Genomic DNA, 72,089 nt, shown 5'->3' on the forward strand with positions numbered 1-72,089 from the left:
TTTAATATCAAAATTTTTGCAGTTACAAAGGTAGATATCAAAGGAAAAACATCATAACCTGCAAATAAACTGATTATTTCTGACATTAGTTTCTACTGAATCATTTTCCCCAAACCTTAACCTTAGCATCTTTCTCATTATCTGTATAGTTCATTATCTTTCTAATTGTCAAATGTTGTGTATCTCTGTAATGGAAATATCACTCTTAATTTTGATTTAAAAATTTAAACTAGGTGATCAACAACAATTAGATTACTCATATACATCAAGACCTTAAAAAATTGTAGGAAATTTAAAGGGATTTGAATAAGTTTTTTTTTTCTTTTTCTTTTTCTTTTTTTAAGACAAGTTCTTGTTCTGTCACCCAGGCTGGAGTGCAGTGGCACTATCTTGGCTCACTGCAGCCTTGACCTCCTGGGCTCAAGTGATCCTCCCATCTAGCCTCTCGAATTGATGGGACTACAGGCATATGCCACCATGCCTGGCTAAATCTTTGTAATTTTTGTAGAGATGGGGTTTCAGCATGTTGCCCAGACTGGTCTCAAACTCCTGGGCTCAAGTGATTCATCTGCCTCAGCCTCACAAAGTGCTAGGATTATAGGAGTCAGTGAGCTTGGGAGATACTTTCTTTGGAGACAGCATGGTTGGGATTCTCATTGTGCAAAACAAATGAGTATAGATAGGGGCATGCCTGCTCCTCACCTTGGGTCTTCAGCAAGGACAGCTTGAAATGCGGGGTTTTGTTTTTTTTTGTTTTTGCCCTAGAAGGACACAGTGAACTGGTGTCTAACTCACATTGGAAAGAGTGCTAAAGGGCAAGATTTGGCTAAAACAGCCTGGGTCGGTGAAGGAGGTCAGCATAGACTTCTGCCAGAGTGAAGACAGCTAAGCACAAGGAGGTGCAGAAGCTGAGGGGAACTGTTAAGTAATAAGCCAAAGGACAGCAATGATTGTGTCAAACAGTTGGAGAAATCCAGGAACGGTATCCCCCGAAAAACAACACAAGTGTTTGATTTAAGCATTTCCCAGGACCAAAGAAATTGAAACCATCTTATAATAGCAACAATAATTGAGAAATGTTTGCCTCCCAAAGCCCCCTGCCTCTTTTCACGTCTCCCTGAACTTTATTTGCTTTAGTCTTAATTGGAAATGGTAGAAACTCTTGCTTATAACAGAAGTGGCATAGGAATGCCATGTAGAAATACCATATAAGGAAAGAGAGAAGAAGTAACTTATACCCTGTCTCCCTCCCCCTTTAAGAGGCAATAGGAGTTTGCCTGTAATGAAAGAGCTAACTTTAAATCAAGTTTAAAGTTTGGATTATTATCTGGATCTATGAATTTTAGATTAAATTATGAATTGAAACTTATTACTCAGGAGCAACGAGTGAAGTCATGGGGCCTGCGTGAATTGTTGTTCAGGAATGGGGGCTGGAGAAACGGTGCATGCATCAACATTATTTAAAAGGAATGTGAGAATGTGATAAAGTGGCTTTAATGTTTTTACATCATGGATCTTGCTTGTTTAATGATACTGTGCTGCAAAAGCTAAGGCGAAATTTCAGGTTATAAAACTGATGAAGGTTTTCATTAAGTCTATGAAAGTGATGTTAGGATCCAATTAAAAAATGAAGAGTAGGGCTGGGCCGGTGGCTCACGCCTGTAATCTTAGCACTTTGGGAGGCCGAAGTGGGTGGATCACCTCAGTCAGGAGATCGAGACCATCTAACATGGTGAAACCCCATCTCTACTAAAAATACAAAAAATTAACCGGGCGTGTTGTCACTCACCTGTAGTTCCAGCTACTCTGGAGGCTGAGGCAGGAAAATCACTTGAACCCGGGAGGTGGAGGTTGCAGTGAGCTGAGATTGCACCATTGTACTCTGCTCTGGGGAACAGAGCAAGACTCCGTATCAAAAAAAAAAAAAAAAAAAAAAAAAGAAGAGTTGACAGAATTAGAAAGTTAACAATTGAGAAATAGAAAGTTAACGAGTGACAATCAGAAATAATTCAAATCAGAACATAGATATCTTTATCATGATGCAGTGGCGGTTGTAGCACTATATGCGTTTGACAAAAGCCATCAAGTTGTACACTTAAAACTGGGGAATGTTATTGTATGTAAATTACATACTACTTAAAAAAGGAGACTGAATGAATAAATGCTCCATACATTTTATAGGTTTTTGATTAATTTCCAGAATCCTCAAAAGGTTGAACTTGACAATTTTTGCTAGTGTTCTTACTGCTTTTATGGAAGAGCAGATTTCAGAACATTCTTTCTCTTCTATTTGGAAACCTCACTTCTATAAATGGAATTTTAAAATATGTGTTTATTTCTTCCTGGCTTCTTTCATTCAACATTATCTTCATTAGATTAATATTTGTAGTTTATTTTATTTGCTCTATAATGCTCTATAACAGTGATTCTCTCACCCTTTTTGGCATCAGAGACTGATTTTTGTGGAAGATATTTTTTCCACAGACTGGGTGCAGGGGTGGAGATGGTGAGGGTGGTGGGGTGGTTTCAGAGGCATTAGATTTTCCTAAGGAGCAAACAAGCTACATCACTTGCATTAGCAGTTCCCAATGGGGTTTGTGTTCCTATGAGAATCTAATGCTGCTGCTGATCTAACCGGACGCAGAGCTCAGGTGGTAATGCACACTCCTGTGCAGCTCACCTCCTGCTATGTAGCCCAGTTCCTAACAGGCCGTGGATGGGTACCGGTGTAATGTTTAGGAATGTGCATATGTTCTGGCTATGCATCTTGTGTCATCTGTATACATACATATGAAATATCTTCTGAATTATGTGTTCTATTTTTGCTGTTTTTATCTTGATGATGTGAAGAATTTCAACAATCTTTTTGTATTTATTGAGATGATTATATAAACTTTCTTCTTTATTTCCTAGTGCACATATTTATTTTCTAATACAACACTCACCTTGCATTCTTTAAATAAAACCAACTTGGTCTAGATGTGTAATTCTTTAAATATGTCACTAGATTTTATTTTCTGTTATTTTGTTTATTTAGGATCCATTTCACAAAATAAATTGCCCATAATTTTTTTTCTTTTAATATTCTTTCCGTGTTTGGTTTTAAAATTATGCTGACCTCACAGAATACTTAGATGGTGATTCCTGTTTTTCTATTCTTTGGAAGGGTTTGTTTAAAATTGGCATGTTTCTTTTTATATATTTGGAAATTTTACAAGTGAAACAATCTATGTCTAAGATTCTCTTTGTAAGTAGGTTATTGTTTAGAAATTCAGTTTCCTAATAGATATAATGCTACTCAGATATTTATTTTTGCGTTTCGGTAAGTCGTGTCTTCAAAATTATTAGCATATCACTGGTCAAAATACCCTCTTGTTACATTTTTTAATGCTTCTAGGATATGTGGTGATATTTTCCTTTTCATTCTTGATATTAGTTATTTATGGTTTCTTTCTTTATTCCCCTTGATTAGTATTTTTGTTTCCTTGATCTTTCCAAATAAGCAAGTTTAAAAGATTTAAACATCTTTTCTGTTAATATGTCTCCTACTTTATTAGCTTCTGGTCATTTGTTATTTTCTTTCCTTTACATCCTGTCAGTTTAATTTGCTCTTCTTTTTCTAATTTCTTGAAGCTGATATTTAGGTAACTGATTTTTTAGTCTTTCATTTCTGCTAACATATGCATTAAAGTTAGAAATTTTTCTCTTAGTCGATTTATTGTTTCATACCAAAAGTTTAATAGCAAGATTGAAGTTTTTACATTTCTAAATATAATTTTGGATTAATATTATTTTCCTTTTTATTATGTCAGTTTTTTTCTTTATATATTTGGAGGCTATTAATTAGCTGCAAAAAGTGTTACATCTTTTTGTTACATCAATCCTTTACATTTTTTAAAAAAATCCCTCTTTCCTTCTAGTAATACTTGATAAGTTGAGAGAAAATATTTGAGAAAATATTTGCAAGTCACATATCGGAAAAACATATCAGAATATATAAAGAACTTTTAAAACTCAAAAATATACAAACAAACCAAAAACAAGCAGAAAATATGAATATACACTTTCTTATTTTATTTTTACTGTGGTAAAATTTACATAATGTAAAATTTCCCATGTTAACTGTTTTTGATGTATACAATTCAATGATATTAAGTACTTGTGCAACCATCACCACTATCCATCTTTTGAACTTTGCATTATCCCAAAATGAAACTCTGTATCAATTACAGTATTCCTTTTATTTTTAAAGATGTCATGATACATATTTCCTTTTGCTGTTTAATACAGGATTCTGCAGCTGTGGCTATAGACATATTTTGTCAAAATTGATTTGTGATTCAATTCTCTTAAAAATAATCTACAGATCTTTACAATTGACTGAAAGTTTTTATAATACTATCTAAATATGAGTAAACATAAAACAAGGAATAAACTAACTTGGTTATAAATACAAAGCCAAAATGAACTTATAAATTAAAATAAAAACAACTATATAACCAAAACAATTCAAATCATTAACTGAAGTAAACATTTAAAATTCAAATAGTTATTTACAAACTAAATGTATAATACTGATTACTATGGCACAAATTATTTTGAAGTTGGCAGTCCTGTATTACCAAAATGTGGGATGAAGTCTCCATTTTCAGTTGTAACTAACATGAATGTGTGCACCTCATTTGACTTTGCTTAGAGCAGTGTTTCTCAAGCTTAACCTAATACCAGCCTAACCAGGGAACTTTCAAGAATACTAATGACTGGGCCTCACCTGCAAAGATTCTGTGTAATTGCCCTAGACTGACCTGAGCCCTGGGGTGTTTTAAATGTCCCCAGCTGAACCTAATGACAAGTCAAGGTGTCCAGTCAAGGTTGAGGACTGTGGATTTATGTGAATAAGTTGTTTGTATGCCACTTCTACCACTATTATTTTTCTCATTAGACTCTAATTAACATATAATTACTTGGAACTGACAGTATATGACAGTATAGTAAACCAAATGTAATGCAAAACTAAATGTTTTATGGCAGTACTGGTTATATACCTAATCCAAAAAATGCCTATGTTAATTTGTGTTGATGTGTTTTTCATTAAAAGAGCACAAGGTAAAATTTTTTGAAGACAGATTATCTATCTCCAAGAATATGTCTGAGGACCAACAAAGATCTACAAATCATCATTTGAATAGTGTTCCTATAACTATTTAACATTATATAAGAACAAAAACAGCCAACCTTATTGGTTCTCAACCATGGCTACACACATTAAAATCAACTGGCAAGCTTAAAAGGTAAAAACAAAACAAAACAAAAAAACCCCAAAAAACTCACCTCATTTTCAACCTGAGAGGAACTAAATCCCTGGAGGTAAAAGTAAAACAATGACTTTTACAAGCTTCCCAGGTGATTCTCCTGTGCAGGCAAGGGTGAGATTGACTATTCTATTATTTGCAAATTACATAAACTAAGTTGGAAATGTTGAGAAAGATTTAAATGCATTTGCATCCTTTATGTAATCTTAAAAATCACTTATTTGTAAAGAAAGTCTGGATTTTTATAATTACAAGAGAAATAAATGCATTGCCATATTTAAATGATATTCTCATTTTTTAAATAAAAAATTGAAAGCCGGCAGCTATGTTTCACTTATTACTGTCTTCTTAAGCATTTAGCTTAGGGCAGAGTTGGGTAACATGCATGAAGATAAACTTTAACTCTTTAAGGATTTTTTTAAGGAGAATAAAATGGCAAAAAGATTGACAAATTATAAAAGGCAACAAGATTTCAATAAAGGTAACATGTGGTGCTATAAGATGGAAAGAAAATTGTATAGTTTTGAGTAAAGTGATCCACAATTACCTAGAAAGTTCAGGAAAAAGACTGAGATTATTTTAGTAACATTTTATTCGGTAGCCATTTCCTGAAATATTCTTCATAATAGAAATAGCACATATTACACACACACACACACACACACACACACACACACGTAGGACTGGCAAACGATAATGTCAAAAACTCCAGAAATGTCTGTGAATTCTGATTTACTTTTATGAAGTTTCTCAGTAAAATAACATTGAGAAATCTACCTAATCTTGTTTGAAGTCTAAGATATCTGGTATTGGGACTGAACTTTTTTCATACAAAAGTTTTTGTTTGTTGTTTTTTCAGAAGACATTATATATTTGCAATACTAAGGAGTTCTTTAATTGATTCAATGATGTATTTATTATTGCTATGTATGTGTCAGGCACTGCGGTAGGATCTAGGGAGTTACAAATGATTAACTTTTAAGTATTTATTGGAGCAATGGACAGATCAGTCAACAATTACAATTTAATTTGAGTGCTATAAATACTATTATTACTATTAAAAATAATATTAGCTAAAAACAAATGGGATTACATCAAACTAAAAAGTTCTGCATAGTAAAGAAACAATCAACAGAGTGAAAAGACAACCTATGAAATGGAAAAATACATTTGTAAACCATACATCTGATAAGGGGTTAACATTCAGAATATTTAAAATGCTCAAACAATACAATTGTAAGAAAACAAGTAACCTGATTTTAAAAATGGTCAAGGAAACTAAATAGACACTTTAAAAAAAGATATACAAATGGGCAACAGGTAGATTGAAAGAATGCTCAACATCGCTAATTGTCAGAAATTACAAGTCAAAACCACAAGAAGATACAACCTCACACCTGTTGGAATGACTATTATTAAACAGCAAAAGTTAACAAGTGTTGGTGAGGATGTGGAGAAACAGGATCCCTTGTACACCACTGATGAGAATGTAAATTAGTACATCCGTTATGGAAAACAGTATGGAGGTTCTTCAAAAACTTAAAAATAGAACTACCATATGATCCAGCAATCCCACTTCTAGATATACGTCCAAAGGATATGAAATCAGTATGTTGAAGAGATAGCAGCACTCTTATGTTCATTGCAGTATTATTCACAATAGCCAAAATATGTAATCAACCTGTATCTATCAGAGGATGAAAAGATAAATAAAATGTGGTACATATACATAATAGAATACCATTCAGCCTCAAAAAAAGAGAAAATCCTGTCATTTGCAACATCATGGATGAACCTGGAGGACAATATGTTAAGTGAAATAAGCCAGACACAGAAAGATAAGTGCTGTATGATCTCACTTATACGTGGAGTGTAAAAACGTCAAACTCCTAGAAACAAAGAGTAAAATGGTAGCTACCAATGAGAGGGGGTGGTGGTGAGGGGTTGGGAGATGTTGATCAAAAGATATATTAATAATTTCAGTTAAATAGAAAAATTTCAAGACATCTATTTTCCCTCATGGTGAATATAGTTAATGACAATGTATTGTATACTTACAAATTACTGACTAGATTTTGTTCTCATCCCCCAAAAATAAGTAGGTGAGGTAATGCATATGTTAATTAGCTTGATTCTGTCATTGCAAAATGTGTATATATACATCAAAACGTATGTTGTACACTATAAATACAATTTTTGCCAACTAAAAATAATAGGCCAGGTGTGGTGGCTCACGCCTGTAATCCCAGCACTTTGGGAGGCCGAGGCGGGTGGATCACGAGGTCAGGAGATCGAGACCATCCTGGCTAACACGGTGAAACCCCATCTCTACTAAAAATACAAAAAATTAGCCGGGCGTGGTGGTGGGTGCCTGTAGTCCCAGCTACTCGGGAGGCTGAGGCAGGAGAATGGCATGAACCTGGGAGGCAGAGCTTGCAGTAAGCCAAGATCACGCCACCGCACCCCAGCCTGGGTGACAGAGCAAGACTCCATCTCAAAAAAAAAATAAATAAATAAAATAAAATAATAATAATAATACCAGCTAATAGTAATAGAACACTTGCTATATGCTGGACTCTGTTCTTAGCATTTCACATGTATTAATTAAGTTAATAATATAACACTGGCTGCTTCTGTAATGCAACAAGTCAATTGCTGTCTAATCCCTATGACACCAAAGAAGTTAGTGATTGTTCAGAGTCATAAAACAAATAATTCCTGGCCAATTCAAAGAAGCATTGAAGAAATAGTCTAAATAGAGGGAATAGCACTTGCAAATGCATGGATGCATGGACCGTCCATTGAACTACAGATAATTTAGTATATTTGGAGCATTGAGAATATGAAATAGTGGTAGGAGGAAAGGATGAAAAAATTCAGGAATTGTATCTTGAGGAGCTAATATTTTATGCTGATGAAGTTGGACTAGACAGAAAGTGAAGGGAAGCTATTTAACAATTTAAAGCATGGTATTTACATAATCAGAATATTGTATTTTAGAACGACTAATCCATTGGTCATTCCAGTTGGTATAGAGAATGAATTAGGAAGGAAAAGTTGGAGTTAGAGAGTTAAGAGACTATTGTAATAGTCCAAGCAGGAGCTAATAGGCTGGACATAAAGTGGTAGAGAGGGGATAGAGGCAGTCAATAAAGTTGATAGATATTAAGAAGTTAATAGAAGCTAGGTATGGTGGCTCATGCTTTTAGTTCCAACTCCCTTCTGGAGTGACCTCCCTGGAAGAAGAGAGAATACTGCCAGCAAGACTTTGAACTTGAATTGCAATGCTTCCCTGGGTCTCCAGCCTGCTGGCCTACTCTGAAGATTTTGGACTTGTCAGGATTTCCCAATCACATGAGCAAATTCCTTAAAATAAATCTTTCTCTCTGTATATCCTGTTGGTCCTGTTTCTCTGGAGAAGCTTGACTAACACGGAGGGTAATTGAAAAGGAAGAATCTAGGATTATGCCTGCAATGGATAGTTGTCGGGGCCATTCACAGACATTGGAAGCACAGAAGGAAAGATGACTTGGGAGGATATAAAGAATTGAGTAAATCAGATGTCTGAGGCACATACAAATGGATAGGATTAGTGGAAATTTTATAAGGCTAAAAGTCACGCAAGAAATCTGGGATAGATATTCCACTCTGGGAGAGGGTTCTGTGTTTGGAAAAAAAAAAATCCGTTCAAGAAAAACAGCAACATAAAGATAAGAATAGAAGCCTGGGATAAAGTAAGAGAATGAGGAGACTAGCAAAAACCTTTTAGGGTTGAAAATTTAAAAACTGGGACAGAGTGGAATCACAGAAGTCAAGAGAAAGATAATTTTAAGGAAGGATGAGTCAAATGCTACCATACTACATAATTTTGAAATTAGAAGGAAATCAGTGCCCTTAGGAAGAAGAGTTTTCAAGACCTATAGATTTAAGATAGACAAAAGCCAAGCAGCACTTACTACAATAGTGTTTAGAAAAGCAAGTCACATTTTTATCTATCTCATAGCCAGATTTGTAATGAAATTAGGAGGGGTATTTTCACTTAGCATACACATATTGATTTGATGTGCAGAACAACTTTGAGGCTGAGAGAGTTCAGGAAACTTGCCATCTTCCCTTGTGACAAAATGGCATATCCAGAATTTGAACTTGTGTTCAGTGCTCCATAAGAGAGTCATAATACATTGATTTGCTATAAAAAAGCAAGACAAGTAGCCACATATAGCAATAGCCGGGAAGGGAAGAGAAAGAGACAGAGGGAAACAAGTAGGAATAAATAATCTTACACACAACCTTGCACTTATTTATAAGAAAAGAAACAATATGAAGTATCTTAGACTGAGAAAAGAAGTTGTTAGCTGGCCACAGGGAAAGTGCAACAGAAGGATTTCCACAATGGTCATTATTCGAGAAAATGGCTAAATATAAGATGAATGATTGTTTGGGAAATATTGGTTTATTAAGAATCTGTGCCTTTAGGTGACTCAGAGAAGGAAATTCAAATTTCTCAAGTGGGACTTCAGAATTCTGCATCAGTACTACTTTGAGTTATTTAAAAAAAAATATTGGGCTGCATGTCAGAACTTTTGACTCTAAATATGTGGGAATGAAGATCTGCTTTAAAAAATTTACATATAGGTGCTATCTATATTTTATACGTATACACTCAAATAAAGCATCAGTGTGTTTAAGGGAGGATGAATGAGTATAAATGCATTCTACATGTGCCAGAAATTAGATGCATTAAAATGCATGTCAGCATTTCTCTAATAAATAAAAAATTTAAAGTATGTGTTTATATAATTATATTTTTTAAATTCTGTTCTACATCTATTGTTTTTATAATAAATTCCCATCTAAATCTGAAAGAATGGTAGAATTTTCTAATTCTTTTGAAAATCAGCTGTGAACTTTTTCTAGTGTACATGCATTGTAACAAAATTCAAGAGTTGGCTACAATAATTTTTAGCCTCCAAAATTTTGCAAGTTGCCATTCATTAGCAAAAGTAAGAAAAGATATTGTCCAAAATTTAACAACAAAGAAATTATACCAATCAAGTGTCCTTTAAAATATTATATAATTTACGTATTTGATATGCTTGTTTGCTTATTAATAATTTACAGAGTAGTAAATCAAAAGTGAGATCTTAAGCATTTTGAAACAGAATATATGAGCCAAAATAATGGGTGCTTACAGAAACAAGCTTCTAATGCTTTTATATTCTTAATGAAAAATATTGCTTGTAGGTATTAACATATAAATGCCTGTTCTCCACACCCAAGTTCACGTTGTCAACACAGTTAATCTAGTAGGTGTATGCATTATTTCAACATACTTTCGAGAACATAAATTCTCCAGTTTTTAAAAATTCTATTATCTTAGATATTAACCTACTTATACTTAAATATAGTTGAATGACTTTTGCTGCTCAGGTTTTTAATTATTTATAATTTTTGCTATTTTATTTCACTAAATAATATAAACTAAATAAATGAGATAAGCTGCAGATATGCTTAATCTCTACTTCTATTAATAATTTTACTTCTATATCTATCCCAGGAGTATTAGACCTTTCCATACTAGTGGGATGGTTAGTTAAGGCAATCCAGAAAGGAGAAAGAAAACACAAATGCATGAACTTTAAACTTTTTTAAATGAATATTTTGCATTAAATAAATATTTTGTATTAAATGAATATTTTATAATTTTACAGGATGTTTTCCTGTAAAATTAAATATGTAAGCCAAAACCCGAATTATTTCTTCAAGCATTTTTTTTTTTTTGCCCAACCTCTAACAGTTATTCCAATAATTTATTCCTTCTGAGGTAAAAAGTTATGTATTTTGGGAAGTCATCTAAATTAAGTAGGTATGTTTGTGCGTGTCCGTGTGTGCAATTTCAATTATAAATTTATAGATTATATGACCTTTCTGTGAATATAGATGAACTCCCTCGTATATCATTGTATTCAGCTCATATTGTTTAAATTTAACAAAATTTAACCCTGAATACTTGTTTTTGTAATTATACTTCAATCTGTGCACAACATTTCTTGCCATCCAAAAATTACAGGCTTCTAGGTTATGAGAGTGGATCATTGATTACAAACAACAGGATGGAAAAATGAGTGGAAGTAATTTATTTTACAGATAATTGTGAAGTAATTTATTTCGACAAGCACTTTGTTTTCTTTATAATTGCTATATAATACAGCAGATTTAGTAATGTATTACTTCGTATCAATAACAACCAACATTTTCAATGCAAACACTTCAGAAAATTACCCTTATTGGAGAAAACAGACATTGCATTTTATTTCCAAATAGCTTTCTAAGTGACAATAGGAAAGACACACCATTACCTACCATTTCCTAACGCTAAAAATCATAAAGCAAAAATAGTTTTTCTTTCAGGCCTACATGGAAAACATAAAACTTTCCTTTTAAAATAAGAATCTCATGACCCGTCCTTTAGTCTTCAAATGACCAGGTGTTTTATGACAAAGATTTCCAAAGGTTCTTAGTTTTCAAATTTCTATCAATTTCCTCTTAATATAAAACTCATGCTATATTTGATTTTTTTTTCTCACAGAAATCCCAAATACTTGGATATTCTCTTCTCTTTGAATATATTTCATAACTGTTGTTATGGTAAATCCAAATTTACTTTGCTTAATCTAGTTATCTATCCATAAAAGTCTTCCAAGTATTCAGTTCTAAAAACAGCCTTTTATTTTTCTTCTCCACTGACTCATATTTTAAGCAAATTGCCTATTACTCATGCTTTGAAGAGAATGTTTTTAGTTTGCTACTTTACTTTTTCCTTAGGGGAAAAGAAACATTTTTCATGTTCTAAATTCTTAAATTCTTAATTTAAGTTAAGCCATTTTGGGGGTGGGGTGGGGGACTTGTTTATATTGACCACTTCACTCCATGTGTTTCAGGGTTCACAGAAAAGCCATAGCAACTAGAGGACTCTAGTATAGATACTGCCACTTAGCCAATGGTTTAGAAATTTTCACAAGTTTAGATTTAAAGGAAATATTAATACACTGAGTTTCATTAAACTTTTTCAACACAATATGATACTGTCACATAAAATTTGAAAGTTATGTAACTTTAAAAAAATGTTACCCTTTTGTGAGTTTTTAGAGTTGTGCTTTTAAATTTAGTTGTGCTTTTAAATAAAATTGAATAAAATCACACAAGGAGCAAATTTAATGCTATTGTAATGCCTCTAGAGGGCAGTATTAAATTATTTGATACTGTAACCTAGACTTTCTCAAGCAAGTCACTCAATATTTGAAGAGGTGACAACGAAAATGGAAGAGGGTAGTGTTCTTTTTATAATCTTATTCATGGATGCAAATGGCTGTGAAATCCAAGTCCTCACACTTGAATCAACAAGTGTTGTGGGAAGACGGTTTTTTTAATTGAACTTCTTATCTGCTCTGCAGAGAAAGAGCTTATTTTCTCCTACTACTAAGGTCTCTGGACTTTCATTGGCACACTTAAAATACGTGATGCTTATAGAGTGAAAATAAGTAATTGCTTTCCAATAAGGACTCTTTCCCTGCAGACCACTGTAAGAACCGCACTTTTGGTCAGATCACATTATTTTCACATTTGTGATTTGAATTGTGGATTTTGAAATATTCAAATAAATTAATTGTTTAAATAGTCTTTCAAAATTGTATCAGCTACAAGTATAATTTTTTTCCTATGAGAACTCTTTTCCTCACTACATAGAGATATAAAATTTTTCAGGTGATTTCTTAGCTCTCCAATACAATAAAAAGAACAAGTAAATATAAGGGATAATGAAATCCTTACTAACTGGTGTCAGTTAACTTTAGCCCTTTTCTCGCAGAAACCATGCTTCATCCCTGAAGCACGAGAGACTCCTGAGACAAGGGTGAACTGTTGGCCCTGTTCAAATAGATAACTATAATTTACAGTTTTTCATTTCAGTTCTTTTCTTTGTAGATGTATCTTTCCAAAGTTATAAAGTCAATTTGATTTTTCCTGAATAATCATGTTACACCCTGAGGTGATGAAAGAAGATTCGAGAACCCAGCTGCTTTCCTGTATTCAAAACTGGTTGAAAGCATGAAGGTTTATTCTTCTTGTTGTTTATATAAAAGGTAGGATCAGCATGACTGCTTTACTCATTCTTCTGACATTCTCTTTGGGAGTGTAGAATATATTTTCTTTTATAGAATATGTTTCCAACCTGAATACAGAATCTGAAGGATGGTTTTACATTTCTTCCAATAATTTTTGTCAAAGAAATATTAAATATGCCCTTTAAATTTGTAGCAGCCATGCTTAATTTAAAATTAAGTACATAGGAAATTTTGATTTTGGAAAAAAACCCTTATTTGTTAAGATAGCTTATACACTTTATCTTCTTAGTAGCCTATTTGTGCAATATTGTAAATATTTTATGAAACCTTACAGTATCTGTGTGAGAGGTATAAAGCATTATTCCTGCTTTTAAATGGAAAACATTGAATTCTAGAGTCAAAAGTGACTTCTGTAAGGTTACTTATAGATCAACATTGGTATGCATAAGAAAAAAGTTTTCTAATTTCTGTTGAAAACATCTTATTTATTTTAAATAAATCTTTTCTGCATCAGAAAACAGACATCCTCTAAAAGTAAAGAAAAAAAAAGACTATTTGTTTCCAACTTTCTCTTAACACCTGGAGTCTCCTCAGAAGGCAGATCTCCACTCCTCGAGTGCTACACACTTGTCTGCCCCTCTCGCCAGTCAGTGGTACAGAATATACTAAACTGCAGATATTTCTGCTGTAAATGCACTGATAGTTTTGCTTCAGAGTGCAGCCACTGTGGACTGAGAGAATGATTGGTCAATAAACTCAGGGGTCTTCTGATATTTTTAATACACTTGGATACAATTGTCATTAGCATTCCAGGAAAGTCCCTGATTTGGAATGTATCACTAATATCTCCCACTGGTTCCTGTGGCATAAGGGAGACCGTGATGTACATTGTTTCAAACATGGGACATCACACCTGGTGGGAATACCCTGGATTTATCAGTGGTTCTGCTCCTCACATACCCCTGTGCATAGGCTAGTTTGTGAAACTCTTGGAGGCCGCATGGCTTGTGAAACACGTGGAGGTCCAGCAAACTCAAAGAACTCCATACAATCACTGTAACCATTTACTGACCAATCTCTTAACCTGTTTTTCAACCCCTAGATTCTCTCTTTTTACCGTAATACATCCCACTTTCTGCCACTGCTGTTCAAAATGTGTCCAGACTCAGCATCCCAAGCCCCGTGTAATCTCATGCCTTTTACTTACTATTCAGGTAAATATCCCTCTCTCATGCAATATCTACCATGAAAACAAATCGAGTTATGTGTATGCCAAAAACTTCCAACACTCTTTGTTCAATCCAACTCATGCTTCAGAGTTCTAGACTTGTATATATCCAGTAGCCCCTTGGCATCAGTACTTAGATGTGCCATAGAAAAACTGACCTCATCCGGAATGTAATTCATCATCTCCATACACAAACCTGTTTTTCTTCCTGTGCTTTCAATCACAGTGAAGAGCATCACAATTCAGCAGTTGCCCAAACCAGGAACTGCTGCTTTTTTCATCTGTAACTTCTGATTATTCCTGAAATCCTAAATATTTCTTGAATCCTTTCACTCATCCCCTCTTCCTGAGTCTAGCTCACCATCATCTCTTGAAGTGACTCAGAAACGGAAAGCCACAAACTGCATGTTCTCACTTACAAATAGGTAAGCAATGGGTACACATGGACCTACAATGTGTAATCATAGACACTAGAGACACCAACAGGTGGGAGGGTGGCAAAGCGGTGAGGAATGAATTATTGCCTGTTGGGCACAGTGTAGGTGATTTAGTGTATACTATTCAGGGTACACTAAAAGCCCACACTTCACCATTACACAATGTATCCATGTAATACCACTGCACTTGTGCTCCCTTAATCTATTTTAAAAATTTAGAAAAATAAAAATAAATAAATAATAAAATACTACAGCATTTCTCATAATGGAATCAAAATAACTAAAACAAAATTTCTTTACTTGAAACTCTTAAATGATTCATTTTTGCTTTTAGGGTAAAGTCCGTATCAATTATATGGTCTTCAAGATCCTGTATTATCTGGGCTTTGCTTATTCAACCAACTACAATCTTGGCTTTCCTAAGATTGGCACCAACCATGAAAAAAATCCATTTTTTCCTGCAGGAAAACAATTCCCAACCTGAATTCTAAATGTGAGGGAATTCATGGCTGTGAATTGTGGTAATCAAGTATTCTCAGTTTGTTACAGACATTTGCCTTATATTAATATTTCCAAATATTAATTCAGACACATCTCCAAGTGAATCGCTTCTCTCAAGCACATCCTATTCAAACAGCGACCTTGCTTTTTGACTCTTCCTCAAGCATCAGGCTTTAGCTTAGATACAAATTTTTATAGGATGCCTACCCTACAAGGTAGGTATGTGGGGTCCTACCTGTGTGTGCACATAGCATCCTGCATTTCCTCCATCACATGGTTATTATATCTTGATTTCCTATTCACTTAATTGTATTGTCTACTAGACTTTTAGCTCCATGAGGGCAGGGGCTCTGTCTCTCTTGTTCCCACATTTGTACTCAACTCTGGGTACAGTGCTTAGAACCATTAGGTGCTCAATTAAAATTAGTTAAGTGAATGAATGTAGCAAATATATCTCAGAGTTCTAAGACTTATGTCATATTGTTCCATTTTTGGGAAAGCCCACATTTTTGTTTATATTTTTGTATTAAATTTTATTTATTTTCAAATAATCTCAAATATATAGAAAAGTTGAAAGAACAGTATAAAGAATTTTTTTTCCTGAACTATTTGAGACTACATTACCAAATTGTTGCCTCATGATCCCTTAATCTCTTTTGGCTGCTGTAACAAAATAGCTTAGACTGAGAAATTTACAAACACAGGAATTAATTGCTCAAAATTCTGGAGACTGGGAAGTTCCAGATTAGGTGCCAGCTCTTTCAGTGTCTGGTGAGGGTCCATTCCTCATAGATGGTGCCTTCTATGTGTCCTCCTATGGTAGAAGGGCAAGGAGACTCCTCCTCCAAGCTTCTTTTAGAAGGGCATTAATTCTATTCCTGAGGGCTTTACTCTCATGACTTAATCATCTTTTAAAGGTTCTGCCTCTTAATATCATCCCAGGGTGAGTTAGGTCTCAATATATGAATTCACAGGGTGGGGAGGGGACGCACAAATATTCAGACCATAGTAACTCATAATACTTTAACATGTGTTTTCTAAAACACATGGATATTCTCCTATATAACCAACATGGAACCATTGAAATTAGAAAATACAAGATAAGTGACTACTAATTTTCAGACCCCTTTCAATTCTTGTCAAATGTACCAATACATGATCCATACACGGAAATGACAGGTCTGTTGGATGGAAGAAATAAATTAACCAATCCCTGAGCTGCCTTAACTCATGACTTTTTCTAATATACATAATACATTTTTATATTGTTAGAGCCACTCTGAATTGACTTTTTTAATGTTTGCAAATAAAGGCAATCTCATTGTTAAATAATATTTGAACAGTTGTATGCTGTTATTTTATGCACATTGGTCCTGTATCTCCATTCTAAATTTCAAATCCTAAAGCATATGGACCATAATTAAGAATCATTTTCCATATTTCCCAGCATCAAGCACAGTGTTTGCGGCATAATAAATATTTGATAAATACCTGTTTGTTAATTATATTCTCCTTTAAACCTTATTAGATTATTCATTTCTTCTCTTAAATTTGAAAGGTAAATATTTTATATACTTCCATGACCATGAAAGAATTCAAATTGTCCCTGTTTGCAGATGACATGACCGTATATTTAGAAAACCCCATTGTGTCAGCCCCAAATCTCCTTAAGCTGATAAGCAACTTCAGTAAAGTCTCAGGATACAAAATCAATGTGCAAAAATCACAAGCATTCTTAGATACCAGTAACAGACAAACAGCCAATTCATGAATGAACTCCCATTCACAATAGTTTCAAAGAGAATAAAATACCTAGGAATCCAACTTACAAGGGGTGTAAAGGACCTCTTCAAGGAGAACTACAAACCACTGCTCAGTGAAATAAAAGAGGACACAAACAAATGGAAGAACATACCATGCTCGTGGATAGGAAGAATCAATATTGTGAAAATGGCCATACTGCCCAAGGTAATTTATAGATTCAATGCCATCCCCATTAAGCTACTAATGACTTTCTTCACAGAATTGGAAAAAACCTCTTTAAAGTTCATATGGAACCAAAAAGGACCCCACATTGCCAAGACAATCCTAAACCAAAAGAACAAAGCTGGAGGCATCACACTACCTGACTTCAAACTATACTACAAGGCTACAGTAACCAAAACAGCATGGTACTGGTACCAAAACAGAGATATAGACCAATGGAACAGAAGAGAGCCCTCAGAAAAAATACCACACATCTACAGCCATCTGATCTTTGATGAACCTGACAAAAACAAGAAATGGGGAAAGGATTCCCTATTTAATAAATGGTGCTGGGAAAATTGGCTAGCCATAAGTAGAAAGCTGAAACTGGATGCTTTCTTTACTCCTTATACGAAAATTAATTCCAGATGGATTAGAGACTTAAATGTTAGGCCTAAAACCATAAAAACCCTAGAAGAAAACCTAGGCAATACCATTCAGGACATAGGCATGGGCAAAGACTTCATGTCTAAAACACCAAAAGCAACGGCAACAAAAGCCAAAATTGACCAATGGGATCTAATTAAACTAAAGAGCTTCTGCACAGCAAAAGAAACTACCATCAGAGTCAACAGGCAACCTACAGAATGGGAGAAAATTTTTGCAATCTACTCATCTGACAAAGGGCTAATATCCAGAACCTATAAAGAACTCAATCAAATTTACAAGAAAAAAAACAAACAACCCCATCAAAAAGTGGGCAAAGGATATGAATAGACACTTCTCAAAAGAAGACATTCATACAGCCAACAGACACATGAAAAATGCTCATGATTACTTGCCATCAGAGAAATGCGAATCAAAACCACAATGAGATACCATCTCACACCAGTTAGAATGGCAATCATTAAAAAATCAGGAAACAACAGGTGCTGGAGAGGATGTGGAGAAATAGGAATACTTTTACACTGTTGGTGGGACTGTAAACTAGTTCAACCATTGTGGAAAGTAGTATGGTGATTCCTCAAGGATCTAGAACTAGAAATACCATTTAACCCAGCCATCCCATTACTAGGGATATACCCAAAGGATTATAAGTCATGCTGCTATAAAGACACATGCACACGTATGTTTATTGCGGCACTATTCACAAGAGCAAAGATTTGGAATCAACCCAAATGTCCATCATTGACAGACTGGATTAAGAAAATGTGGCACATATACACCATGGAATACTATGCAGCCATAAAAAAGGAGTTCGTGTCCTTTGTAGGGACATGGATGCAGCTGGAAACCATCAGTCTCAGCAAACTATCACAAGAACAGAAAATCAGATACTGCATGTTCTCACCCATAGGTGGGAATTGAACAATGAGATCACTTGGACACAGGAAGGGGAGCATCACACACCAGGTCCTATTGTGGGAAGAGGGTAGGCAGGAGGGATAGCGTTAGGTGATACACCTAATGTAAATGATGAGTTAATGGGTGCAGCACACCAACATGGCACATATATATATGTAACAAAGCTGCACGTTGTGCACATGTACCCTAGAGCTTAAAGTATAATTTTTTAAAAAAGGAAAAAAAAAAAGAATCATCTAGAAATAAGACTATCAGAGCATACTATTTTAAGAGCAGAAATGTTTTTGTTAAATAAATTTATTGAAAGTTTTCTTTTCTCTTACTTTAGTGTAAGAGTATAAAATGTCAGATTTGAAAAGGATCTTATAGATGATCTAGCCAAATTCCATTTTAAAGAATTATATTCCATGGCTCAGGAATATTTTACAGTTTTAGTTATTTTTCACCAATCTATAGTTAGCCCTTCAAAATAGTCCTATATACAGTAGTCCAAAGTATTTGAAAACCCACAGCCTTGACTACATCATGCTCTTTTGAATGATCTTTTTGGTCAAGTACAAACCATTACTTGAAAAATGTCTACAACTATTTAACATTTTGACTCAAATTTCTTCTTTGCTCCCAATAGTATGCTAACATACTTTATGTAATAACGAATTATTTAGTAAAATATATTATCTTTTTCCTTGTGTCATCATGCTTCTCCTATCAAACAATCTATTGTCTATAAAATATGAGATAAAATATTATAGTTATTAAGAGCATGGACTCTGGAACCACACTGACTGGGTTAGAACACCCATCTCTCCATTTGCTCCTTGTGGGAACCTGAAAAATTTAAATTAATCTCTCAGGGCCCTTGTTTTCACATATACTAAACCAGAAGAAGAGTAGTACTGACCTTCCAGGATGGTTTTAAGGACTAAACTATTTAATACATGTATAGGTCAAGGAAGATGATGAGCATTCATTGAGCTAATCTTTTATATTATGGTGATTGGTACAGATCATCTATTTATGAAAACAAAAGGACATTCATAAAATACTATGGTTAAAGAAAGTTGTCCATGATTATTTCAGAACCGTATATGCATCTGTGTTCTCCTACACTGTGCTCTATTCTAATAAATGAGCACTCACTTCATTTTATATGTTTATCATTTATGGAATTATTTGTAATTTCTTAAGATATTCTTTAATAAAAAGCATCATTTTTTTTTGTATTGTCTCAGTATATTTTTAACTCATTTAATGGCAAGTTGCCTTTGAGTTATGAAAATAAAAATCAATAGTAAAATGTTACATGTCTTTATACAGGCATACTTCAAAGATTTTGTGGGTTCAATTCCGGGACACCACAATAAAGCAAATATTATAATAAAACAAGTCACACAAATTTGTTGTTTTCCTGGTGCATAAAAGAGTTGTTTACACTATACTGATCTCCATTAAGTGTGCAACAGCATTGTGTCTAAAACTGTACATATCTTAATTTTAAACACTTTGTTGCTGATAAATGCTAACAATCATCTCAGCCTTTTGAGAGTTGTAACCTTTTTTGTGGGCAGAGGATCTTGCCTCCGTGTTATTGGCTGCTGACTGATCAGGTGGTAGTTGCCAAAGATTTAGGTGGCTGTGGCAGTTTCTTAAGACAACAGTGGAATTTGTTGCGTCTATTTATTATTATTTTTTTCAGGAATAAGTTTTCTGTGACATGCAATGCTGTCTGATAGCATTTTACCAATGCTGTCTGATAGTGTAGAGCTTCTTGCAAAATTGGATTCAGTCCTCTCAAACCCTGCCACTGTTTTATCAATAAAGTTTATGTACAATTCTAAATCCTTTGTGGTCGTCTCAGCAATGTTCAGTGTCTTTACCAGGAGTAGACTCCATCATTTTCTTTGTTCATCCATAATAAGCAATTCAGCAACTCATTTTTTTTTATCATAGATACTGTGGCAATTCATATTTTCAGCCTTTGTTCTATTTCTAGTCCTCTTGTTCTGTCCACCCCACCTGCAGTTATTTCCTCTGAAGTCTTGAACCCATCAAAGTCATCCATTAATGTTGGAGTAAACTTTCCAAATCCCTGAAAATGTTGATAGTTTGACCTCCTCCCATGAATCCCAAATGTTCTTAATGGCATCTAAAATGGTGAATCTTTTCCAGATTTTTAATTCACTTTGTCCATATCCATGAGAGAAATCACTATCTATGGTAGCTATGGCCTTACAAAATGTATTTCTTAAATAATAAGACTTGAAAATCAAAATTACTCCTTGATATAAATGATAAAGTGCTGCAGAATGGATGTTATGTTAGCAGGCATGAAAACAACATTAATCTTCTGTACATCTCCATTAGAGCTCTTGGGTGACCAGGTGCATTGCCAATGAGCAATAATATTTTGAAAGGATTGTTTTTCTGAGCCTTAGGTCTCAACAGAGGGCTTAAAATATTTAGTAAACCATGTTGTAAACAGATATGCTGCCATGTCGGATTTGTGTTTTCATTTGTACAGCACAGGCAGAGCAGATTTAACATAGTTCTTCAACTTAAAGTTACCAGCTGCATTAGCCCTTAACAAGAGAGTCAGACTGTTCTTTGAAGCTTTGAAGCTAGGCATGGACTTTTCCTCTCTAGCTACGAAATTCCTAGATGACATTGTCTACCAATAGAAAGCTCTTACATCTGCATTGAAAATACATTTGATGTAGCCACCTTCATCAAAGATCTTAACTAGATCATCTGGATAACTTGCTACAGCTTCTACAGCAGCACTTGCTGCTTCACCTTGTATGTTCTTTTATGAGCCAACTTCTGCTAGCTTCCAACTTTTCTTCTTCAGCTTCTTCATCTTTCTGAGCTTACACAGAATTGAAAGAATTTAGGATCTGGTTCTGGATTAGGCTTTGGCTTAAGGGAATGTTGAGGTTGGTTTGATCTTCAATCCAGACCACCCAAACTTTCTCCACATCAGCAATAAGGCTGTTTTGCTTTCTTATCATTTGTATGTTTACTGGAGAACTACTTTTAATTTTCTTCAAGAACTTTTCCTTTGTATTCACAACTTGGCTAACTGTATGGTGCAAGAGGCCTAGCTTTCAGTCTATTTTGGCTTTCCACATGCCTTACTCACTAAGCTTAATCTTTTCTAGTTTTTCATTCCAAGTGAGAGGCGTGTGACTCTTCCTTTCAGTTCTACACTTAGAGGCCTAATTGTAATATTGTTTTGTCTCAGGGAATAGGGAGGTCTGATGAGGGAGAGAGAGATGAGGGGAAGTCCGGTGGGTAGAGCGGTCAGAACATGCAGAACATTTATTAACTCCACCGTCTTATATGGACATGGTTCGTAGCAGCCCAGCACACTTATAATAGTAACATCAAAGATCACTGATCATAGATCACCATAATGATATAAGTATAACGAAAAAGTTTGAAATAGCTTGGAAATTACCAACCTGTGTTGCAAATACATGAAATGAGCACTTGCTGTTGGAGAAATGGTGCCAACAGACTTACTCAATTCAGGGTTGCCACAAACGTTTAATCTGTAAAAACTGTAGTATCTGGAAAACACAATACACTGAAGTGTAATAAAATAAGGTTATGTCTGTAATGTGAAACTGTTTAATGAACATCATGATAAAGTACTATAAAGATTTCTAGAAAAAGTTATACAGATGCTGTATACTAACTGATAGAAGACTAAAATGAATCTTTTTTGTTACTGATTTTCTTACTAAAAAGTTTAATTTCTCAACTGGTTCAAATGTGCAGCTGCTTCTTGATACTTCAGGTATCTCTCAGACTAGGGATAGATAATTAAGAGGCATTAATATAGAATGAATAGTTGAGCAAAGAACTGTTCATGGAAACAAAATAAAAATAAAGAAGAAAGTTATAGCTTTGGAGAGATCAAAATAGATAATGGTAAAGTCAGTATAATGTTTTATGGCTTACAGTGTGCTTTCATATACACTATTGTTAACATGTTTCAAGGAAGAATTTTTAAATTTCTCAATCCCTACCCTTTTGAACCATTGAAAGGATGTATTTGTTTATTATCTGATATTATAGTTTTTATTTCTCCTTACTTCAAATATATACCTTTACATGCATTCAAAATAATTTTGTGTTATCTTTTATATTATGTAATTCTGAATAACTCTGTAAGAGTTCTCATCTATACACTTTCCTTATAGAAGTTCCATATTCCTTGTGATGAGACATTTGGGTACATAAAGAAGAGTTGCTATAGCTAGGAGCTGCTAAGAAGCATGTTAAATCCCTGCTGAGCTTACTTCAGTTAGCTACGAGATGGGTGGTGGGGATAAGAAAAAAAGAATACGAGGAGGAAGAGCATATATTTCTTGCTCATATTTTCATCCACTTGGCAACTCAATCCTTTTGTGTTAACAAGTTCTTTGGGGAATATAAGTAACCACTAGGAAGGCCAGAACTGTGGATGATTCATTTTTTATCTTTTGTCTAAATCATATCAACAGCTAGAAGTGACTAGAGATTATACTGCTATATGAGAAGATGGGAAAAGAACTGGTATATAGAAACAATAGAGAAAAAAAGGAAAAGAAAACTGTCAAATGTTGCCAGGCTGGAGGCTGGTTAGGCACTTATAACTAGGAGTACTATCAGCTTATAGTCTTCTTGGTAACTCCTCCTTCATTTCTCTTTCACTATTGGTAGTGTTCCTGGACAGTGGCCCCCATCTGGACCCCAAGAAAGGATTCTTAGATCCAGCACAAGAAAGAATTCAGGGCAAGTCTGCAGTGCAAAGTGAAAGCAAATGTATTAAGAAAGTAAAGGAATAAAAGAATGGCTACTCCATACACAGAACAACCCAGAGGGCTGCTGGTTGCCCATTTTTACAGTTATTTGTTGATAATATGCTAAACAAGGGGTGTATGCCTCCCCTTTTTAGACCATATAGGGTAACTTCCTGATGTTGCCATGGCATTTATAAACTGTCATGGCTCTGGTGGGAGTGTAGCAGTGAGGTCGGCCAGAGGTCACTCTCATGGCCATTTTGGTTTTGGTGGGTTTTGGCCAGCTCTGTTACTGTAAACTGTTTAATCAGCAAGGTCTTTATGACCTGTATTTTGTGTTTTGAACTCTTATCTCATCCTGTGACCTAGAATGAATTAACCATCTGGGAATGCAGCCCAGTAGGTTTCAGCCTAATTTTACCCAGCTCCCATTTAAGATGGAGTTGCTCTGGTTTACACGCCTCTGACAGAAGCAAAGGATTTCCTTTATTCTTGGGCTTTCTGTAAGATACTGAGGACAGATATGGAGATTCTCTTTTATTTATTCAATATCAAGTTTCTACTAGGGATACACGCTGGGGAAACGGTGCTACTCAGAGTGGTTAGGAAGCAGGTACTACTTTCCCAACTTTCTCTTTCTTTCAACTGAACTCAAATTGAATCCTAATAGGTGTATATTGCAGAGTGACCAAAAAGAAAAATAAAAGGTCAAGATTTGTGTCATGACCTAATTCACGCTCTTGTACCAAAAAGAGGAGCGGGGCTCATAGCTTTAGGCCTTCTCTATGTAATGTTTCTCTTCCAGATCTTCATCAGTGCTTATCAAATTTCCCTGCCCTGCCTCTCCACACACCACAAGTGCACACGCGTGCACACACATACACACCCCATTCTCTTCTAAGGCTCTCTCTAACCTTTAATATTTGATTCATTAGGACCTTTCTGTGTCCAAAATATACCAGTATTTCTTGTGTTCTCCACTTTTCCTAGACTTCAGTCACAGGCTTTTCCTCTCCTTTTTTGTGAACTTGGATTCTGTCAGTGGTAAGATACAATGTGCGTAGTCTAGAGCAGCCCTGGAAAATTTCTGCAAGAGTAACTTGAAAGCAAGAACACTTACCATAAGACTCAACATAGCCTGGTCTCATGAAGAAGGCACATCCCTTTCATTAATATGACATTGACCCTACTCCTTGAAAAAAATAACTCAACATTACTTCACAATAGAGTATGTATTTTACTAACTTCTAAGCCAGTTTATACAAATAGGCTGCTATATAAGCTGAGAAGAACTTTGTGTCACTCAGAGTAGGTGTCAGTGATTTACAGTGCAATCTGACTCTCTTTGTCTCCCAACCAGAATGGAACACTTTGAATTCATCCCATTATACAAGGTGGGGAGGAGACACTCCAGTTTTCTTAAATAACACTTTGAAGACCAATTTAGTCTCTTCAACTTAAGTTTTCTCTCATAAGTTGAGAGATTTTGTATCATGCATAAGAATGACAGGAACTTACTAAATTTTCAAAAATATTTACTGAGTTTAAAAGAAATAAGACTGGCAATTCTCACCTATATTAAATTTCTTTAGAATTTGTCATATGAGACTACTCATCCATGCAGCAAGTAATTATTGAAGGCCTACTCTGTGCCACGTACTGTTTTATAATACTGTTTTTCAGTGTCCACTCCCTATCATGTCTCTGAAAGATTTACACACAAAGCATGACTTTAGTAATGCCTCTCATCATATATAATAATTTTCAAAAGAACCCAAGAGAGGAATGTTTTAACAAAGGTATATGGGAATAGCTGGTGGCAGGGAGCACCATGTAGACTGAAAAGCTCCTGACCCCATTCCCACATTCCACTCTGATATCCCAGACTGTTTTTATCCTCTACCCTACCTTCTTAGATATGAAAAGCCAGGAGCTAACAAGGCCAACTAACAAACTTGAATTCTGCTAACATATAGTACAGTGTATTTTGTAACTGACAGTAATTTTTATAATCACAAGGTTTCAACTTCTTTTTAATATAATCTTCAGTTTTAAAAAGTTTTTGTGAGGTACTTTTCTGTGATACAAAAATTGTATTATGCCTAGCTGGAAACTTTAAAAGGAAAAAAAAAGAGTTATTCTAATCTTCTTTTGTACTTTTTTTATATTACGTTTTCTAAAAGGTTTTACTGTCAGTTTATCTTATGTTAAGATACTCAAATTATTTCTCCAAGTACATTGCTGGGACTTTTGAGAAGCAGATACCACATGCACACACACTAAAGTTACATCTCTTCTGAGTGTTTAGGAACCAGGATTGGTTGATTTGCTTTATATGTTTGTTTTTCTAGCAAAACTTTAGTAGAAAATGATTATGCCATTAAAATTCTCTCATGATAATAGATTCATAAAAGCTATGACAAAATCCGGAAATTATAGACCTTTATTCTGAGATAAGATTGTGTTTTTACTCATAGTTTAAAAAAATTATACATTCAAATATTAAGAATTAATGTGGGAATCAATATAAAATGAAAAAGGAATAGAAATGCATAGCAAGCCATCATTTAAACATAAAAAAATAGTTTTGTGACATGAAAAAGATGGCATTAACACACCCCTCAGCATAATTAAATTTTAGATAGGCTTCTGCCTCACTCAGACCTCCATTTTCTTGAAGTATTTACTTAAGAAAACTTATCACTGTAAATTCTTTCTTGTTTATTTGAGATGTAAATCTTTTAGAAAGCCTCTTGCCAGTTTTATAGCCTAGGAATGTCATTCTCAATGACTTGGGAGCCATCTCTTGGAATGTATTCAGCAAGGAAGATAGCATCCCTAATCTCCCCAGTTTCTCCAGAAGGATAGGAGCCTAATTTCAGTGGACATTTTGCTGTAAGTTGTAAAACTATCTCCTGCATGAATATGTGAGAAAGTTTGCTTTTCCTCTGGGTAAGGCCAGTAATCACACATAGGTAGCCTGTGCTCCCCTCCCACCCCCCACTCTAGCTGTTAAAGTCTTGAAAACTTCAGCTCTTTGCTTCAATGGCATCAAGGTCAGGCTGAGTTCTGGTCTCTCTTCTGTATTCCAGTAGTCTTGAATAAAGTCTGCCTTGCCTGTTTAACTTTGTCTAGTGCAAGTTTTGCTTTGACAAGCATTATGTCATATGATAGGTTATTCTATACCTGAGGTAAGTAGTTCAGAAATATATGTAACTGAATAAAATATTAGTATTTTATTTCTTAAATAGTATTAGTAAGTCAGCCACCACAAATTCTACAGAAATTATAGTTTATGTAATGGGTTCATATTAAAAGTCCTCTGTGTCTGAATCTATCATAAATGTATCAGCTTTATATGGGGGTATACAGCCTTCTATTTGTTCTTAAATATGTGATACATTTGTTTGTCTATAGAAAAAAACACAAAAGGCATCTCTTAGTCACTTAACAAATCAGTCAATAAACCCAGAGATGCTGTATTTGAACTTTAAATTTCTCATGCAGAAAATCCAATAAATTCTTCCACAGATTCCCTTTGGCATCTGAGTACATTTCTAGTGCCCTTTAAATTTTTATGGCCATTTCTCTTCCTGTCTTACCCTAGAGACAATGTTTCACTACATTCACAGTATTTCCATGTCTTTACTTGCTAACTCCCCCTCCCCCAATTCTGAATTAACGCATAGCTGCTAGACTTTGCTAGTTTCCCCCGGTAATATCTCTTTCTGGCCCTTTCACTCTCTCGCAACACTCTTATCATTGCCCTTAGTGCACAAGTAATAAGAGATTCCTAGTATTCCCAGCGATTAACTCAAAATGTCCAATGTACACACACATACACACACACATGCATATATATATAACTGTATTTATTTATGTTCATGTTTATATTTATAGAGGCATTCAATTTTTCACAGGGTCATGTAAGAAAACAATAACAAAAAAAGACCTTTATGTTAGAATATATATTGATTTACAAGAAAGGCTTAAAGATAGAGTTCATTATGTCAGAGGCTTATATATCACTAATTTGTTTTATAAATTTAATGAATAACAAAAACATTAGACATTTTTGATTAGTTTTAAGTCTTTAAAAACTATGTGATATAAATATTCTTTAAAAAATATCAAGGTCAAGTAACAACAAGGAATGGAAAAATTGTATTCAGTTGAACATATTCACTTGATAATTTAGAAGTTTAATGTAAAGTGAACATTGCTCCAATAAGTACGTATCTTTATGTATTATATCATCATGTAAAATATTAAACAAAATAAAGAGGAAATCACTTTTAAAGTATGAAATATAGAAGCTGGTCCAAATTATATAAATTGGTGTGGCTGAGTTCACTTTATTAGTTCTTTAGTTTTAATGATGATTGTGGATCAACCATTATTGATTCTGCCAGAGTGATGAGTAGTGATGTTGAAGAAAAACACGGTGATTGCATTGACAAGTTGTCACTTACTGTGTTGTCCTCATATCAATGGGATGCTGATGTAGTATTAATGATTTGTGCAGCACATCCCTGAGTCCTCAGTTCTAGCAATATTAACTGAAGTAAATAAAGTATTGGCAATATCCAAAACCTCTTTTCTACTGTAAGTTAGCAGCTTCTTTAGCTTTTGTAAAAAATAAGCTACATTATTTATGAATTGGTTTTAATTTCAATTGATGAGATTGCTAGTAATATACTCCTTTTACCTGTCATGAGACATGTCCTGATGAATGCAGATGATCGTTGATAGGTAGCACCTCCAATGTGCAAAATTTTACTGTGAAATTATGTGAATTTGAATGTTACTTCTGTTTATGTTGGATTAAATTCATATTTCTAAATTCAGCAGCCTCTTCTCTCTCTCTCTTGGTTCATTTTCAACTGTCAAAAGTCACAGCTTTCCCCAAAGCATTATAAATAACATAAAACAAATGTAAACGAACGAGAAATAAGAATGACAAATTCCCAAGTTTTTTGAGGGGCAGGAGGAGGTGTATGAAAAATACGTTCTTCATCAAATCCACAACTAAATTCTGTATCATTTTCATAGGTTCAGGAAATTATAAAGCATCAATAAATCTTACAGATTTTCTTTTATTCTTAGGTCATCACTGATATTTCTTTCTCTTAAATAATAAGTTTACCCCACCCAATTTTTATCCTCTGCATTACAAAAAAATATGGCAATTATAGGTAGAGTATTAGTGATCTGTGACTTTTTTTCTTTTTATGCATGTCAAAATATATTAGCTGCATTATAAGGATTTAGAAACAAATTTCCCCCCATAGAAGAAATTAACACTAATAAAATAAACTATCATCAGAGTGAACAGGCAACCTACAGAATGGGAGAAAATTTTTGCAATCTATCCATCTGAAGAAGGGTTAATATCCAGAATTTACAAGAAATTTAAACAAATTTACAAGAAAAAAAAAACAACCCCATCAAAAAGTAGGTGAAGGATATGAATACTTCTCAAAAGAAGACATTTATGTGGCCAACAAACATATGAAAAAAGGCTCATCATCACTGGTCATTAGAGAAATACAAATGAAATCCACAATGAGATGACATCTTACGCCAGTTAGAATGGTGATCATTAAAAAGTCAGGAAACAACAGATGCTGGAGAGGATGTGAAGAAATAGGAATGCTTTTACACTGTTGGTGGGAGTGTAAATTAGTTTAACCATTTTGGAAGAGAGTGGTGAGTCCTCAAGGATCTAGAAACAGAAATGCCATTTGACCCAGCAATCCCATTACTGAGTATATACCCAAAGGATTATAAATCATTCTACTATAAAGACACATGCACACATATGTTTATTGCAGCACTGTTTACAATAGCAAAGACTTGGAACCAACCTAAATGCCCATCAGTGATAGATTGGATAAAGAAAATGTGGTACATAAACACCGTTGAATACTATGCAGCCATAAAACAGGACGCGTTCATGTTCTTTGCAGGGACATGGATGAAGCTGGAAACCATCATTCTCAGCAAACTAACACAAGAACAGAAAACTAAACACTGCATGTTCTCACTCATAGTGGCAGTTCAACAGTGAGAACACATGGACACAGGGAGGGGAACATCAGACACTGGAGCCTGTCGGAGGGTGGGGGGCTAGGAGAGGGATAGCATTAGGAGAAACACCTAATGCAGATGATAGGTTGATAGGTGCAGCAAACCACCATGGCACATGTATACCTGTGTAACAAGCCTGCACGTTCTGCACATGCATCCCAGAACTTAAAGTATAATGATAAAAAAAGGAAAAAAAAAAAAAGGAAATGTGATCAAATACACTGAATTAATTCTTTTTTAATAATCTTGCAGGAATATTTGCTCTTGAATCATATATGAAATATATCTTTGACAACATAGGCTACCAAAATTTAATAAGTAACTGAATAACGTTGAATAAATATGTTTGTTCTACAAAGGGAAAACAGTTTTTTATGTCTAAAGATTTAATGGAATTGTCATGAAATATAATTCTTTTTTTTCAAACATTCTTCATACTAAAATTTAAACCTCATACGCTTCCTTTAGGATGTTCTTGACAAGAATTAGGACATGTAAGCATTAGAATTCTTAAGATCTACTCTTCTCATAAATTAAAATACATCAAAGAATGCATAATGTTTATGCCAATTAATGTAGCCGAGGTATAATTTTTATTGTTTTTAAGCTACACTAAAACTATGCTTTAGTAAGTGCAATTGACATTAAAAAGTGATGTGTAATTGGAGGCCATTTTTAAGACTTTTGTCAATATTTATCCTCTACAATTACTGATATTTTATTGTATCATCATCTACATTTCAAAACTCACCAAGTACTGTTAAAAGTCTCTATGGCTGCATAACAAACCACCCTAAACTCAGTGGCTTAATACAAACAGTATCTTATTTGCTCCCAGTTGTGTTCCACAGTGTCAAGATCTTTGATTGGGATTTCATGAAAGACTAAGGAGTAGCTGGGACAGCTTGAATGGGGCAATATGTGTGGGTCATCGCCTGCAAATACTGTTTTAATTTCTAGGGTTTCCTCCATGTAGCTACTCTATGTATCTAGCTTTGGTTAACTCAAAAGGTGGTGGTTTCTTGATTCCAAGAATAAATCTTCTAAGGAGCAAATCTTCAATGTGCAAATGTTTTAACAAGCCTATTTGCTTCATTCTTACCAATGTCTCATTGGTCAAAGCAAGTCACATGACCGAACCCAGAGTCAGTGTGAGAAGAGACCACAGAAGGATGTGAATATCTAGAGGTCTAAGTCATCTGGCACCACTGATGTCAGAGTCTACTACAGACCTATTGTTGGGGATATAGAATTCCTACCTACTGGGGATCAAATTTGAATGTAGGTTTCCTAGTTTAATTTCTTATTTTTATTGTATTTTTTCCCATTTATAATGTGAAAATCAGAGAAAAACATGAGAAGCTAAACTTATACTGAAAAGATGACGGTGAATCTTAACAAAATCTTCTCAGTAGTTTTAAATTAACAATTGGAAAGGAAAATAAAATAGAATTGTGGACTGAGGTTTGGAGTTATAGATACAATCAATATTTCTTCAGAAACAAACATAAAGCCAGCACATGAGATTAAGCTATCAATATAAAAATACCAATGACATCTTACACATTTTAAAGTAGTAATAATGAGTACCATACCATTTCCATCAATCTTTTTGCACTTTCTAGAAACTTTTAGGATTCTTCTCTGCAGTCTACAGATGTTCATAATCAGTTTTTCATTTTTTACATAATAAGCACACTGGGTAACTTTTAAAAAATCTCTACTATATCTATGCCTTCCACCAAATACTTGATATTTTTGTGTTTTTATAACTTAAATTTGTTGATTCACAACTCCCACTTCTGAAAGTGGACTATAAGACGCAGAGTGACTTGGATGCTTAAGCTACAGAATGGCTCGCATTACTTTATGTGCCCTCCTCAATATCACTGAGTAGGTATTTCACAGACTGCGTCCTTTGTAGCCTGGTTACATATTTTTTGCAATTGCACCCAAATAACTTCCTGTCAAAGCATTTGCCATCAATCCATTTCCTTTCTCATCTGAATGTGGTTTTCTGATTTGAATATTTTTTCCTTTTCTCTCTTTATCTTTTCAAAGATTCTATTGTAAGAATCTCTATTTCAAGACAACCCACTTTAACTTCCTTTTGAGGTTCCCAACACCCAGTTTCCGTTTTCAAAATGATCTTCAATAGAAGTGAGTGGAACTGATATTCTAGTAGTTGCAAAAAATATATAGAAATAAATTTGCATATATTTGAAATTCATATAATAAGAACTAAAATTGGAGAGGGATTACTTTATATGTAAAAATACTTTTCGGATTGTAAAGTGTTATACAAATTTAAGGTGTTATGAATAATAATAGCGATGTTGATGGTGATCATGAAATCAGTAGCCTTTACTAAAGGGTATTTCAGCTATGAGGAGTTGTTCAGTTAATTTAATATTCATTGAAGAATAACTTCCAAATCATTGAACTGTCCAGATCATAATACCAGCTATTTTAGGAATATTTTTTACATGGGTTCTTTTACATATTAGAGTCTCCTTAAAAGTTCACTTTCAATGCCAATCCATGTAAGATGCAAGTTAGTAACTTGGAATCCCTATTATCAGGTGGAATAACTAGAAGACAATTTGATAATCGACTAGGTCTGATATTTTTATAGATTGTTTACAAGTCTGTAAATGTTGGGTTTATTTTAAAATATTCTACAACAAAATGTGGACATAATATGTGTGCTGTTTTGCACAAAACAAAAAATCAGTGGCAAATCTTAAGTAGTGAAGGGACATCATTGTAAACTAGTTATTGATGTGCTAAAAGTCATTTACACCTGCCATGGAAGATAGATTGTGACACCATTAATTTAACTGGCAGAGGATATACTAACATAGCTGCCATGTAAGCCAGCAGTCCACCATCTGTAAAATTTTATGCATATTTTGTGCAGATAGCTATACAGTATTTTGACAACCCCAAATCAGCTTTAATCTGTCAATTTCAAAGTTTGTCACCAGAAAGTTCATCTGAAGGAGAGTGTCTGTTCAATTCATGTTAAATACAAAATGATTACAGTAGGTAACACAAAATGCACCATTTCTTCAAAAAATAAAGTTGTTTAACATGGTTATTATGTACTTTCAAAGCATAATACAGTTTTTTTAAAAGCACATCTTAAAACACCAGTTTACAGTAGTATAATGAAAGATATATTTTCTCACGGAAGGCATATGGCAATAGCAGTAAAAGTAAAGATGCTTTTCTCTGCAATAATTCTTCATTCACATAACAATATGTAAAGTGATAAATGGTGTAGTGCTGAATTTTCATTTCTGGTTCACTTTGAGGGAGGCTTGAGAAACTATTGCAAAGTGAACATTTTTTCAATAGTGTCCACAACTTTGTCATCCTTGGGCATTTAATGTCATTTGGCTTTTAGTAAAGTGTGGATCCCTTTAAAAGAGAGGCAGAGCTGTCTCTACAGTGTCCCCTCCTTAACCATTACAAGGGTAGCATTAAATAGCCGTTGAAAACCATCGAGGTATGCAAAGGATCTCCCTCAAAGAAATTATAGTAAGAAATGGTGTCTCAAGATAGCACTATTGCTAATATATGATCACTTAACACTTTTTATTTTTTATTTTTGTTCTCGCCAACCACCCAGTTTTAATCTATTTAACTCAGATGTTGCATTTGGTAAAACAGCAAAAGGAAAATAATACTTCATGAAAAAATGATTTAAAAAAAAGCTAATAAGTATCATGGCTCTTCAAAAACCATAATGGGGCATAATCACACTAAGTACATGAATGGTGCACATATTTTGCTTGATATTATGACACATACTCCAGGTTAGATACATAAGGATTTTGCAATTTTTTTCTTTATCAAGTATGCTTTTTAAATGATTAAAAATCATTCATCCCAATCTTTCTTATTGTACAAGAATTTTTGGACCCATTTTAATGAAAGTTATTTTTGTCCAATATGTTTTCCTGTAATTGTGTAACAGTTGAAGAGCACTTTCCATAAAAAAAAAAAAATAGGTTTAGGGCCTGGCGTGGTGGCTCACACCTGTAATCCCACCACTTTGGTGGACCAAGGCAGGTGGATCGCTTGAGCACAGGAGTTTGAGACCAGCCTGGGCAACATGGTGAAGCTCTATTTCTATTAAAAATACAAAAATTAGCTGGGTGTGATGTGGTGCAGCTGTAGTTCCAGCTACTTGGGAGGCTGAGGCAGGAGAATAGCTTGAACCCTGGAAGCAGAGGTTGCGTGAGATGAGATCATACGAGACGAGATCCAACCTAGGTGAGAGAGTGAAACCTTGTCTCAAAAAATTAAAAAAAAAAAAAAAAACAAGAAAGAAACATTTAGTTGGGTAGAAGGAGAATGAGCTTGTGCCTTGGCTATGTGCTGACATCAGAAAGATTTTACTGTACTATAGAAAAATGTCTGAATATAAATTGACACACACAGGATATATTAAATAACTGTTCAATATTTTCTTTATCCCTATGTGTGGAAATTTGTAATTACAAATGTTTTCCTTTATAGATCTAATGGTATTACAGGATCATGTCTACAGGTTGTGCATAGTGAAATCTATTTCAACAACTCAGAGTTTAAAGGACATATCCTTCAAAATAGGAGCCTACTCCTCATTGCTTATATTGCCATCTTCTACTCCTTACTATTTCGCAGTTCGCTTTTTATCCCACTATTTTTAAAATTATCTATGCAAGATCACAAATAACCTCTTAATTGTTACATTAGTACCAGTTTTCATTCTTTTTCTTCTTTTTCCTTTCCCAAGTATTTAAAAATGCAAATCAACCACTACTTGAAGCTTTTGTTTCCTTACTTAGATGATCATTTTTTCTGTTTTCCCTTCATAGTTCTTAACCAATTTCATGATTCCTGAGTATAAACAATCTTCATGGTTAATTTTTACCTTTCCTCCTATTTTTGCTATTTCTAAATAAATTACCTAGACTCTTAAAGAATGAACCATTTCAAATCTCTTCCTAGCCTACCTGACCAATGTTAATTCCTTTTTCTAAATGTCTACTAGACATTGATCAATCAATGCTATTCATTACATGTAGTAGCTACATATACTTCACCAGGCTTAACTTTGGAGACAAAAATATGAGGAAAAGCAAGATAGCCATTGCTATCATGGTTCCTTAATTCTTACGGGAAAACTAGAATTCAAATAATCACACAAATTAATGTAAAATTAAATATGTGACAAAGCGTATGAGCAAGTATGTTGTAAGAGCATGACTTAAAGAGAAGGCTGTCGTTAGAAGTCAGGTTTAAAGTGAGATGTAAAGACTTTTGGTAGAAATTAACTAGGTGAGAAGGAGAGGTAAGGTGTTCCAGACAATTAAAATCACAGGTTTAAAGGTCATTAGCGAGCATGTTCTGGTTTGTTTGTATCTGAAAAAGGCCAGTGTGGCTGGAGCACATGTGAGATGAAGCTAGTCAGGAGATGCCAGAGCTTAATGTCCTTTGTAAGCTATGACAAATAATTTTTATCTTTATCCTAAGAGCAAATTTTTAAGCAATATGAGAAGTGGTGTGGTATGACAGACGCTCATTTTGAAAATGTAGTGCTAGGTACAGATTGGAGAAAATACTTGGGGGAGCCAAGAGAGGTAGAGAACAGTGAAGAAACCCACTGAGGTGGTCTAGGTAAAGGATCATCACACAACAGGCTAAGCCATAGTGATGTACTGATTTGGAAGTGGCAGTGAGAGAAAGGAGGTTCAATGATTAAGACTTCCAAAGAGGGTTGTCAGATAAAATAAAAGGTGCCAGTGAAATTTGAATTTCAGATAAACAGTAACATTTTTAGTGTATGTCCCATGCAATATTTGAAAGATATAACACACACACACGTGCACACACACACATGTGCGTGCACACACTTGGGATCCCTCAGCCTCCCAAGTAGCTGGAACTACAGCTGCACCACATCACACCCAGCCAATTTTTGTATTTTTTATAGAAATAGGGCTTAACCGTGTTGCCCAGGCTGGTCTCAAACTCCTGTGCTCAAGCAATCCACCTGCCTTGGTCTCCCAAAGATCACATAACTCAAATTTATTTGCTAAATCTTACAACCCGGTTTCTGAATTGTCATTTCTGATTTAGAAGCAATGGAAGAGAACCAGGAGAACAAGAGTAAGGTTTTGCTCATGTGGCATTCCTTTTAACTCTAGACAGCTGAGAAGAAATGTGAAACAGGCACTTGAATCTTGAATCTGGAACTGAGAGGAAAGGTCTGGGCTGAAGGTATTTTTGTATGGTTTCTTCAGAAATACATCAAATTTCACATGTTCTAAACAAATGTATACTTTTAATCATCAAACCATTTCCTTGCTGAAATTTCATCTTTGTGTTAGTGATACACAAAGTAGCAGATATAACCTCTTATTATCCCCAAATAACCATTATCCCCAAGTAAGCAGAAATGAAACAATAATTATTGTAGGCTTTTCTTTTATATTGTCCTACTGATCCAGTCAATTATCAAGTCTTTCTACTTATCACCTCAATATCTCTCAATATCAATGTCACTCATTATGTCTATTCTTTATTTTTGAAATCACATTAGTTTGAACACTCATTGTAAAAGTAAGTTCTAATCAGTTTCTAGTTTGTTGCTTCTAGGATCAATTTTTATGCTTGTAATGCTTTGCTATTTCCAATAGAATAAAGGTCACCATAATCTTAATATTTTTGCATGAAGTGACTAAAATAATTAATTTTTCTTGACTGTAAGAGTCTAGAAGGCCAAACAAATCTTTATATAAATGCAAATATCCATGCTAAATGGATTTTCACTTTTACATATAGTAAAGCAAAACAGCTGAACACATAGAAAAATAGTTTAATTGTTTATTATCCAAAAAATGATTTCTTAAGAATGGAAGAGATAAGAGATAAGATAGACGAAAGTGTCAGGAATCAACATGACAGTTTAAATTCTAAACTTTTGATTCATGATCATGTTGACCACTTAAGCATAAATCTGTTAACACAGGACGTGAGTATAGTATTAAGAAGATATAGATCTTTCAGAGGAAAAAATATTTATTGGTATTTTTCACTAAGCAATTCACAATTATTTTGAGCTAAAAATGATTTTCATGTCTCTCCAATCCCAAAGTACTCAACTATCACTCCTACAGTGACACTATTATTCAATTTGCAGTCAGTAAGGAATGCTTCTAGTTTCACAACTGTGCTATTACTAGAGACGAGGCTTGTTGCACAGTCACTTTTCTGCTGGGAGTACTTCTATTCTGTTATTTCAAGCATGAAAAGCACACTATTAGGTAAATAAATCTGTGCACAGTGAAGAATGAGCATGACCTAACAAAAAGCAGTAAAATAAAAGCCAAAAGACTTCCTGAGTTACTTGATCTTTATTGGTAGAGATTATCCATCAATTTTCTTATAACGTAATGTATTTCTGAATCCACACTGGGGATATTATCTAATATTTTTCTCTTCGGGTAGTTAGATCCATACCTGCATGCTTTAAAGAAAGGATTGGACTATGTTGTAGAAAGTGGACAAGATTACTTTTAAAATAGAATGAGTTGGAGACCACTGAGACAATAGAATATTAAGATAAATGGTCATTACTCATATGGTAAATGCAATTGGAGATTATTTGAAGGTGGTCACCTGATGGGAAATAAACTTTTAAGAAAAATATAACTTCTTGATGAAGGCTGTCATTTGACCCCATTATGGTACCTTGTCAGTGATATCTTTCATCTCCAATGGGATGGCATGTGCTAGTCAGTTTTGTGGTTATATGTCAAGTCATTCAATTCCTGTGTATGTCTTTCAAAACAGGGAAGGGCAGGGATGAGAAGGGAGAAGGGATATAAACTGAGTTTGAACTCAAGATGGACTTTGTGAGTACTTCATCAAAACATAAGAATCTCTATTCCCATGACCTTGTCTAAACCTTTCTTAACATTTCATTTTTTCCTAGCATACCTCAAATCTTCATGCCAAACTCACCTTTAAAAAGTGAGTTGCATTCCTTTCATTCCTTTTATTCAAATTTGCTTCTCCCCAGTGGTTCCACGTCTACAATGCTGTCCCTTCCTATCTTTGGCTGAATTCTTAATTTACCCCTCTGTTGTCCCCTAAGGTGACAAAGTAATAGAGACTTGCACCACTTGACTCTCAGAAGCTTAAAGACCAGGATGGAAATAAAGTTCATCCCGAAATGACACCCAAGTGCTGTCCAAACGCAAGTGAGAATCAGAGAGGAAACTTAAGCAATATTCAAAGTCCCTTTGCAGTCATATTCAGTCTTCCCCAAATTCTCTCAATATAAAACCCTGAGAATTTGCAAAAAAAAGGAAGAAGGGGCAGGTGGTTAACATGTATCTTGTCCTTTGCCACTTTTAAAAACATAATACCAAGGCAAATCCAGATGCCTCTCCACCTCATGCAATATTGAGAATCTTACAAAGTGCAGCTATTGTATACCAACGAGGGTTGCCTTCCCTGTCTCTTCCTTGATCATCAGGGGTTGTAAAAAACCCTAAGCAAATTTGCATCCAGATATACGCAGAGGAAATCTAGTGTGATTATCTTGGGTCTAAAGGAATAATAGGACAACATTATGTAAGGTATGGACATGATATTATGCTTGGACATGATATTATGCTTTGAGAGATTAGCAGATGTCGCGGCTGATTTGAAGAACATGATTCAAAATAAAGGTAAGGAGGTAGGCAGGAGCGTGACCATGAAGGATCTTATCAGCTACATTTAAAATTCTGGTATATATCTTAAAAGTAATTAAAAATTCTTTAATAATAAATGTCTATCATATTATATGCTTAATGTAGAATATCTCATTAATACCATTCCTACAGCTAGTATTTGTTTGTTGCCTGCTACAAACAAGGCACTGAAGTGCTTCCTCCTCTAATAATTTCTTGACTCCTCAAATGAGATTTGAACCCTGCTTCATCCAAATCCTTATAGCATTTTTATCATTAAATTTCTTATTGTATAATATATATTTTAAACTTACATATGACATGTTAACCTCTGGCCCTTTGTCAAAATTTACAAAAGATCATTATTTCTTTATTGTTGTTATTTTTGCATAACTTTTTACTTTTGCAGTTAAAATACTTCCTAGAACAACATTGTTTGTACTAGGAGTTTATTTGGGGGTTCAGTATTGTTGAACCCTTTAGCAACAGAGAAGCAAGAATTATTAGATCAAAATGACCCGAAATTCAATTTTGATATCCTCTATATTTTAAATTATAAGGGGTTCGGACACAATGTAAAGACCTCAAATTCCAAACTCTCAAACTACTGAAGTCCTTTCCAGAGGCGCTGATGTTGCTTAACTCTTCATTTCACTGTCTTTCATCTGGAATAGAACAAAGACATTTGAGATCAGTGACCACAAGCAGATCATATCAGTAGGCCTGCTATCAACTTGTCATATCAGTGCTCAGTTACTCTCACTAAATTCATTTTGTATTGTTTATCAACATAGGCAGGGAGTTCAGAAAATTCATGATAATAACCATGGAGATGAAAAGATTGACAGGGAGGAATCATTATGGAGTTAAGCAAGTTTACACCCTATCCAATTAACTTCAACACTACTATCTGAGTTAACAACTGAAAGTAAAACAAACAAAAAAGGCTTCATCACTAAGGAAGAGTAATGCCTTATAAAAATAATTGATATTGTATTCAAGTATTTCTGAACATGTATCAGTAAAGCAGAGTCATCTCAATGAAGCAGGTGTCTCGGATCGTAAATATTTCCTAAATACTCTGCTATGGGAGGGATCATTACTTTTTAACATTCTCTAAAGTTAAATTAAAAAATGAAGACTCCAGATTATTGTTTCTCAAAGCTTGGTTTATGGAGAATTTGCATCAGAATAATGTGTGCTTTATTTATTCATTCATTTGTTAGTAATTTATTCACTCATTCTTTCATCAACTATTTATTGTTTTTCATATGACAAGTATTATTTAATGTTCTGGAGTTGTAGTGGTGAAACTAAGAAAGCACCTTCTCTTGCTGTTAGAGATGGGTATTATTTAAAAGGAAATTATCCTAGGCCCAACACTGACCTACCAAATATGAATATATGGTGATTAGACCATCCAAACTTCTGTCTTAGATTTATAGGTAACATTGCTAATAGGGAGAAAAACTGCCCACAGTTAATCATTTCTTTGAGATATAACTTTTAAATAATGTATATTTTTCCACAATTTGTTTCCCCAAAACTATATATTTGAAATTAAAGTAAAGAGTTCTCTTTCCTTATGTATAAGCACATGTATATACACAGACAACCCTCGAATTTTCTCACTCATGTAGGGAACTGAAGACACACACTAGAAACATCTAATCTTTTATTTGGGCAGGAGGCTTCTGTTAAGCATTAAATAAACTCTTCAATAGACTTATTCAAGCCTGACCACTTTTTCTATGATTTTTACATTTGATTACTTCTTCTGTTCTATTTGCATCCCCTGACCATCTTTTTAAAAATACGTATTTAGTAATACAGATTGGATATGACTTATTGTTTCATCTGTTTCACCAATAGCATTCATATTTTTCAGATTATAAATTTAACCTAATGTCAATGTTTTCTTATAGTGATCCTACACTACTCTTTCTGCCTCTTTAATTACAATTTAAGCCCAGACCCCTTTCATGTTTTCTAACTGGATTCTTTTTCCCTCATAGCTTTCCTAATTATGCTTTCACTCATGCCATTTTTGGTTGGGAAGGGGATCAATATCTTAACTAAATTTTTTTTTAATGTGTCACCTGCTGATGATAGAAAGCTTAGGCCCCACACAGCCAATGAAGTTAGCAAAGTCACTACCCCCAAGATAAAGTGAGACTAATTTGCTTTGGCAGCCAACATGTCCCAAGAGATTTGGGAGCCCAGCCAACCTGAACTCAGAAGCAGTGATAAAGCTGTCGACCGCCCAAGATTCCCTTCACTCTGATTCAGTGCAAAAAGGGTGGTACAGGACAAAGTGGTACCCAAATAGATTTTTTGCAGCCTAGATTTCATCCACAGTACGGTGCTATGAACTAAGTCACAATTAAGACAGGAAATAATGTAGAATAAAGCAATGCATCTTTGACAGAAAACATTTTAGGGTATCAAAATAATATGCTAATTATACAGTGATTTTTCTGCAACTGAGGAAACTACAAATACTTTTCTAAGTATAATTTAAATGGATTCATTTACTTGCATTTTATGACCCCCAATACTCTTGTGAATTTACGGAGGCACATTTAGAAGAACAGAGTTGCGATGTCACCTATTTACTTGGATGCTTTCAGTTGAATATATTTTTTTCCAGTGGATTACCATGAAATACCCCTGTAAAGAGCATATTCAAGATGTTCTTAATTAGCTTCAGAGCAGGTATGCACTGCTAGCAATTTCTCAGTGTCAGGATCAAATACAGTGATCATCTTAGCATCATTTCATTCATGGAAATTCCCACAGAAAAGTTAATCATGTAGAAATTTTAAAAATTCTGAACCCTAACATTCAATGTGTACAAGAAGAAACAAATATGACCAAATTGAACAAGATAGTAATAAACAAGTAACAATAATAATGATAATTGTGCATTTTTAATAACTTCATTAAATTTGGAATCTTTGATTCACACAGTATATTTATACCATATAAAACTTATTTATAGCTCTGCAAAGTAGTATAGGCCTAAGTTTTGCATTTTTCATCATTAAACTTGAAGACTTATTTTAGAATTTTGTAGGAATTAATAGAATGTACTTTCTGTAATGTTATCTTAAAGATTCTTAGAGAAATGCTTATATTTTGAAGTATTTTATGATGAATGCATCTTCCATATATTATACAAGATACCATAGTTTGCTGACATTTGAGGTTTTCTTTGATACCAAGGCAAGAAAATGAAATACTTAGATTCGTATTCCTAATTTCTCTCCTCATTTATTTCTGTCATCCTGCTGTTTGGCAGCTGCAAACCTAGCTCTTACCTCTAGGCAAGCAGGCAAGCAAGCGTCTCTTTCCTGAACTAATAGCCATGTAGCTCCTTGGATTAATTGGCAAGTCAATGGTGCAGCCTGTGTGTTGTTTCCCCAGGAGACCTGGTACTTCACATCAGCAACTTTTTGAATTCAGTTTGGCCTTAAGTTTGCTCCCAATCTTAACCCTTTTTTGGCCTCTTATATTCAAATGGATGGTCATACTGAGTATATTGCATATACAGTACAGGGATACATCTATCAATAAAACTCAAGAAAAGTGGGAAAGAGCCACGGACTTTTTACAAAATAGCTAAAATATGCTTTTAAGGAAGTTTCTTTTAAAAACTATCTTTTGTTTTGATCATTTGTATAAAGGAAGATCTTTAAGAGACAAGAAAACTCCTTTTTATGTGTTTTGCTGGATGGTTTCTATTTTAAATTATTTAAATTCTTAATTCCTTATACTTATTTAACCTTAGCAGAACAGATTGAAAATTAGAAGTTTTACTCCTGACTTCACCACAGACTTTTAAAATAATCTTGGAAACTCAACATAAAGGAGGTTTTCTTCTGTGTAAGATTAACAATTCAGATAAGGTAAGACCTTTTCCAATTCCAAATTTCTGGATATATTTTAAAAATTCAGCCAGTGATTTGAAATATATTGTCAGTGATAAAGTCAGAGCCTCAAATGCTTTTAATTATTTTAATTAGTTTTTCTGCTTAACAGAAAAAACTTTACTAGAGCTCAGGTGTTCTGCTTCATTTTTTATTCAAGCACTACCTGAATTGAATGATTCATGAGTCATTTTAGCAAGAACTGCTTAGAAATTATTCTCTTCAAATGACCCAGTGCTTCAGATAAGAACTGTCCAGTGGAAAATAGTTTGAGTCACATAAGCAATTTTTTTTTTTCCAGAGATGGGGGTCTCGCTCAGTCACCTAAGCTGGATTGGGTGTGATTGCAGTGGTACAATCACAGCTTAGTTCACTTCCGGCTTGACTCCTGACTCAAGGGATCCTCCCCTCTCAGCCTCCCAAAGTGCTGATTAAAGGCATGAGCCACAATTTCTCCCTTCCCCTTCCCCTTCCCCTCCCCCTTCCCCTTCCCCTTCCCTTTCCCTTTCCCCTTCCCCTTCCCTTTCCCTTCCCTTCCCCTTTTCTTTCAATATCACTCTGTCACCCAGGCTGGAGTGTAGTGGCTCAATCACAGCTCACTGCAGCCTTGAACTCCTGGACTCAAGCAGTCCTGCCACCTCAGCCTCTCAAATAACTGGGAACTATAGGCATGTGGCACCATGAGAGACCCTACCTAAGTAATTCTAAATTTTCTAGCAGTCACATTTAAAAACTAAAAAGAAACAGATGCAATTATTTTTAATATATATTTTAAGCCAATATATCCAAAAATTGTCATTAAGACATATAGTCAATATCTTAAAACATATTCATAAAAACATTTTACATTGTTTTTTTCTTGTGTATTTTATATTTTCAGTACATCTCAATTTAGGCAGTAAATTTGTATCAGAAATAATTTATCTGCATTTCAAATGCATAACATTTACAGTTGAAAAAGTGAATTTATAGCTCCAAGTTATCCCACACATACTTACAAAGTTTTTAATTTTACAATTAAATTAAATGTAGTGAGATTTATATTAAATTTCAAAATTGAGTTCATTAGTGACACTAGTGACATTTCTAGTGCTCATGAAGCACATTTGCTGCTGTATTTGTGGGTGTCTACACATAGATCCACTTCTCACTGGAGATCAAACTTGAACATTTGCTAGCTTCTAATTTACCAACAGAAATCCTACAAACGGTAAAAGAGATTTTCCTGTTAAACGCACACAGTTTAATGAAATATTAAGATAAATAATTTTGCCTGACTTTAAAAAAAATTCTGGTTCTTCTCTACAAATATGTGTTGCTTATATGAACAATAATTATTACCCTAGACTTTTTGTTTTTGAGGTAATCCAAGTCACTCACCCTGTTCTTTAAGTAATCTAAAATCAGGGGTAATCCTTGCACAATATTTTTCTATTTTTTGCTGAGCTTTTACAATTTTGCAGGATAAAGCATCTCAAGAATGGAGAGAGAATATTGTCTAAATCAAAATAATTAAATATACTTGGGCCTTGATTTCCTAAGTACATATACTACAAATGATCTTTCTGAAGCTCAAATTTTCTAAGCTATGAGTGAAAATTACTGGAGAAGAGGAAAGGTTTTTAACTTTGAATATAGTATTTTTTTTTTAACAGCAACTATTTGTTCATTGTGAAAAGCACAGCTAGACATCAGATTTTAGAGTGGAAAGAAAATTAAAGATCATCTAATCTAAATTGCACATTGCACAGGTAAAAACACTGAGCCCCAGAGAGGCAAAGTGACTTGTCTAAGATCACCCACAATTTTGTCACACAGCCTGGGCTGGAACTCAGGTTTTTTTATTTTTGTAGTTAGTACTTTCCCCCAAGCATTATGTATTAATCGATGAACATAAATATAACATTGCGAAATTGGTACACTTAATTTCAAAAGGCTGGTAAGTAAGAACATAGAACAATAGAAAATTTAATTCTCACTTCTGCATATCAAAACACATTCCTAAATCGTAGCAATAACAATTTTGTTCATTACATACTTTTAATTCTCTCTAATTCTGAAGAAGTGCTTAGAACCCCATATGAATGTAGAAAATACAAACTAAAAACATAAAATTTACTATAAAACTTTTTTAAAAAAGAGCAAATATTGCAAATGAAGTCCTCGAAGTGGAAGGTAAAGATCAATATATTTTACAGGGCATAAACACCCTCTGAATATAGAGCAGCTTGTTTTAACTATTAGTATGAAATGATAAAATGAAAATATCCGTTTACTTCACCAGATACATTATATTTTACCTACAGATAGTAACCTAATTAAAAATGCTGAATCATATTCTCGTTTAAAAATGTGTATAAGTTTAACACAGATGTTATCGAAGTAAAATTCAGAAATTCATTTATAAGTCAGATTTGTTAGATGCCTGTAGATTGATAATTAATTAATTTCCCAAACATTTCAAGTTTGTAAAGAATGAATATTTCAGGATGATCTAAACTAATGTAATTCTAAAAAGTTAATCAAAAATTGCTACATAAAATATTGATAATTATGGACGCTAAATGCTGAATACACGGTAGTTCATACACTTATTTTCTCTACTTTCGTATATATATTCAACATTTTCATAATATGAAACCTAAAAAAAAGATAAAAAATAAGATGCCTATTTCTCAAGTTAATGTAATTGTAATAGTCTTTGCAGAGATGTGGTTTAAAAAGAACTATCAGTAATAAAAAATGTTCCTAAGTATTTTGTGTAATCATTATTAGTTAGGAATATGTTGAAACATTGTTGCATTTAGGGATTTAAGAAAAAGCTCACAAATGCAAACACCTAGGATGGATCTATGCTTTTAATAGTAGGAGCTCCTAGACATTCCCCAGAGTGTCCACTCCGATGTTAATGTGGCTTGACCTTAACTTTTTCAGTTTTAAATTTGTAATTCAAACTATTGAGAAAAATAGTTGACTCTTTACTTGAGTCAGCCAATGGACTAGCTCATTCTAGGTCAACTGACCATTTCTGGTGCAATCAGATGAGGCCTAAGGAATGAGGCTGTCTTGTGATATATGCGGGACCATTCTCTTCAGTACAGTAGATGGCATAAGTTATTTCTGAAGGGAGAGGAATAGAAAGGAAATAATGGATATTTAAATATTACCTTTTTTGCGTTAGTACTGCACTGTCTTCCATGTTTCTGCTGGCCTCAATGTGTTTGCTTTTTAATCAAAAGTTATAATATCCATACATATATATTTACTTGCATTAACTTATTCATTTTATTTTAGTATTGTGCTGACATAGTGTAATCTGTTTTTCTACCACTCCAACTTGTGAGTGATAAAAGGGTCCAGAAAAGTCTGTAACAAGATGGCATTTCTAAGTCTATCCACATCCAACTTCAGAACTTCAAGTTTCTTCAAATATCTCCTCATTTATTTCTTTAGGAGCCTTTAGGAGTATCCCATGTTTTTTCCTTTTGTTTGTTTTCTTTTCCTGAAAACATCTCTTTCACAGCAGTTTTTTTCTCTTCTTTCTGACAGTGCTTTCACAAAGATAATCAATGTCTAGGCTAGACATTTGAGAAGCCATCACATGTCTATGTTCTGTCACCACCAAAGCATCCAAAACATCTAGTGCCAATACTGCCTATGTATGGAACTTATATGGCTCCATTTAGATCTCTCAGCAATTTCATCATTTGCTTGTTATATTTTATTTTTATTTTGGGGGTATCTTCCCTTTGGGTTCAAACTTATGTGCATGTGAACATTTAAAATACATTAACTTACTCATTCAATATTTTTTATTTTATAGTGGGTGTATCAGTTATTCCCCCCCCCCCACCCGGTTCATTATCCCTCCCTTTTCCTTTTGGCAAAGAGTTTCCAGTTTCCCAAAGGAAATTTTCAAAATTATATTTTCTTCTATTTTCTGCCACTGTGGCTTGGCTTGGGGCTGACTCCCTCCTTGTAATCGCAGACGTGAGTAGATGATTCAGCCAATAGGTATATCCCGTCCCCTTAACTGTATTTGTTGGTTTGGTGATGAACATATGACCCAAGTAAAGCCAATAAAAATCAGCCCCAGGACGTTTAAAGACACATTGAGAATAAAGCAATATCTTTCTCCTGGGATTTGTGAGATGAGACACTATAAGCCTGAAATAGCTATCTTTGTCATAAAATTGGGAGAATTTAAAAAAATGAAGATGAAGAATATCAGAAAAACTTGAAGAAAAAATATAAGTCTAGTAATGCTTTCACAGGCATGGGGAAGAAGGGATAACTCTTGTTGAGTTTGTTTATTATAAACCCTAAGTCATTTAATAGTCTAGTAATTTCTTTCTTGTTTTTATTAAATTAAAAATAAAATAGAAATGAGCACACGAGCAAGAATATTAGGTTTAGGTGTTGAAAAACATAATGTTTATACAAATTGGTAAGTTTTCATTTTATTAGTAAGTAAATTTTATTTTTTTAAATTAGTTTGATTTTTTTAAATGTTATAAATGTTATTTGCAAATGAAAGAACCCTGATTAACACAAGCATCTCTTATGTATCAGAGATATGCTAAAGACTGGATGATGGATTGAGAGATGTGCTCCTTGGCCTCATAGAATTTATATTCTTGGGTTATTTTCATTCCATGTGGCAAACATAAAATTCTGTCAAATCACCTATTTTTTGCTGTTGTTTGACAAGAACACTGTTGTTGTGGGCAGGAGATACGGAAATACTGGGTAGAAGAGGGCGGTTCCCCAGCAAAGTACCCACGCCCAAGCCTGGAAACCTTGGTCCTAAATGAGAAAAGACATTCCAAAATGTTGCTTTTTTGCCCAGCATGCCCTGCTATCCTGTACCCATATAAGCCCCAAACCCCAGGCTCCACGAGCAGATGGGCAGATGAGCAGATGAACAGAAGAGCAGAGGAGCACAAGAGTGGTGTGGCTGAAAAGGAGAGAAGTGAAGGAGCATGTGAACGTCAAGAAAGGTTCAGCTGGGGACAGTCAGGGAGGAGATTGGCCACAGGACAGCTGAACTCCGGGGGAAGGTCAACTTCCCACTCCATCTTCTTTCCAGCTCCCCACCCATGTCTCTGACAGCAACTTCCATCACCCAGTAAAATCCCTGCACTCACCATCCTTCAAGTCCACGTGTGACTTGTTATTCTTTCTGGACGCCGGACAAGAATCTGGGTACCAAGAGGGCACTGAGCTAGTTAACACATAAGCCGTCTGCAGACGGCAGACCTAAAAGAGCACTATAGCACACCAGCTGGGGCTTCAAGAGTCCCAGGAAAACACCCTTATGTGCCACTGTGGGGCTGGAGCCCAAAAGCACTCTCCCTGGCTCCTGCATCCCTGCCCATCTGCGTGCTCCCCGTCCTGTAAGGAGTTTGAGCAGCAGCAACCCCTGTCACACATCCTGCAATTGGGGTCAGGGAACTGTCCTGTTTCACTGTGACTTTATAAGATCTTAATATTTGTGGAAGTTGAGTGAAGATTATACAATAATTCACTATAATTTTTTCAACTTTTCTCTAAGTCTAAAATTACTTAAAAATGAAAAGTTAAAAAATAAAAGAAAATCAAATTTAACAAAACCAATCTACAAACTTTTTTTGGATCTTGCATCTTAACAGAGGATGTGTCCTTTTCTAGAAGTCTTAGAAGTTAGACCACATAAAACTGAACGCTGAAAGGCTCCCTTCTACGATCTCTAAACAAGATGCAAAATTAATGATGTTTAATAGTAGTTTGCATAACACTTAATGTAGATGTTACGTAACAGTCCAGAGTCAGGGAGAGAGCTGCCACAGATATTTAGTGACACAGTGATTTCAGAATACTGAAGGAGACTATCAGTGGTTTTTCTGGGCTTTCTTTTATATTGTTGAGATGGCTAATGTTACTCCAAGATTTATTCTCACATGATTGAGTTCAAAGATAGAAAACAGGCAATAGCTTTCCAACAATCATACTCTTACATCACCTTGACCAGATGTGGGTCACAATCTCATGCCTGAGATCAAAGGATCTCCATTCACTATCCAGTCAAAATTGGGATTTGATTAGGAAGAAGGTAGGAAGTAGTTTTGGTGGAAATGTTAAATGCTATCCATGACTCCACCTCTTCCTTGTAATGTAGGCACTAAAATTTTGATGGAATTGACTTTATCCTCAGTGGCCCTTGATTAGTGAAAGCCAATATGAGTTGTCCCATTCTCCTCTCCATAGTGATTAGTTCAGGAATTTAGGACTAACAGTTGGTAGATGGCGTGACTGTGGCCACGAGTAATGCGTTCGGGATTTAATTTGGCAAAATTAAGCTGACAGCCTTTTTTGGATTTTCCAGGGGACAGAAGCTCTCTCCTCCTGAAGAATGCCTTGTGCAGGGAAAGTTCTTTGGCCATTTTGTCTCAATAAGTAAGAACGGACTTAGGATAATTCTGACCCTACAAAAGGCTGAGTAGAGAGAAGAAAACAAATTAGGTTCAGTGTTGATATTGTTGAGTTGCTGAATCAAATCAACTGTAAAGGCCACCAGTTAGGTGAGTCAGTCAATTCCTTTTATGTTGTAGTTAATTTGTTTAGGTGTTTCTACTAATTGTTGGTCCTAAATAATACTGTAGGGATTTGATTTATTGTTAGTTTAAAAAAAAATTATACAAAAATGAAATTTCCATTTTTGAAGGAAGATTGCTCTAGCAAATCTATTGTAAAATTTTTTTAAAAGTCTACTGATATAGTTTGACTGTGTCCCCACACAAATCTCAAATTGTAACTCCCAAAATTCCCATGTGTCATGGGAGGGACCCAGTGGGAGGTAATTGAATAGTGAGGGCTGGTCTTTCCTGAGCTGTTCTTGTGATAGTGAATATGTCTCATGAGATCTGATGGCTTTATAAAGGGGAGTTCCCCTGCACATGCTCTCTTTCCTGCCTGCTGCCATGTAAGACGTGATTTTGCTCCTCTTTTGCCTTCCACCATGATTGTGAGGACTACCCAGCCATGTGGAACTGTGAATCCATTAAACTTCTTTATAAATTACCCTGTCTCGGGTGTGCCTTTATTAGCAGTGTGAGAACAGACTGATACATCTTCCCTTTTCATAAGAATGAAAACAATTTAAAAATATATTTAGCTGTAAATGATGATAAATTTTTTAGTGCAAGTTAGCCAGTCAACATCTAAGCAAAGCATTTATTTTAGGATTTTTAAAAGAGAGATGCTATATATTCCCTTGTTAGTATTTTGTGCTATTTTTAGCACAATTTTTTAAAGTTTTGTTTTACCATATACATAGTACAAGCATGTTTGTACTATGTCCAGCCAAAAATTTTAAAGTTTATTCTTCTGAAGTTTAAAGATACCATAAATGTAATTCTAACATAGCACATATTGAATATGTAATTTGAACTTGCCTAATGGTAATACAGTCATGTGCTGCATAATTATATTCTGATCGAGAATTGACCACATATACAATGATGGTCCCATAAGATTATGATATTATATTTATACTGTTCCTTTTTTCATGTTTAGATATATTTAGATACACAAATACTAATCATTGTGTTACAATTGCCTGTAGTATTCAGTACAGAAATGTGCTGTACAGGTTTGTAGCCTAGGAGTAACAGGCTATACCATACAGCCTCAGTGTACAGAAGGCTGTAACATCTAGGTTTGTGTAAGTACACTCCTTGAGGTTGGTAAAGAACAAAATCAGCTAACAACACATTTCTAGAGTATATTCTCATCGTTAAGCAATGCATAATCATATAGAAAACAGTATTATTGAAATCTGATCACTTCATGCTGTTATTCCCAGTAATTCATTCACAAATCTATTGCAGGAGGTAAGGATATCCCTTCAATGAGCAGCCCTTTGTTTGGAGGCCTGTGGCTTGGTCTTCTCTTTCCACCTTCACTGCTGATGCTGCAGCTGCACCTGTTATCTTTGACTGCTTTGAGTGCGCCAACCTTCCTTTGCTTGGTTAGGCACAGTGGCCCAAAATCACTTCACTCCCATAGGGGTATTTCTTTGTTTGGATTGTGTAACAATCTATATAAAGAGATAGTCCCATGATTATTCATTCCCTTGCTCCCAATGCCACAGACATCCAGACAAAAACACACTTTCCTGGTTAGTTTATTAGAGCTTAAGGTACAAGTTGTCAAGTTTGGACTTGGGTAAATTCACTCTCTGGGGTGATACAATATGAGAAAATTCTGTTTTGCTTGTTTTCTAAAAAGCCTGAGAATCTGGAGTAGATAGTGCTTGGGTTAGCAACGATGTTGCTGACCTTCTAGCTCTGGCCTTTCACTGAGTGCGGGTCTGCTTAAGTTGCCATCGGAAGGTTTAGCAGGCTTAACTGTGGCATTTTAACATTTAGAGAAACCAAAATGTATGGCCTAGAAATGTTTGTAATATGGACTTTTTACTAATTAGTTTTATATAAACTCAAATATTATCATTACGATGCTTAATTTTTCTGTATGTAATCTTTATCTCTAACCAGGAACAAAATTTGTTCACATAAACTCTTTTTGTTATCATTGTTTTCAAGTGTGTTTTACATACACAAGAGAAATTGTATATAGCTATTGCTATATTAGCAACTTTAATTGAGTTAGTGTTCTTATTTTTAATATATTCTTAAAATGTAATGGCCAGACATATGTGAAGACTACATTTAATGAACTAGCACCACCCTGCTGAGTCTTAACCATCAGTACATGCCTGTGCTAGGCCAGGTTTCATTTCCAGTTTATTTCAATTAAGTGTCTGTAATGTAATTACATGGCACAGGAAGGATCTGTTGATGTTGTGAATTTGATTTTTAATAAGATTACTCTAAACTATAATCTGCCTTTATAACTTTGAATATTCCTGTTAGGCAATTATCTTTCTATCAACTGTTAGGAAAAGACCCATTTACACAATTACTGGGCAGGATTTCCTTTAAGGCAGGTTACAGTGATGAGGGTATTAGAATCCCTTCTTGGTTTATTAATTGCAAACACTTTCTAAATACAACTGGCACTTTGGGGCTAGAGGTAATGTCAAAATATCATATATGGAGAAGTAATGTTATTTAGAGTAAAAACTCCCCATTATTTGGATTTTTTAAATATATTCTTAATTTTTCTCCTACCATCTCTATTACCCACCCACATTTTCCTTACCCTTTTCTCAATTTTCCCAGATGGCTCTTGGGAAATCAGGTTTTAGGTGCTGGCAGTTCTCAATACTTAAGTTGCTAAAGAGTACTTGGCTTTCAGTTTGGGGACGTCATTTCTCTGCAACAATCACAGGCCAGGTGATCCTGTAAAGGGATTTCAGTCAGTTTCACTGTTCAACTGATATCTTTTTGGTTTATATTTTCGCTAACATTGAGGAGGAGCTGTAAAAATTGGCTCCTGAGTGGAATATGTTCTCAAAGAGAAACTTCCACAGTAATAATTTGATATTACTTGTAATAGTCTCCATTATCTTGAATATTGAGGAATATATACAGTACTTCCATTATTTTATTATGTTGATTTATATGTTCTTCCCAGAAGATTTTTTTTTTTTTAAAAAAGCAAACTTTTCCCGCCTGACTCTCTGTGCATGTGTGAGTGTGTTTATAGATTTTTTGGGTCACAATAAAAACACAGTAGCATTTTTGCAAGAACGACTAATTAAGGTCAAATTTAAGTCCCCTGAATTGAATGTGTCCTTTACCCTAAATAAATAAAACAAATGGATAACCATGAGTTTGATTTTATTTTATGACAAACTTGTACTGAAATATAAATGGAATAATTTTCATTTTAGAAATCTTTATTGCTTAGCTATATCAGCATCTTGGAATAAGTCAGTTTTATTTTAACCCATTTTAGGTAAAAATTTTATCCTATATTTTGCTAGAAAAATTACTAATTTCAATATGTGTAGTTTCCTTAATATTATAATCTAAAACTTTAAGAATTAAACACATGAAAGAGAGAAGGTGGCATTTAGATAGCTGTACATACTAATGTCAAATACAGTATGAGGATAAATCAAATTGTGAAGATTATACAGTGTTTATTGCATAATGAGCTTACCTTATTCTTGTCTTCTTATACTTAAACATAATTTAGAGATAGAACAGAATCTAATTAAGTAAAGTATTTCTATGGTTATTGATAACATATTCAAAGTAGACTTTTTTTGATACTAAAATTTTAGGAAGATAAAATAGGTTATATAATTGGAAAAATTTTTAATTTAACGTATTTGTTAAGTTCTTACCATAATACAAATGTCTAGATAACAAACTTAAATCTTTTGCATTACCTATTTCTCACTGTGACTTCTTTCAGCTTGAGGATTGAAATTGACCTCTCAGAACTGCTCCCTCAATAAAAACCTTGACTGCAATCTCTGACATTGAGACTCTGTTCACTCTTTCTCTGGGACCTTTGAGACTGAAATCTGCCATATGATGTGAACTAGAGTCAGTTATATACCAACCACTTATATTCACCAGGGATCACGACTGAGTAGCTTGGTAGATTTCTGAAATTAGTAGCCACCTTGACAAGAGTTGTTTATCTTTTTCTCTTATTTTAATTGATGGATGCTTATTGGATCTTTAGAGAACGTACATGACTGAGGCTGGTTGGCCCATAATACAAGATTTAGCCACTACATTTTAGCACTTTTGTTTTCTTTTCCCCTTGGCTTCTAAAATAAGAGTTGAACAGTTAATACTATTTTTAATATGTAATTTTTCATATGTAGTGCCATGTTGATTTTTTTTATATATAAATGAACCAATGACATACTCATTCTAACTTTATTTGTTAAATACACCATAAAAATAGAATGATTTACTTTCTGAATTTACACTGGGCTGTGCAGCTAGAAGGAAAACTCTCTCTACATATACTAAGTTACCTTTATAAAATCTCAATCCTACAACCAAATTTTGAAATGGCGTTTACCAAGCCTTGCTGTTTAGTAATGTCAATGACAAATAGTTTATTAGGAAGAAAAATGGTTTTTGGGAAAGAACTTTAATCAGTACTTTTATATATGTCGAGATGTATTAGTTATGCAGTGACCTGGTGACTACGAACTTTATCTTCTTTTCTAGAAGAGAGAAGGCCCCCCATCAGCCAAGGCCAATTCTGTGGAGAAGGGGTCAACTGTGAGCTGTTAGAAGCCAACACTTCTAGTGACTGATAAACAGACTGGGAGACAGATGTGCCTGCCTGGTAAATGGAGTCTGTGTGGAGCATCACAGGGTTTGCTGTGATTGGAAAGGGTTATAAGAACTATCTCTAAAATCATAAAATGTCATATAAGGTAACATTTAAAAATTCTACATTAATACAATGAGGGGACACTTTGAAAACTGAGTAGTTTTAAGACAAATTTAAAAGTGCTGTTCTGCATAATGATTAATCATTATCACTAACCTAGCAGCATCATAGTCAATGGATATAAAAATAAGTTTGGGTAAGTGTATGAGTAAAGAAAATCACAAACGGTTTAGTGGGAAGCTGTAATAATTCCACCATTTAAGATTATTATTTGGAAGAATGACTTTCACTTGGAGTGTCTGTTGACAATAAAGACTAAGCATGATCTGGTACTACAATAAGATATGTATTATGTTTATATTCATTCATGCATTCCTTTGACAAATATTTATTGAAAATCTACTATGTTGTAAGTACAGTGCTAAAGATACAATACTCCTCAGAAAAAAAGCATACACATACTCAGAAAAAGCATACAAAATACACAAAATGATACAATATTCCCCATAAAGGGAATATTGGGGGAGATGATTGTGATCCAGGAATCATACAAGGATACATTCTGCGAATGAAAAGTTAGTGAAAGTATAGGAGCACATTTGCAGTATGAGAGGGTTAGGCTTAGGGTTTAGGGAAGAGTTCCCTGAGGAAATGGAGAAATGTCTGAGCCATGGTCTGAAAGATGATAGATGTTAACTTAAAAAAAAAAAAAAAAAGGTAAAGTTTATCCCAGGAACATTAAACAGTGTATTCAGAGGACATGAGATGGAAGGGAGAATGCTTCTGTCAAGGAACAAAATCCAGGATAGAAGTGGATTTGAGAATACGGTTTTAAAGTGATAATTTATAGATAAACATAAACTAGCTCATGAAGAGTCTTGTAGACCATAGCAAAGGTATGGATCTTTATCTTAAAAGCGGTTGGAAATCATTGATGAGTTTTAAGCAGACAAAAAACATCAATGGATTGTTATTTTAAAATATCTGTTTGGTTTCGGTGGAATGGGGCAGCAGGAGTGGATGCTGGCAGGGCAGTGAAGGGGTTCTTACACTTGTACAGGTGAGAGAATATGAAAGTTTAGACAAATAGGAGGTTAATGGTAAGAATAAAGTGATGACTTATCTGTTGGGGGTAACAGACAAGAGCAACATTAAATCTTAATTTCTGCTTACTCTGCTGAATAGATGACTCATGCCTGATGGGAGTGTTTTTCTCTGCTTTGTCAACAGTCTTGGCTATAGCAAGGGCTAAAAGTTAGCAGAGGGGACACGGAAGTGCAGTGCTGCCTTCAAAGTCCTAGTGAAGAGATGCACGTTTTCTAACTTAGTAATTCTGGCACATGTCACATTTCTACACTTCTCTAACCATTTCCTTCAGGAAGCCAACGGTTGATTCTGAATCTGTGGTTCTCACAAGCCCATTCAATAGCATGTTTAATTGATGGCTTTAAATTATCTGTCATTCTAGCAAAGAGTCTGGCTGGAGCATCAATATGTTCTCCCAAAAGCTTTGTTTTGCTGTGTCCCTTTTCTATGTCAGGCAATACCAATCCCAAATATCTAGGGATTGGGCTTGTCCCTAAATATGGAAGCACATGGAGCAGAGCTAAGTAAGTAGCTTATGCACACACTTAACAGAAACTGCTGGAGCCCTTGTCTGATCTCTCAGGTGCCTCATTGATAGTCAGTGTTAAAAATCATTAAATGGATGGCATGTTTATGGATAGTGGAGTTTCAGAGGAGCATTTTGGAGATGTTAAGTAGGCCACTCTCAATGGAATTCTCTGGGTCAGGTGCATGGTTGGTATAATAATATAAATTTGAGAATCATTTGCATAGGGAGAATGATGGATGGAGTGAGTTACCATGTAATTTATTGCCCAAACCAGAAAACTTTAGACAGTAAAAGTGGTGTTTTTAAAAATCCTATTGAGACAATAGGCAACTGAGGATGGCCTAGAAACACCAGGAAGAAAAATTAGCAAAATAATACAAGAAATATCAGCAAAGAAAGAAACCTGCGAGTTGCATGATCTTGTCACAAATTCCTTCATAGATATTTCATCAATGGAACCTGACATTGTTTTGGATTAACATTGCCATGTAAAACACTGTTATTTGCAAACCATTCAGGTAGAAAAAAAATCAACAACATTGCTTTAAACTAAAATTGAAAGCCATTCTCTTTTGTTAGGATTGAAACAAATGTTGTAGAGTCACTGTTTAGATATTTTTGTCAAGCTTTATTTTATTTTTTATTTTTTGGTTTTGAAGGCTCTTTGTAATTATAACCATAGAAAGTGAACTGATTTTAGATGAGATATATTGTTCTTAGTAGCTACTCAGCATCCTTTGACAATTCTTGCTTTCCTTTCTTTTGACACATGCCATCCAAGGCTCCCTTGCCACTGTGTGCCAAGTAGCCTGCTGGGAAACCTGTTACTTTCAGTAAGAAAGTGACTGTTGTTGATGCTGCTTTTTCCCTTGCCCATCTTTGAACATGGAAATGATGCCTAAGCTATAGGAGCAGTCTTGCATCAGTGAGGGGAAGGCCAAAATTAGATATATTGGACTCGAATTATCGAGCTAGTTAGATGGTATTCAGTGTCATTAGCTATTTTTTGTTTTGTTTTACATGTGAGAAAAAATGAAATCCTTTTATTTAAGACACCATTTATTGGTTTTTCTATACATTTGCAGCAAAAGCATTTCACAGTGATGCAAAAGGCCAAGAGGTGGTTACTAAGGAACTATTCAAAACATCTCTTGCAGAGAAGTTGTTCAGCATTCACGTTCATGGCCACTGATTTCCTTATAATGGATTTTAATTTCCTATACACTAAAACTTTAACGGTAAGTGATAACTTGAGTCCAAAAAAAGTCAATCGGGAAGTGGAATCATATTTTGGCAAGAGGAATGACATGGCTGGGGTCAGTTTGGATACTAATTGTTCATCAGTTCCCTGGATGCTTCTGAGGGATTCCAATGTAGCCTGGTAATGGTTTGACAACACCTGGGTGGTGTTCGTGTGCTCTGGTTTATATACTAATGGAGGCTGTTAACAGTCCCATGGGAATGATTCACAAAATGAATTACACTGCCCATTTTGTTGTTCCAATCTGAATCGGGTAGACAGGATACTGTGGAGGCAGGGATCTACTTTCTACCTCCTTTTTGCCATTCCCAAGCCTGCTGGATGGAAGATGAGATTCAAGATTAAATCCAATTATATCTAAAATCTCATTCCAATGAAACTTTATGAGAAGGTTTCACTGTACTCCATGTCCATACTTAAAACACTTGTGTTCTTTGCAGCAATAGTAGCCTCTCATGTTAAAGTTCTGCCCTACTTAAAAAGTGAGGGATATATGGCACTCACCTCACTTCCCTTTGACCCATATCCCATGTACATAGGTTTGTGGCATGGATGGTAAAAGAGCACCCCCTTCGCTAAATGGTTTTCTATGAAGGCCACATTACGGAATCTTCATTGGGGTTTAGTCTTAACTTTCTTAGGTTTTTTTTTTTTTTTTTTTCCTAAGAAATCCATTAGGCCAAATATTAGTTTTATTTTCTACTACAATGTCTTCTAAATTGGATTCTGTAGTCATGTGCTTAGATAAGTTTGGAAAGGGTAAGCATTAAACGGTTATTTTTAACTTTAAGTCTTCTCAGAATTGTCATTCCTGAGCTTGTAAGATTGGTAGTGTAGAGAACGTTTTAGACACATTTGGTCACCAAACTCTTTCTTTTTTTTATTTTTTCATTTTATTGTTAGTTTTTTTTATTTGAGACAGAGTCTCCCTCTCTCTCCCAGGCTGGAGTGCAGTGGCGCAAGCTCGGCTCACTGCAAGCTCTGCCTCTCGGGTTCACACCATTCTCCTGCCTCAGCCTCCCGAGTATTGGGACTACAGGCGCCTGCCACCATGCCCGGCTAATTTTTTGTATTTTTAGTAGAGATGGGGTTTCACTGTGTTAGCCAGGATGGTCTCAATCTCCTGACCTCGTGATCCGACCACCTTGGCCTCCCAAAGTACTGGGATTACAGGTGTGAGCTACTGCACCTGGCCACCAAACTCTTTCTTATGGAGAATATTGTGGAAATAATGTCTCATGAAACACACATGGGATATTGGCAGATTCATGTGGTAAATTTGGAGGTGTGTTTTCATTGTGGAATGAGGCAGTACTATTTGTATTCTGTAGCCTCTCTTTTTTGTGTGCTCCCTGTTCAAGTATTAGGTGTTCTCCCTTTCCAACGTTTTTGTATTTGAAGACTAGCATCAAAGGAATCTCATGATATGAACTGGATTGTCAGAGTAGGAAATGCATCGCTCAGTTTGAGGAGTCTGGAGCAGCAATCTGGAGACCCATGGGCTAAATGTACAATATGACGCACTGTCTGATTGAAAAATGAAAAATGCAGTAATGAGTGTTAGAGCTGGAAGATACTTAGTTAACTATTTTACTCTTCTTATTTTACAAATGAGAAAATTAGTGCTCATTAAAGTAGAGTAGCCTATTCTTGGTTAGCAGCCAGTTAGTGAAAGAACCAGAATTAAAACCATTAGCAAATTAGTATTTTTTCCCACTACACTATTCTTCCTCACAATTCTTGTAACATAATAGTAATGTAGTAAATGTTCATTGAATAAATAAATGTTTACATTAAAAATAATAACTGAGTATTTTCTCTAAAGCTGTCTGTCTATATTTTCCTTTGACATCTCTAGAATCGTTCTCCTATAGTCTTTTATAGCCTATCCTTCTAAATAGTAATTCTTTGGATATCAAGTGAATTAATTTGTCATCCAAGTTTTTTTTTAATAGTCATAAAAATCAACACTTTATTTCAGAATTCTTCCACAGTTACTCATAAGGGAAATAAGAAAGAAACTGTATGGCATGGATGCTTGGTAATAAAGATTGAAGCGAGACTGATGAAGTATTCTCTGAGAACAAGTTTCTCACGCTTCACACTCTTTCCTACCAACTAACGCCTAAAGTGAGTTTTGTCACTTACAGATGCACCATGGTAGCCAAATGAGTTCACAGTAGACATTTCTCTGTGTTCTTAATTTGTGAAGTCCCAGTGGTCTCTAAATCGCTGGACCGACACTTCCCTCTTATGGTCTGTCATCATTGTGTTTTCTGGGAACAACAAGTAGCACACTCTGACCTTTTTGCATTCTATTTGGGAACATAACCTGTATCCAATCAGAATGACCAAGCCTGACATTTTAGTTCAACCATTCATCCAAATCTGAATTAAGAGACCCATATGTGTGAATGCAAAGACACATCTGCATGCTATTAGGTGAGCAAATGTGTACATCTGTGTATCAAACAGGCATATAATGAAAGTCACAAACATTAGGTAACAAAGCTATACCAATGCACTGTAACCTTTCTGGTGGATATAATTCCTTAGTAATCTAAGACTTTGAAGAGAATCACTCTCACGCTGGCAGAAGGAGGTTAGAAAGAAGCTACTACGCATTCTATAGTGACACGCTCCCCAAAGTAGAGTGAAAGTAGAGTGAAAGCACTTCAGAAAGATAAGTTGAGTACTCTGAATTCTCTTCATATGGAATGTAGTGTGCATCTGAACCTCTTCTTTACAAGCACTCCCAGTTTCTCCCAGCTGTTTCATACCTGTTAGTGTCTCATACTAAGCCTCACTCCAGGGTTTTGATTACTGACATTCATAAGGTTAACTCATTTGTATAAAAAGCTTGATGTCTCATGACAACCTACTGTGTTCAAGATATGAGTATGCGGTATTTTGGCAACTTTTCCTGATGCTTATTTTTACTTTTACATTCTTTAAGTAGTGGTGGTCTTTTTGTTAAGTAAGAAAAAAAGACCCACAAACCTCTTTGTGAACTATACAAAGTAACAAATTCTGTCCAGGTAATCTCATAAGCAAAGAGAAAATGATGTCCAAAATGATATAATTCACTGTGACTCAAAAAACCTTCTGCCTTAAAACAGCTGTTGTTTTTTTCATTTTCAGTTTGTTTTGGGGGGTGTGTGTGTGTGTGTCTGTGTGTCCGTGTGTGGATGTGCAGGTATGTGCACATATGCTCAAATTAGTCATGATTTAGTGTGAAGCATTTCTTTCATGTGGTCCTCTTTTAAAACAGGAAGCTTTAAGAGAGAGTAAAATAGTAAGCTCTTGATATTCAACCGTCAATAAACTTATGAGGTAATTTTCTCATCTGAGGAAAATGAAATAGAAATATTGAGTTTAGAGACACAAAAGACAGTTTTGGTTGATTTTCACAATTTTAAAATAATGAAACCTTGGAGTTGGAGAGAATGAACCCATACTTAATAGTCTTCATTTGTATTTATGGGCGTTTGATATATCTTGAGGATACCATTAAGAGTAGGAAATAGTCTTTCACATGTTGAGGTGGGTTCAGTGGAGGCCTCATGACTTAATTGTGAGAAGCATATTAATTTAATAGATGCAAAGTCAATAGCACTCAAACCACCGTTTAAGTCAAATCACCCTTTATTCTTATATTCTGCACTTGATGCTCAATAAGTTGAATCAAAGATGATTTTCAAAGTGAGTTGACAGTGGTCAGATTTCTTTTATAATCGAGTGCCAAGACGATTATGCACACATCACATTTACAGAGGCCTTCTTCTCAAGTAGTAATTTCTATAACACTGGTTAGAAAAAAGTAGACAAGATGTGATTTTTGAGTACAGGTTCTCAAAAAAAAAAAATGTGCAAAGCTGGAATGTAATTGTAGGCTGTATTATTAACTCAAAGGCTGGCATCATTTCAGCATAAAAAAATAACAGTTATGGGAATGAGGACCCCCTTTTTTTAATCATGAAAGAGCTTGTGTATGGATATTATGAGGGATTTTCCCGAGCCTTATTCTTAAACAGATTACACTATTCAAAGTCTCAAAGAATCAAAATCGTGCTCAGCTGGGGCAGTCAATGTGCAGTCTAAACATGTGACAGATGCAGAGAAAACTTCAAAGATGCCATTACAAATGCCTGTGGAGATATTTAAGGAGCCAGATGCTACTGTTTCATGTCTTCTGCAGCTCTGAATGTGTCCTGTGATCACCTTCCAAAGAGGAGGTGTGGTTCGATATGGTGAGGAACAGAACGCCACCTAATCTTTTTGTTGTTGTTGTTTGCATACATTGTATGGTTGGGATGTGAGGGTCTGGGATCACTGATGCTAACAGGGAGGATATGTGTATGAATTTGCTATTCCTTATAAAAACATGAAGGCACAACTGCAGCAAAATATGTATATGATATATTCTGTGAAAGCTCTCCTGTCTAAAAAAACATGATTTATATGTGTGTATTGCCATGGAAGCACTTTTCTTTTCTTTAACTTTCACCATTTATTTAGACACTAAAAGAGGTAATAAATATATTCATTGTGGGTTGGTGTTTTATTTCCCATTTTGTTTTGGTGTTGAAAAATAAATTACTTGAGACAACATATTATTAAGTGCATGTTTCATTTTCATCACTACTGCATTTTGGAGAATAACTTAAATAATATTTTGAGATAGAATGAAGCTGCAGGTAAATGCAAAGGTGGTGAGATTTAACAAAAATTCTACAAAACACCACCTGCTTTTATTTTATATGGGTTCTTTATTTTTACAGTTTTCTTCTCCATAATAGACTATGGGAGAGAGTTTATTCTATCTCAACTTTAAAAAATACAATTTCATGGGCTTATTATTCCAAATAGAATAAAGGGAAAATAAAGACAACTTCTAGGAAAGATAGAATGTAACAAATAAAACAAACCAAAACATTTGAGTCATATTTTTTATGTAGCAAAAGTGATTCTGCCCAAATTTATTCTTTTTATTACATGTGTGATTTATCCTAGCCTATCTTCTGCTAGATCAAACCTATGGAGAGATTATTTTATTAATTTCTGAATTGAAATTTGTGGCATGTTATAAAAAAACTTATATACATAATTGTCTACATGAAAAGGGATGGCTATAAGTGGAAAATAAATAGCAAAGGATATTTTTCTTTCTAATGTAAACATCTGGCAGTAATCCTTGCTTACACAATTAATGGGCATTTAATTGGCAATGATCAGTTTATTGCTGCAATATGAAGTGAATGTTTCCCCAGGAACAAACAGCTGTTGCAAGAATTTCACAGTGATTTAGCAAACACCAGGTGATAGCTGTATCTAGAATGAAGTGCTCTGTCTCTCAGCAAATCACAGTGCGCTAGAAAAGAAAAGAAAAGAAAAAACTAGGTTAAAAGTAGCATAGCTGGAGAGATTGATTGTCATTGACATTAAAATCTTTCTGAAAACCAAACTTAATAAAACAACAGATTAATTACATTAGATGGTATTCAGGTATTCATGCCTCAAATAAAAAGAAATAATTTCTCTAAGAAGCTAATGCTAAATTGGCATGACATTCATCTATTTAAAAGTAGTATTTTATGTCTTATTTTAGAGATATAATGGTTGATGTTTTTGTATTCTAATATTTTATCTTTTTATAAGTCTTAGAAAGTTTGATAGTCATGATTCTAATTTTTTGATTAAAAAGTTATTGAAGTCATTCAATGGTTACTGACAATTATATTTTTTCTTAATAGATTTTATTCAACTGTCTAAAATTAAATGTACCACTTTTTAATTTGTATTGCTTGTGTGCTGCTTTCCCATTAAGTTTTAAATAAAAAGTTTTTCATTTTTCATTATGCACTCTTATTACTAATTTAATAAAATGATAATAGCTATGCAAACTTTCTGTTACTACTCAGCTTTTGGCATAGATTAAATTATACATTTTAAATGTAGCACACTGGCAGACACTGTGATTTCCTAAAGCTGAGTTTCATTAGTGAAGAAAGTAATTTTGCTTTAGCAAAAAAAAAAATGCTTTTATTTACTATGCTATTTAGTATTAGCTCATGCTAGAGTCTATGAACAATGAACTCAAATGAACAAAGCATCAAGGGCCAATTTATAGAACAATGCTTTTATTTTTTCATGCATGCATTCTGCAATAATTCATCTCCATGACAAAAGCAGACAATCAATCATCTTCTATTGTGCCTTTCTCAATAAAATTACCATTCTTGATGTAACAAAAGAAAGCTGCCTAAGTAACAGGAACAGTTTTACATGCTCAAATCAATAAATTGACCATACTTCAAAAAACCTTTACCCATTAATATGACAATGCAGTTTTATGTTTAACTTATCCGTATTAATATTAAATTATTGTTGTTTTATTATTCATTTTTTTCATTCAAGAAAATGAAAAATACAGGAAAGTATTTTTTTTTTTTCTTTTTTGAGACGGAGTCTTGCTCTGTCGCCCGGGCTGGAGTGCAGTGGCCGGATCTCAGCTCACTGCAAGCTCCGCCTCCCGGGTTTACGCCATTCTCCTGCCTCAGCCTCCCAAGTAACTGGGACTACAGGCGCCCGCCATCTCGCCCGGCTAGTTTTTTGTATTTTTTAGTAGAGACGGGGTTTCACCGTGTTCGCCAGGATGGTCTCGATCTTCTGACCTCGTGATCCACCCGTCTCGGCCTCCCAAAGTGCTGGGATTACAGGCTTGAGCCACCGCGCCCGGCCCAGGAAAGTATTTTAAAGGATTGCTTTCAATTGTTTCAGGGACAAAACTTTTTGGCCTAAGAGTATTGGCATACTATCATCTTGTAATTTTGTGTAAGTTGAAATATGTCACATTTAGCAAATGAAATTCCTATATGTGTAACTCTTAAAATCACATGGCATCTATGTACTATTACAAAATGTGTTGTGAAATCATGTAAAAATAGCAGATTTCAGTTGATCCTGTAATACATGGTATGGTTCCTAAGGTAAGATATTTATATTGTAGAGTATGTTAAACAAAACAACTCGTCCACGTATTTCAAAAAGTGAAATATGTAAATATGATATAAAGAAAACTTAAGTTCAAAGGTTAAGTACAAATTTCCACAGCAGGAAAATCATGAAGAAATATTATAGATATAGCTACATACCCATTGTGAATAACTAGCTGTTTTATTTTCAACTAGAATGGTCCCATAAAAAAGTAAAGACTTTAGAAATTTACTAGCTAATGTAGAGTACAATACAGAGATATGTAATTCACTTTCATATGATTTATAATCACAACACTATTTTTGGCCTAAAATGTATCCTAAAGAAGTCCAATGGAATTACAAGAAAATTCTTAGATTAAAATATGAATAGTTCCAAATAACCTACCAAAGCAACAGGATGAATTTAAGCTAATAACACTCATGCCATTAACCACTCCAAAACTCATAGCCCTTTAGAACCTCTGAAGACTTTCTTTAATTGTATTTTTTTAAATTTCTGAATTAATGAGGCCAGGCCATAACATGTTTCAAGAAAACGAAATCCATTGCTACAGAAATGCAAATGCAGTAGCTTAGCATCTAAAATACTATAGAGTATAAATGACTGAGAATAGTTTTATTGCAGTCCATAGGCCATAAAAATATTCACGGTTCACAGTTGTTTATATACCAATTATCTAATTAAATTCTGAATATTATCTGCTCATAATATTAGTGATTTCTGAATTTACAGTATCTTCATGGGTTAATTCACCATGTCACAAGAATAGCATTCTAAATTTGAGAGTAAAAAATAAATTACTGTATATTTTGTCAGATTTTTTTAACCACTAGCAATTAATTTGAAAAATTGCAATAAAAAGTACTCCTATAATGGAAAGTTTAAAGTAAAAAATGAAAATTTTACTACATTCTATTGTAAATTAAATGTGTTAAAGAAAATATTAGGTCATAATAGACTTTAAACGTTTTTTTTAAATCTTGTTTTCCTTTCCCTATGAATCTGTTAATTCATGTTTATTGAGTTCCAGGTTAGTGGGATGTAATGAGTTATCTACTGAGAGAGATTTATTAACAGTCAACTCTTATTAAAAATATTCTTTATTTACGTGTTCTTCTAACTCATTTCAAAGGAACTGATTTCGGGGAATACTGGAAAGTCATTTTATGTTGGATACTTCATTTTTGTGTTAATGATCTTTAGCTATAGTTGCTGAAGAAAGCAAAAGTAGAAGATGTAATTCAACAAGAAAACATAATGTTGTTTGTCATACCATGACATCTATATTGCTGAATTTTCTTGAACTGTAACTTAGCTTCATAGAGACTTTATGCCTGGGATCAAGATTTGATTTTTTTTTCCACATGTAGAAACTTTATAGCTCTACCAGTCAATTACTTTCTCTAGTAGCCGTCTCAGACTCTCTTTCCCACACTTCTGTATCCTTTCTCCCTTCCTCTTTCTTTCCTTTCCCCTCCTCCTTCCCTAATGCTGCCAGATCAACTAAAGTGTAATGAACAATGTACCTAGGATTTCCTTACAACCTTCACTTGGAAGGCAGAATGGAAGGAAGGCCCCTGAAATTCCCATCAAGTGCCTTTTCACTAGCCCTGGGACTTTGTTTAAATTACATTGTCATTACTGCTGTCTGTGAAAGTCCTTGGTTTCTTTCTCTTATGGATTGTAATATTTGTAAAGGTAAACTGAGGCTGGAGCTGAACCGGTAATGAAGACACAAGGCAAATGGCAGTGAGAATAGCCTTTATTAGGACTCGCGGGCGAGGTTCCTCCGTCCAAAGGTGCGGGCTGAGGAAGTCATGCTGAGGGAGGAGGGTAGGGGCTTTTTATAGCCCGAGAGGTAGGGAAGCTTGTTGTGCAAACAGGGCCTGGGAGGTCTTGAAACTACTAGGGCAGGAGTTGAGTAAGGGTCATGAGGAAGGGATCTTTGGAAACTGTCAACCGAAACTGCTGTTTACGAACTTGTGGAATGCAGGTGAGCTGCAGGTCATGGGGGAGTGTGGTTGCCCAGCCAGAACCTCTGATGTATGCAAATCTGAGGGTGTGTTCAAAGAGGAAGGGAAGTCTCCAACAAAGGGCCTGCTATGCCAGGTGGCGCCGCTATGTCGTGTCTAGATTCCTGCCTAACAATATTTATTTCTAACACACCTTTCAACAGCAAAGCTGAAGAAACTAAAGTCACCAAAGGTACATGAACCAAGAGGATTCTATCTAAATTTGAAGTGTTTTTGTTCTGTTCTGTTTTGTTCTGTTTCCCCCACTTTAACAACCTTATTCAGATCAGTAGAGTGCTTCTTATTTTGGGATGTACTTTCACTGAATTTTAATCCTGGCTAATCTGTCCTTGTTAGTAAGATATTGGTTTGAAATTATGGTTTTTGAAAATATTTTGGTAGATAATATAAGCTAAAATCATAATTATTAGAGAAAAATCCAGGCTGACCTTTTTGACCAATCAACTTGCATGTTGAGATTACTGTACTGTGGAGGTTTTCACACTTCAGTGAGCATCAGATTCACCTGGGGGGCTTATTAAAACACAGTTCACTGGCCCCCACTCCAAGAGTTTCTAATTCGGCAGAAGAGTGGGTGGCAGAGAATTTGCCTTTCTAACAAATTCCTATGGTATGCTGATTCTGCTGGTCTGGAGACAAGAGTTTGAGAACCACTGTTGTGTTAGTTGATCTAAAAGATATTTTACATCTTACACTTGTGAACCCTATAATCTAGTGAATATATCATATCATGTTGAGGTTTCTAAAAAAAAATATGACTTAATAGTTTGCCAAAGACTACATTATTTCGTATAGTATGAACTGCATGCTTAATGTTTTTGACTCAGGCAGTTTGTGCCTTCAGGCTGATGTCACCAAATCCTAAACTTATTCTGCAAGGCTGGGTATTTTTACCAGATGTTGCTTTTAGAGATTAAAATTATTTATAAACCATAGTTGTCAAAGTTCTGATTAAAGACAAATTTCTTTTTATACTTGTACTTCAACAAAGTCAAGATTTGTAGTGCCTTGACTCATACTTTTCTTTCGTATAATTAAACCTTCCTGCCTCTACCTGCTTTACTACCCAGTGGAGAATGTGCATCATATCACTTCACTCAGTCTCTTGCCAATTATCTCCTTTCTGATTTCTGTTTGCTCTTCAAAATTCTAACTCTAAATACATTCAATTATCCCTCTTTCCCTAAACTATACACAGTCTGCTGAGTGCTGATGAAAAGAAAATCACACTGCATAACCACCACAATCTATGACCTCCAATCTCAACTGGGTGCATCGTACTATCTCTAGCAGCCCTTTCTTCGGTTGCCTTTTTTTTTTTTTTTTTTTTTTTAATCTGCTGTACCTATTCTAAAACTTATCTTTCAAATTTACTAGGCAGCTACAACATTCATCACTCTGCAAATGGTTTTAATATCTGCTTTACAGAGAAAATGCTAGAAATTAAATAAAACACTCTCTACCATCATATTCACCCTTACCCCCAACAAGAAGAAAGAGCAAGTTCTCATTCTTAAAGCAAATCCATTTTCAGTGTTCTGGACGTACCTCTTTGTAAGACCTCATTTCCTTGATTATTCCCCATTCCAACCGTATATTTCTTTTTCTCTCCACTTTCTTAATATCAGCATTAAAACCATGGTTAAATTTCTTCTCGTTTTTCCATGTTTCTTTTTTCTAGAGACCCATCTTCTCACCCTTTTCCTGGCACACTTATTAAAGGATTTGCCTCATCTCATTATCACCACTCCTAATCTATTTACTTCCCAGCTCATGGCTAACAACTCTCTTCTAGAAATATCTTCTTTCCTTACCTTCTCCTACATTTTGACCATTTTTTTTTCACTCTATCTATTATTCTTCAGATACTGTTCTTTTTGCTGGTTTCACAAAGTGGGGTGATCTCCTCAACACCCAGTGTTTGTTATATTTTCAAATATAGCTTCCAGCCTGGTTTACTCCTTGAATACAAACCTGTGTATCCAACTGCCAGCTGGAGATCTTTCCTAGAAGTCCCACACTCACTTCAAATTAAACTCATCATCTTGTTCCCTAAAATGTGCTTCTTATCATGTGGATTTTTAATTCCATGAAAATGTAGGATAACACAGTATATAATATTTTACCTGGAGCCAATAGGTCTTAGAATGCCACACTGCCACTGTGTGAGTTGGTATAAGTCACACCACTATATCTCTGTTTCTTCTCTATAAAATTAGAATAACAAAATACACAAAATATTTATATTTTGTTTTACATAAATTATTTTTTCAGATACTTAAATGTTACTGCTTTATAAAAATGGTGCTTTAGTTGCTTAAAAAAGGCTAACATTTATTCAAGACACAGACATAGTTAGGCCTGTGGCTTAGCAAAACTAGCGATAACAAGAGCAGCAAAAATAAGAACCATAAGGAGAACTTAATAGAATTGAGCTATTAGTTTTAGGGAAGGTGAGAAAGACGTAACTTAATGGCCTATGTGACATGATAGGATCAACAATAGTAATGATTTATCTTATCCAGTGACTATTGAACAGAAAAGTGTGGGACAGATAAAGAGAGATTGTGATTATATATTAAAACATATTTTCTGACAGTGAGAATTATTAAACATTGCAATGAGTTGCTTTGGAGGTCTCTAAGAATTGGATAGATTTTCACTAGTCCTGCAAGATCCTGACACATGAAATTGCATAGGGATATAGTAGGTACTCCTGAGGCATCCTTCATAATTTTATGACAGCTCTGAAAATTTGCTTGAAGGTATTTGAAACAAGAAATTTAGATTAATAGTCTTGGAAACATTCTGAAGGTTTAATTCAGTCTGAAAATTAACAGTTAGCCATCTAACTCACAAAATGGTTTTTGTATTTTTTACTTTTTCCCCTGTCCAATTAATCATACAATCTGTGGTTCAGATGAAAGATTCAAACATTTGACTGTGATCAGGTTGGTCCCATACTCAAAGACATTCATAGATTTCTTAGTGTAGATCTTTACATCCTTGATTTGATCCCCAAATGACATTCTAGCCCAATCTCCACCTCCATTTCTTCGTGAATCATAAGTGTAGACAGACCTCATTCCACTTATTGACAAACTGGCTCTATACTTTTCCTTCCTCCTTTTCTCCCATCTATGTGTATGCCTATTGTCTAACTGTGCACATGCTATTCCCACCATACGCAGTGCTCTTTTCATTTCTGTCTCTAACAATTTCACTCACTGTTCACATCCTGTGAAGTTTTCCTTTCTCATCAGATGCAGGCTCACTATGCACCTATCATTTGTTTGTACCTTTATCTCTACTTCTAGATTATAAATTCCACAAAGCTAGAGTCTCTGTCTTATAAATCATTATATTCTCTGTGGGGTAGTGGTTGCTTTTACATAGTAAACGGTTTCTGCAAATTTGTCTAACTATAAGTATCACAGTTAAGGATGCAGATTCCTGGGCTTACCCTGGCTACTGAATTAGGATCCTTAAGAGTGGTGGTAGGGAATCTTATCAGAAGGAAAGTTTGGAAATAACTAACACTCAAGTACTTAGTGAAAGGATGTTAAATAAATGAATGAACGAATTCTTTTTTGTTTCATTGGAGTTTTCTCAAGAACATTTACTCGAGTGTATTTTTCTTTGGCTTTTCTGCCTTTCCTGTCCCTCACATCTCCACTGGAACACTCTAGTTAGAAGGGTGTTAAACTCAGCAAAAATTAATTATTTTCATTAGGCAATAATAAATGATATTCGGAGCAACCTTGTAACTCTTACAAACAACGAGTAGTTTTGAACAACATTTTCATCTGCTAAGAACAAGTTTAAAGTAATGTGGTCGGCACAGTGAGAAGACTGCAATGGAGTGTCTCTAGATGTTTTTAAGTCACTAGGTCGATTTCAGCTGGATGGACTTCTTCACAGGCAGCGTAGAACTAAGGGAAAAGCCTGAACCAAAAGAACACTCATCCTTGCTTCATCAAAAACTTGTTATGTGACCTTTGGAAAGTTCCTTAATTTCACAGAGCTCGATTTATTCATATGTAAAATGAGGGGGTTGGAGTAGCTGATCTCTAAGGTCTCTTTCAGCTCTAAATTCCATGATTCTCTGATTCTTGTTTTAGCTGAGAATTTCATTTGTCTATGTGATTTCTTTCCTGCCTCTGAAATTATAATTGAGGTTTGATTATACGTATCCAGCGCAATTATCCATAGATCATAAAGATTTTTATTATTATATGTGGGAGATTAAGATGTATGAAGGGCATAAGAATGAAGTTTCTATGAAGTGTAATGATAAAAATACTGTTTTATATTATAAATTTTCTTCTTTAGAATATTATAGTGGCCCTTTATTAAAAAATTAAGATCAATACTTAATATTTAGTGTGTTTCCATTCTTAAACTAGTAAGAGACCTGAATTTAAAATTTATGTGTATTTAACATACTTTCATATAAATTTATATTACATCATTATTAAAAGCACTGAGCCATGGCAAATGATCTATTACATCATGATTTACTGTCCTGTATTATATCACTTGATGAATTATAGCATGTCATGTTTTGATACATATAATTTTTAAGACAATTAGATATACAAAGCAAAAAAAGTTCATTACTCTTGAACATATAATTTAAATAGCTGATGGCACCATATGAGAAATACAAAAATTAAGACATTTTATAAATCATTCGCATTATGTATGTTTTTCTACTCTTATGTTGTAGTATTATATCAGCCATGTTCTTGGAAATATAATCCTGTTTTTTCAAAGTACCAAAGTATTTTGCCTACTAGCCTACTTAACTTTTATTGTCAGCATAAAGAAGCTACCCAATGAATCAACAAAGATAGTTCTTAGTTGAATTGTAGAAAAAAAGGTAACTTTGACAGAAAAATTGTCTGTCTTTAATCTGATTAATAACATAATTCATATGATGTTAACTATAAATTTGAATAAAGTAGGAATTGTCATGTGCTTCCGTGAGAAGAGACCACCAAACAGGCTTTGTGTGAGCAACATGGCTGTTTATTTCACCTGGGTGCAGGCGGGCTGAGTCCGAAAAGAGAGTCAGCGAAGGGAGATAAGGGTGGGGCCGTTTTATAGGATTTGGGTAGGTAAAGGAAAATTACAGTCAAAGGGGGGTTGTTCTCTGGCGGGCAGGAGTGGGGGGTCACAAAGTGCTCTGTCGGGTAGCTTTTTGAGCCAGGATGAGCCAGGAAAAGGAATTTCACAAGATAATATCATCGCTTAAGGCGAGGACCGGCCATTTTCACTTCTTTTGTGGTGGAATGTCATCAGTTAAGTCGAGGCAGGGCATTTGCATTTGTTTTGTGATTCTTCAGTTACTTCAGGCCAGCTGGGCGTATGCATGCAAGTCACAGGGGATGCGATGGCTTGGCTTGGGCTCAGAGGCCTGGCAGGAATACTGTAATTTGCCAGAATTAAAAAGTGAAAACCTTAAAATTTCTTAAATGCCGAAGATTTATCATTTAGATACATTTTGGATACAAATATAGACATTTTCCTTACTGAGTTAACTTTTCTTGAGTTTTCTTAATTAAAAGATTGTAATGTACCAATATTGCTATTGAGTTGGTTCTGGTATCCAGCAGAGCTAAATTCTGTTTCTGTCTACCCAATTTTCTAGCTGTATGGGCTAGCTAGACCATGACTTAAACTCCCCAAACTCACTTCTTCATCTGTAAAATCGGGTTAATAATCCTCTATCTCTTAGTAATGCTGTATTATGTGAAACTACATATTAACTTTCCCTAACAAATTGCTTATTGAGAAAAGTTCTCAATAAATATTAGCTGTTTGTTTTAGGTTTGTGCAATACTTCTTATTTAACTGATTTTGAAAAGTTTCTCTTTTCTTCTTTACTTCTTTTCATTCAAGTTTTGAGACATTCAATGTATACAAAGTTTTTTTTTCTTGAAAAGTCTATATTCATCTGATTAAATCCTTCCTCAGTTTAGAGATTGTGCATTCTCTCAGACTAGTGTTTTCCTGATTGCATTGGCTTGGAGAATGTGAAACTAGCCACTTCTCTACAGAAGTTTTTCTGTATGCTTATATTTTCAAGCAACTCCATAGCTTAATAGAGCTTAGAAAGATAAAACACTAACAGAAATGTGAAAAACATTCAGTTTATTATCATGTAACTTATTTTTATTTTCATAGTTTATTTGAGTTATCTGTGTTGAATTTTTTAAAATTTTGAATTAAATGAGAAACCTTGTCCATGTATCCTCTTTTTTGGCCTGTATATGTTTTCAATAAAACATAGTAGTATAGATTTTTAATTATGTGTGCTGGATACCTTTCTTCCATTTGCTTCTCCAAATACTCCATCCTTCACCTTTCTCTGTGCCCTAAGAAGTGTTTCTGAAT

This window comes from Theropithecus gelada, chromosome 6 (assembly GCF_003255815.1).
Source record: "Theropithecus gelada isolate Dixy chromosome 6, Tgel_1.0, whole genome shotgun sequence".
NCBI classification, from domain to species: Eukaryota; Metazoa; Chordata; class Mammalia; order Primates; family Cercopithecidae; genus Theropithecus; species Theropithecus gelada.